Genomic DNA, 72,089 nt, shown 5'->3' on the forward strand with positions numbered 1-72,089 from the left:
TATATAAATTTAATTTGAATAAAATAATCTCAGTGACATCACTGGACTGTACCTTTTTCAAGTTTTACATCTATATACTTAAAGGGGTTGTCCTGGATTACAAAAACATGGCTGCATTCACTTCAATGGGGCCACAAAAGATGCGGACAGCACTCCGTGTGCTCTCCGCATCCGTTGCTCCGTTCCTTGGCCCCGCAAAAAAAATATAACTTGTCCTATTCTTTTCCTCGTTTTGCGGACAAGAATAGGCAGTTATAGTAATGGCTGTCCGTGCTAATCCGCAATTTGAGGACCGCAAAACACACAGCGCTCGTGTGCACGAGGCCTTACAACAATGTTTAATAAATGGTCTACAGCAAAGGTCTCCAAACCTGGGCCTTCTACCTGCTGCAAAACTATAAGGCCCCTTTCACACGAGCGAGTTTTCCCGGCCGGGTGCAATGTGTGACGTGAACGCATAGCACCCGCACTGAATCCCGACCCATTCATTTCAATCTTTTCACACATCAGTTCTGCGTTGTGTGAAAAACGCAGCATGTTCTATATTCTGTGTTTTTCACACATCCCTGGCCCCATAGAAGTGAATGGGGCTTAAGTGAAAAAATGCGGATGCGATGCGCTTTTTTTCACTGATGTTGTTTGTAAACCTTCCGTTTTTTATCACGCACATGAAAAACGCATTAAAACGCATTGCACTTGCGTGGAAAAAACTGAACGCAATCAAAGACAAAACTGACTGAACTTGCTTGCAAAATGGTGCGAGTTTTGCTGAACGCATCCGGACCTAATCCGTCACGCTCATGTGAAAGAAGCCTAATTCTCGGGTTGTCAAGGCAAGCAGGAAATCGCAGTTTCATATCAGCTGGAGCGCTACCTACCACTGGTCTATGGCCTTAAAGGGTATGTGTTCCTTTATATATCCTCTGCCATCAGAATCTAAAAGCTAAGACCTTCACCTCCAGTGAGTGCCATGTCCTTTTAATGTCTGTTGCGAAAAACTAAGTTCTTGTTAAAATTTGTAGGACTATAAATCTTTGATTGGGTGAAGCTGAGGGGTCATGCCGTCCTATCAATTATTGAGCCTTCAACAAAGATTATTTGTCAGTAGCATGTCAGATGATGTTTTATGGTCCAGATACCCTTTTAAGTTTTTGGTCAGGCTTGGACAGGCAGATCTTTACCAACCATACTGGAGAAACAGCATTTTTTAGCAATAAGGGTCCATGGTAATGTCCAGGTCCTGTACTGAGCATCACACCCCTAGATAAGCTAATACTGAAATTCCGTATCACTTGGCCTTGATTAGAGAATGGTAGATGGGCTTGATGATAATATGGAGATGAAGGGAGTTGTCGATCAGATACTCCGAGGTCCGTTTCTGCAGATCGGCATGGGCCAGGAAGTCAGACACTTCATCTGTGCTCTGGTGGACACTGTACACATGCTTCACAAAGATTTTGCCTTGTTGTCTCCTCACTCCCACCAGTATAATCTTCTGGAAAGTGACTCCCGCAAAATCTAGGCCGCTCATGGCCGAAGTGATCACCAACCGTGGCCTTCCATCTTCTAGACGGTTTGTTTGAGAAGCAGCAGACACAGACTCTGAGTAGACTGGACGGAGACTGACGGGAAGCCAACGTGGAGAGAAGAGCGCATTCCAGGTAATCTTCTTACTGGAATCATAGTTGCTCGGGCCAAGTTGAGTTTGAAAGCTGAGGCTTCGATCATCCCTGGCAGGGTTGTTAATGATCCATTGGGACCCCCAAAATGAAGATAGATAATTCCGAGGAATGAACATGCTGCAGTTAACATCAAAATACTTTGCAAGATGTAGAGGGGAAGCTGAGTGAAACTGGAAGGCTTGGAAGAGAAGATCCTGGACAAGATGTTGATAGGATGCCAATAACATCGACTGCTTCTGTATTTGAAAAAGTTGACTTGGAGGAATCATGGGGTACCTGATAGATCTCAGGACCTTCTCAATAATGGACACATTCGGGTTGTTCCAATTCACCCACTCTTCAACTGAAGCAAACAATTCTAACTCGCTCTGCAATACCAAGTCTGATCTTTGTAGAAGAGAAACCATGAGGTCGTCGCTCACCGTCACCCACTCGTTGCTATTCATCACCGTGGAAAGGTTCCAGGCCAAGAACTTCAGGCAGCTTTCCTGCAGTGTTTCATCACCAATCCCTAAAGCGTAATGGTACCAGCTCACTACGTGGCCCTGAGTTGACTCACTGGCAAGATGGGTCTTCATATAATCACTAACGCCTTTCTGTAGAGCAGAGACATGGTACTTGCTGGCCAAACGATGCAGCGGTATGGCTTGATTTAACTGGACTGAGATCTCCCCACAATAGAAATACCTACAAGACAGACATGAATACTGAGTTCACTTGATAGGATCTTACTGTTTTTCAGGATCTTTTGGTTCCTGGAAACCATGAACAAGCATGGTGGATGCTGTTAATGGATCCAACATATGACTATATATGACAGCCTGGATCATTAAAACATATAAATCTGAATAGTCTTGTTAACAAACCAATTTATGTGTATATGAGGTATGGGGGTCTTAAAGGAGTCGTTACATGAAGACAAACCATATCCTTATACCCTATTAGGGCACGTGGTTGTCATAGAGGGCGCTTTCTAGCCTGGCACCTACCTCTGGGACCCAGAATGAGTAGCTGTAGCTGATGTGAACTGGAAAAGTCCATATACTGGACTGAATGGCTGCCATGCAAAAATATATTTCACCTGCTGAGGATCAGACGCCCCCCTTTAAGATTTTATTGCTCGTTCAGTCACTATTAAAGACTGAAGGCGCACAACTGAATGATATAAAAAGAAGTAATAATCTGTCAATGGCAGCTTGTTGATGGTTTCCATCTCTTAGTATCACATAGCATCAATTTCTGCGCGTACTACTCAATATATCACTGTATATGTTTATTGAAGTGCTTTGGAACTTACCTCATGAATTTCTCAAACAGAACAGCGCACTCTGGGGGCTCCTGTAGGGACACCACGCTTTGGTTTCCTAAGAGTCCTTCAAAGACATCACTTTGCAGAATAAGCAAGAGCTGATGGGTGTGGATGATCTTCACCTCATCCGAGTTGGTGGTGCGTACACGTAGCGTGCTGTCACTGGCGTTGCCATTCTGGAGCAGCTCCTGCAGGCGCTGGATGACCATGGAGGAGTGATTAATGAGGGTGGTTGCGGCATCACCGCCTACATCAGACTTGTGAGCTGCAGGAGGAAGAAAATAGGAAGATACATGTTTATATGTTCTATATCTCTAGACGGTTCACAGTTTTGACCTCTTTCCAAAGTCTTAGATCTACTGTTTGCAGCACCTGAGATGCACAGTTTATCTACAGCACCCCCACAGGAATACCAAGGTATTACAGAGCAGTCATGTCAAGTTCTAAACTTCTGGATTTTTACTTTGCTTTTTGCTTCACCCAAAATGGGAGCAGGAGCTCCAGAAGCAATAGTGGATAATAAGTAAGAAAACAAGCACTTCAGGAAAAATTTATAGACTGTTGTGCCTAACAAAAAGAATTCTAAGAAAATCGGAAAGACTCCCTGTGTCAAGCACCGCTCCCTTAGGCATCACATGATGCATCAGCACTGCTCTGTGTTCTGGTTTAATATTACTTTTTGTAGTGTAGAAGAATATTTCTTGTGTGTTTGTCACAGATTTATATTTTGTCACATAATCATTACATACAGGGGATTTGATGGTTTCCAGTTGACCTGTCTGTCTCATTAACCCCCCAAATAATGTGTTAATAACCAATAGTATCCATGTGATATTGAGCTAAGCCACCCTGCAAGTAATATAAAGTCTTAATAAGATCCATAAGCAGCAGGTAACATGTTTGTTGATGGTTTCCAGGTAGCAAAGAGTAAATTTTTATTTTTCAATACTAAAGTCGCTGAAAAGTCAATGAAAACAGTCAAACTTTCTCCTGCTAGATGTTATATTTTCTGACCATAGAGCCAGCGATTAAACTTAACACCAAAATGCCAGACAGTTAGCCCTGGTGTTAGTCACTACACAGTAGCGGTGAAGTGTAGACAAAGGAGGGTATTGTGGGTATAGGGAATCTCTTTACTCCTCAGTCTGCTGTGTAAAGCTTACAGTAGCAGTACTGTATTGTGGTATTAGTTATGTGTACAGTATGGCAGTATAATATTGTGGCATTAGTTGTGTACAGTATGGCAGCACTGTATAGTGGCATTAGTTATGTGTACAGTATGGCAGTACTGTATTCTGGTATTAGTTATGTGTACAGTATGGCAGCACTGTATTGTAGTATTAGTTGTGTACAGTATGGCAGTACTGTATTGTGGTATTAGTTATGTGTACAGTATGGCAGTACTGTATTGTGGTATTAGTTGTGTACAGTATGGCAGTACTGTATTGTAACCTTAGTTATGTACAATATGGCAGCACTGTATTGTAACATTAGTTATGTGTACAGTATGGCAGTACTGTATTGTATTAGTTATGTGTACAGTATGGCAGTACTGTATTGTGGCATTAGTTATATATACAGTATGATAGTACTGTATTGTGGTATTAGTTATGAGTAGATATGAGCGAATTTCAGGTTATGAAATTCATTCACGCTTTGTTTACTGGTAAAAGATGAACTAGGTTATGTATTCTGTTACCACGGACTATAACGCAATTCTATGGCGGAATGCCTTTAGAGGCATTCCGTTATTCATTCCATTATAATAGAAGTCTATGGGCTGCAAAACGGATCCGTCCCGTTTCCATTATGCAGGAGAGGACTCGATCCGTTTTGAAGCCTATAGAGGGACGGATCCATTTTGCAGCCCATAGACTTCTATTATGATGGAATGAATAACGGAATGCCTCTAAAGGCATTCCGCCACATAATTGCTCCGTGTTCATGGAATCCATAACGCAATTCACCTTTTACCAGTAAACGAAGCGTGAACGAATTTCATAACCTGAAATTCGCTCATCTCTAGTTATGAGAGTATTGCAGTACTGTATGATGTCATTACGTATGTGTACAGTATGGCAGTACTATATGATGTCATTATGTGTCCAGTATAGCAGTACAGTATTGTGGTATTAGTTATGTCCACAGTATGGCAGTACTGTATGATCTCATTAGTTATTTGTACAGTATGGCAGTACTTTACTGTGGCATTTTTTTTTCATGCCCCTAACTTACTATAGTTGCTGACTTGCTCAGGTAGGTCTCAGGTGTGGTGAGAAACTTAATACAGAGAGTCCACCATCTTTAGTAACCTACAGAACCAAACCTGCTTGAACTTCCTCATTCTGTCTCATACATTTGGTCATATAGTCACCATAAATCTTGCCTGTACAGCAAATTAGGTTCAGCTATAGAGCCGCTCTATAAGTAAGGGTTCCTTACCAAGTTCTGCTACTTGGGCCTATGTATATGGCTTACTATATACATGAGAGGTCTTCAACCTGTGACGGACGCACGTACCATATCCACCTGGGAATGGCCACCTATGGGCTAAATAAGCCCCGTCCATTTTTTGGACCATCTTGGCAAGTTAGGCACTGTTAGACACTATGTAATAAGTGTATGGACAGATGTTGTGGCATCCACATGTGACCAATCAGCACAAGACTTTGAAGGTTGGCGCGGGGTATGGCCACATGTTGTGGCATCTAGCTGTGGCTCAACATGTGGTGGCCAAGAGCCACACAATTTTCCAAGTAAAACAGGAAATACCTTCACGATTGTGCAGCCAATGGCCACCCACCGAAACATGTGGCCGCCCCCTTGGGCTACAGGTCTAGATTGCAGCATCTGCGCCCCCCAGTATTACATGAAATCTCTGAACCGCCTTGCCATTTTCCCACAGTTTTATGGCAAAAAATCTGAATGTGTGGGTGAGCCAACTGACCACTGACCTCCTGTCATTCATCTCATTGAGGAACATTATAGTGACCGCCTCGCTCCAGCCTGACATGGCTGATAACAGAGAGCAACAGGCTGCATTCAACAGCAGAGAAAAACCCAAAATATTGCCCAAGTGCATAATCCTTAAAATTAAAGTTCCATGCCCTTTATACTGCCCTCTAAACCGAAGGAGGCTGCCCCCCTCGCCACATGTTCCCAGGGCATTGAATATTGAGCTTTGTTTTGATGGCCGCACAATCCGCTCTTCAGCTCAATCTCTGCCAAAAACTCATTTACATCCCATAAATGACAGCACAAAAGAGGTTCCCAACCCAGTAACCCATTACGTTCATCTCAGTGGTGGTGGTGGTAGAACGGGCACAAGCCCCCACCTCCCTGCCCACCACCCCTCACAATTTGGCTTTAAGAGTCAACTGGGCGACATACAAAGGCTTAAGATCTATTCACAGGAGGCAACACAAACAAACTCTGTCATCAGGCCTGTCCCCCGATCCCATTCAGACTGGCGGATAGATGGTACAAAGCGCGGGTGATGAGATTACTCCCCCCAGCCTTAACCTCTTCCTTGCCACAGACATTATCTAATGGTCCATGATATGAAAGCAAATACATACGGTGTACATACAGTATATATCTAACCTTTTTTCTTACTATATAGATGAAATAATAAATTGATACGCTATGATATAACGCAGCAACAGCCTAAAAATAAATGAATGGAGCAAATTATATATCAGAGGGACATTTAGAAAGGGCAAAGGTCAGCTAAAAAGAAAAAAAAAACTGCTGAGAAAAAGGTGATAAAAAAAGACAACAGTAAGGAGATAGCTAAAATAAAATGAAAAGTTTGCATCGTGAAAGACCAGTTCCTTCCAGAAATAAAAAATAAAATAAAAAATTATATATATATATTAAATAGACATTTTTTATTTTTTTATTTTCACTTAAAAATTGTGTATACCTGGAATAATGAAATGATATGCTGTTTTATAATAGAGGAACATATTAGAAAAATATTAGTAAATAACTGAAACAAAAAGAAAATAAATAAATAAAACACACACATAAATTAAAAAGTTTACAGCATAAAAGTTAAGACAACCTCCTCCAAAAAAATAGATAAAAAAGAAAATAAAACATGGATTATTTTTAATAATTTTTATTTTTTTTTTACCTAAAACCAGAAGATAAGAATTTCCCGTCCAATGTTTAACAGTAAATTAAATCACACTTGCAATCAAGAAAATATACAAATATAGCCATTTATATATTTTTTTATTAATTTATTTATTTTTAAACCTAAAACTGGGAAATACAAATATTCAACCACAGTTGAACTAAACAAAAAAATACATGGCTAGAACTTATTTTGAACATGTCTATTTCTGTTGGGTGTCAGTCTTAACTGTAGTTTTTGCATTCTAATCTTGAACCAGGAGTAGATTGAAAAGATCCGCAGAGTAAAATAAAGCACACAAAACTAAAAAATTATCACCCTAATATTTTTCCATAAATTATCTATTTCTACTGTCGTTTTTGCATTCTAATATGCAGAATGATCATATAGCTAGGTCCCAGTACAAATGCCATATGATGGCAGCCAGACCATAGTCGAGGGTTGCTAAGACTTGTAGTCCTCCTAGCCAGATGTGGAAGAGTGCCATCAGCTTACCTGCTTCTGCAGTAATGAAAAGCAGTGGTAGCAGGGCCAGCCACCTCCCGCCCCGGACACGGCGATCCCCCCTCTCCATCCTGCCACCTCTTCTCTTGCAGAAGTCGGGGCTCTCACTATTTATATTGGGCTCTGATCCTCTCGGGTTGTCACTCGTCAGACATTGGTGCTTCTGCCGGTTGTCATGGCAACCAGTGTTTGCATTCTGAATGCTATGAAAGTTCCATTCTTAATAGGATACAATGTAACAGAAGCTTCCTCTCCCCTTTGGGGAGATTAAGGCTAATTTGCATGAAAGAGACAGTCAATTTAAAGTGGTACTAACCCAAATCAGTACTACATGTTCTCAGCCCTGGAGAAGCAGCAGAGATCATAGAGGGGGACTTCTGGTACAAGAGTCAGCCTCCTCCTTAGGGCTCATGCACACAAACGTATTTTCTTTCCGTGTCCGTTCTAGTTTTTTTGCGGATCCGTTTTTTTTGTGGATCGCAAAATACATACAGTTATGTGCATGAGCCCTTATTCTAATATGACTGATAACAAGGAACAGTAGATTGCATCCAAAAAATAAGGCTTAGATTAACATGGAGCCATGGTCAGGCATGTGCGCTGCTGTTCCACCGCGACTACAGGTCGGCCAAAGAAAAGGCGAGTACAGCCCTCGACTATCTCCGACAGTCCCACAGAGATGAATGGTGCAGCAGGGCACATGGCCAACTGTTGCTCTCTTCACTCCAGGGACTTTGGGGTCCTGTTTTTGGGATCACTGGGGGTCTAAGTGTTTGCTCCCCAACTGATCAGATACTTATCACCTAAATTAAGGCCCTTTAAAAAGCAGATCTGCAGTGTAAAGCAAGGGGGCAGCAGGCTGAGCCTCTAATGAGGCAGAAAAGGAATTCCAGACTACCTCAGACTACAATAGGCAATGCAGCTACGCTCAGCATTAGGCCTCATGCACACGACCGTTGTTGTGTTCCGTTCCGCAAAATGGGGTTCCGTTGTTCCGTGATCCGTTTTTGTTTCCGTGTGTCTTCCTTTATTTTTGGAGGATCACCAGACATGAAGGAAAGTAAAAAAAAGTCTAAGTCAAGTTTGCCGTGCAAATGATAGGAAAAAAACGGACGCGGACGACAATCATGTGTGCCTCCGCATTTTTTCACGGTCCCATTGACTTAAGTGGGTCCGCGAACCGTTTTCCGTGAAAAAAATAGGACAGGTTATATTTTTTTTGACGGACTGAAACCACGGATCACGGACGCGGATGACAAACGGTGCATTAGCCGAGTTTTCAACGGACCCATTGAAAGTCAATGGGTCTGCAGAAAATCATGAAAAACGGAACAACGGACACAGAATGAAACAGCGGTCGTGTGCATGAGGCCTTACACTAGTATTGTCTCTATGGGGGTCTTTGAATTACCTGAGCCATCCGATACATAACAATGTATCACCTTAGCCTGTAATGTTCCTTTAAAGGGGTTATCCGGGAATTTGCTATTGATGACCTATCCTCAGGATAGGTCATCCATATCAAATCCGCAGGGGTCTGACTCCCAGAACCCACGCCGATCAGCTGTTTGAAGTGACCACAGTGCTCCGTAAGGCCAGTGACATCACCTTCATCAGTCATGTCCTAGGCACAATTCAGTCCCATTCAAGTGAATGGAGCTGAGCTGCAATACCGCGCACATCCACTATACAGTGGACGGCGCTATGCTTGGTAAGCTGAGAGTGCCATCAGCCCCTCAGCGGCCTCTTTAAACAGCTGATCGGCGGAGCTCCCTCCCGGGAGTCGGACCCCCGCAAATCTGATATTAATGACTTGTCCTGAAGATAGGCCATCAATATCAAATTCCTGGATAACCCCTTTAAATGTAATTTTTGAGATTGTAAAGGGATATTCCAGCCACAAACATTTAACACCTTGCTACTGAATAGGTCATAAATATTAGATCGGAGGGGCTCTGACAATGGCTAGAATAGGGGTGCACAGCCCCCCAACTGTTGGTATACCCCTTTAACTGGGACACTTTGTTAAGAAAAGAAGACACACTTATATTTGTAGCATCTGTATATTAAAGGGCAAGTCCAGACATAGACATGAGTACAGTATATACATGCCCTTCAAATGCATGGGTATGTAAATGTGGGCAGGCCCCCGCCTACCATGTACTATTTATAATACTGGTGATGTATGTGGCAGAGGAGCCTTTGGACCGCCACATGTACCAGGCCCAGATGCACTCTCTATAGATGGCACAGAGCAGGGGCATGGGAGAGCGTTATAAAGTGACAGGGTGATGTGCGGTTACAGCGAGGCACAGCTGCACGTAGGGAGCAGATGGAGCGCACCCCCCAGGGGGACAGTCTGGGTCAGCTTAGGATGACTGTCTCCGGGGACTGAACTCCCCTCACACAGACAGAGCCGGCAGCATGCTCAGGGGTGGCTCCACGTCCCATGTCTCTAGCCAGGGGGAATGTCACTGAACGACAGATATTTGCTCTGCCATTAATTCTGCTCTCCAGCAGGGTGGAAACATTTAATCAATTTCCCCTACATGAGCAGGACATAATGCAAAGAACGAAGTCACTGGAGGACCATCCATACATCTGTGTATTGTACATAATTATATCAGCTTCTGTCCTTAAAGGGGTATTCCCATATTAGCCTCTGATGGTGTAACATTACTTATCCTGTACTGATCCTGAGTTACATCCTGTATTATACTCCAGAGCTGCACTCACTATTCTGCTGGTGGAGTCACTGTGTACATACATTACATTACTTATCCTGTACTGATCCTGAGTTACATCCTGTATTATACTCCAGAGCTGCACTCACTATTCTGCTGGTGGAGTCACTGTGTACATACATTACATTACTTATCCTGTACTGATCCTGAGTTACATCCTGTATTATACTCCAGAGCTGCACTCACTATTCTGCTTGTGCAGTCACTGTGTACATACATTACTTATCCTGTACTGATCCAGAGTTACATCCTGTATAATACTCCAGAGCTGCACTCACTATTCTGCTGGTGGAGTCACTGTGTACATACATTACTTATCCTGTACTGATCCTGAGTTACATCCTGTATTATACCCCAGAGCTGCACTCACTATTCTGCTGGTGGAGTCACTGTGTACATACATTACATTACCTATCCTGTACTGATCCTGAGTTACATCCTGTATTATACTCCAGAGCTGCACTCACTATTCTGCTGGTGCAGTCACTGTGTACATACATTACTTATCCTGTACTGATCCTGAGTTACATCCTGTATTATACTCCAGAGCTGCACTCACTATTCTGCTGGTGCAGTCACTGTGTACATACATTACATTACTTATCCTGTACTGATCCTGAGTTACATCCTGTATTATACCCCAGAGCTGCACTCACTATTCTGCTGGTGCAGTCACTGTGTACATACATTACATTACTTATCCTGTACTGATCCTGAGTTACATCCTGTATTATACTCCAGAGCTGCACTCACTATTCTGCTGGTGGACTCACTGTGTACATACATTACTTATCCTGTACTGATCCTGAGTTACATCCTGTATTATACTCCAGAGCTGCACTCACTATTCTGCTTGTGCAGTCACTGTGTACATACATTACTTATCCTGTACTGATCCTGAGTTACATCCTGTATTATACCCCAGAGCTGCACTCACTATTCTGCTGGTGGAGTCACTGTGTACATACATTACATTACCTATCCTGTCCTAATCCTGAGTTACATCTTGTATTATACTCCAGAGCTGCACTCACTATTCTGCTGGTGCAGTCACTGTGTACATACATTACATTACTTATCCTGTACTGATCCTGAGTTACATGCTGTATTATACTCCAGAGCTGCACTCACTATTCTGCTGGTGGACTCACTGTGTACATACATTACCTATCCTGTACTGATCCTGAGTTATATCCTGTATTATACTCCAGAGCTGCACTCACTATTCTGCTGGTGCAGTCACTGTGTACATACATCACATTACTTATCCTGTACTGATCCTGAGTTACATGCTGTATTATACTCCAGAGCTGCACTCACTATTCTGCTGGTGGACTCACTGTGTACATACATTACTTATCCTGTACTGATCCTGAGTTACATCCTGTATTATACTCCAGAGCTGCACTCACTATTCTGCTGGTGGAGTCACTGTGTACATACATTACATTACTTATCCTGTACTGATCCTGAGTTACATCCTGTATTATACTCCAGAGCTGCATTCACTATTCTGCTGGTGGAGTCACTGCGTACATACATTACATTACTTATCCTGTAATGATCCTGAGTTACATCCTGTATAATACTCCAGAGCTGCACTCACTAGTCTGCTGGTGCAGTCACTGTGTACATACATTACATTACTTATCCTCTACTGACCCTGAGTTACATCCTGTATTATATTCCAGAGCTGCACTCACTATTCTGCTGCTGCAGTCACTGTGTACATACATTACATTACTGATCCTGAGTTACATCCTGTACTATACTCCAGAGCTGCACTCACTATTCTGCTGGTGGACTCACTGTGTACATACATTACTTATTCTGTACTGATCCTGAGTTACATCCTGTATTATACTCCAGAGCTGCACTCACTATTCTGCTGGTGCAGTCACTGTGTACATACATTACTTATCCTGTACTGATCCTGAGTTACATCCTGTATTATACTCCAGAGCTGCACTCACTATTCTGCTGGTGCAGTCACTGTGTACATACATTACTTATCCTGTACTGATCCTGAGTTACATCCTGTATTATACTCCAGAGCTGCACTCATTATTCTGCTGGTGCAGTCACTGTGTACATACATTACTTATCCTGTACTGATCCTGAGTTACATCCTGACTCTGGTATTGCAGGATTCTCTAATACCAGACATGACCAGTGGAGAAGAGTGGCGCTGTTTGTGAAAAACAAATCTCATACAATCCCTTAGAAAGTAAATTCATGGTTAATACTAACCTCCCACCCTCAGTTTTTTTTTCCAGATCCAAGTTACTCTGCTTCATGAAAGGGTTAATGGCTGCGTCCTATGCTGCCCTCTAACGCTGTTCGTCCTGCTTTCCATTGATCAGGCGCTGTCAGATGTGGTTGTCCTGCGGGCAGTGCTTACTGTGCCAACAACAGCAACGCAACCCAAAGCAGACAGCTGCTCTCTATGCCATGGGTGCCCATAGATGCCAGCTGGTGTGACTGGCATCCTCTGTACCCACTGCTCAGGTCAGACAGAGCGATTCAAGGTAATGCTTCCTGAACTAGTAGAATGGGGATCACCTGACACCCCAATTTACTCACAGGGAAGCTGAGCTATGGGGTGCTCACACTGAAAAGCTGGTGCAAAGGGGTTGTCTTATATCCTCCTTATCTGAGCAGATAGATTTAGGTCCCCCTGCTCGGGACCCCCACTTTGTAAGCCATAATGGAGAAATGCTCTGATGGCGAACTCCAACTGTCCATGTATTACACGGATGACCATTTGTCTGAAGCTGGTACTGCAGGGGCCCAGGGTCAGTCATAAAAACTGGTGCCTTCTTATGGGGCAGAGGGGTCTGCTACCATTACACCCTTATATGTCCCCTTCATCTTAGGGGCTGGTATATACTTGCCCCATAAAATGGACCCCAAAAAGAGACCCTGTGCGCTAGTTTTTGTGGTTAGGGCAATTTCTAGGCATTTTTCGGGGGGGGGGGGTTCTAAGCAGAACGGAGCTCAGCCCAAATATTCTGCAATTCAAATGTTGGCATGATATATATCAGCTCTATATTATGAGGGCTCCACAAACAGCACCCCATATGTCAGTTTAGGGTGGGTGGGGGATATTGGGGTAACTACAGCCACATGTGACTGTTCAGATTTTGAGTCTGGGGGTACAAACATGAAACGGGGTGTAGCACTTTAAGATTGGGGGGGTCATTATTCCCTGGAAATCAAAGCTTGGCTCCCTTACTTACATAGTTAATACAGTTGAAAAAATGCATAAGTCCATCAAGTTCAACCAAGGGATCGGTGGGGACGTGAATCCCAGAAGGAAGTGAGACTCCGATTTCTACACATTTATAAGCATTAATGTCATTTACTTTTAAGAAATCATCTAAACCCTTTTTACAACTGCCCACTGTTCCTGCTGTGACCACGTCCTGAGGAAGTCTATTCCGCAGATTCACAGTTCTTACAGTGAAGAAGCTTTGACGCTTCTGGAGACTGAACTTTTCCTTCTGCAGTCGGAGGCAGTGCCCACTTGTCTTTTCAGGGCATTTTACATGGAACAGTTTTTCCTCCCTATTTTTTGTATGGCCCATATATATATTTGTATAGGTTAATCATGTCCCCCTTAGATGTCTCTTCTCAAGACTAAATAAGTTCAATTATTTAAATCTTTCTTAATAACTAAGACCCTCCCTGCCCCTTATCAGTTTAGTTGCTCTCCTCTGTACTTTCTCCAGCTGCAGAGCGTCCTTTCTATGGACTGGTGCCCAGAACTGAACTGTATATTCCAGATGAGGCCGCACCAACGCTTTGTAAAGTGGTAATATCACATCCCTGCCCGGCGAGTCCGTGCTTCGTTTAATGCATGACAATATCCTGGTGGCCTTAGAAGCAGCTGATTGACATTGTATGCTGTTATTTAATCTACCATCTACAAGGACACCCAAATCCTTCTCTATAAGTGACTCCCCCAGTGTTACATCCACTAGGACATATGAAGCACAGAGATTATTACTACCAAGATGCAGAACTTTACATTTATCCACATTGAACCTCATTTGCCAAGTTGATGCCCAATAACTCAGAGTGTCCAAGTCAGCTTGTAGTTTGTGGACATCTTCCATAGACTGCACAGTACACGGCTTAGTGTCATCTGCAAAAATAGAAATGGTGCTATTAATCCCGTCCTCGATATCATTAATAAATAAAAACTTTTTTTTTTAGGACAAGGAGCAACAGACTAAGGTTGAAAAGATTTTCCTTGTGTGTTGTTTGCTTGATTCTAGCAAGTTTTCCAATTACAGCGGAGTCTAAATCTAACTCATATTTGCTGTTTTCCTTCTTTACTGTACATCCCCATTTAAACATGTGCTCCATGGACAATGCCACTAAGTGTGCGTCCTGTATGTGTGCCTTGAAGAGCCATTCGAGGCTGAATACATTTGCACTAGATGCAAGCATGTTATGTTGCATATTTATTGGGGATCCCTGCAGCCAGACCCCACTCCGTCAAGTCTTTTATTGAAAGCTATAAATGTTTGAGTATTTACATACAGTGACCACTAGATGGCAGTAGCTGCTTGGAAAAAAATTGACAGACGCCACAATGGAAAGTTTTAGGGATGAGCGAATTGATTTGCATAAAACTTCGTTCCAATACTGTACGGAGCAGGTGCTCTGTACAGTATTAGAATGTATTGGCTCCGATGAGCCGAAGTTATTGCTGCGTAGTAACTTCATAAATTCATTTGTACAGTAAAAAAAACATTTCCCGAACTCTGGTACCTTGGAACTGAACCCGAGTTTGGGAAATGTTTTTTTACAGAACAAATTAATTTATGAAGTTATTACGCAGCAATAACTTCGGCTCATCGGAGCCAATACATTCTAATACTGTATGGAGCTCCTGCTCCGTACAGTATTGGAACGAAGTTTTATGCGAATCGACTTCGGATGTTTTATCCGAAGTCGATTCGCTCATCTCTAGAAATATTAGCAGCCGGTCTAACCAGTCGTTAAAGGTGAAGTTGCATCAAATAAAAAAATATCTACATATTCTAATTACTAAATTACCTAGAACTGCCTTTATAGAAAACCGGGACGCCATCGAATTTTTGATTATCTCCATGAAACTAAATAGGCAAATATAGCATAAAGGTAAAAAGAATATCACAAGTAGCAAAAATTGCTAAAAATTTTGTGAATCTTGCGCTTTAAAAAAAAAAATGTTAAATCCTTTTCAGGCTTAAATTGAAGATGACTTGTGTTCTGTTGGTCCCGTCTTCCGCAATATGTTGCACTGCCATACAGTTTACAAATAACCATATCATACCGTACCTATTTAGTGCCATACAATCTAGTGCCCAAATAACAGTGCCTTATGTTGGCCAAAATAACACTTGCATACAGCTGCCTGAATATGTAGCACTGAAAGTGCCTCACAGTGCTTAAGTAAATACCGCCATATAGTGCTTATGTAATACACCCATATCATATAGTCAACAAACACCTTCATAGGATTGTCATAATAAAAGTGTATTCATTAATATACTTAGTGGTGCTCCCTTCAGCAGGAGCAGCCCTAGGCAAATGCACAGGTCTCACACCCTATGAATAGACTGATTGTAGATTACTGCAATATCTCTTTTTTTTACCATACTCATATTGATCCAAGAAAATGCGATATTGGTCAGGGGCGATCACAGTAATCATAGGGCCTAACAGCAAAAAAAACACCACTGGTAGCTCAGCAAAATGTACCATTTTAATGCCCACCATAATTACATACAATTTTTTTTATTTGCTTCCCTGCTTCCATTCACAGCCATAATGTTGTAGAATTGGATTCTTTCTGCCACCACTAGGGGGAGCTCACTGTATATGGGTTTTTACAGCAGGCTGTAAAAGAAACAATCTGTGTGCAGTGAGCTCCCCCTAGTGGTGATTGCAGGTACATCCTGTGATTGTGTATCTGCCAAGCTACTTGCCACCATGGGCCATGCAGTGGTTGCATTGTCTGTGTGTGAGGTACACCACTGTATAGGGTGTTGCAACAGGGGCTTAGCTAGTGGATGGGTCCAGTGTGGCATGGCCAAAAAGCCACTCTGCCTCATCTAGGGTACTGATCTATGTGCCATGGGATATGTCCTGACACCGGAGGGGGTGACAGCTACAGGAGCTCAACAGAGTGAGAACCTTATCAAACAGCTCCTCATATCTCAGCTTAACAGAGTGAGAACCTTATCAAACAGCTCCTCATATCTAAGCTTCCCAGACCATTTTTTTTTAAATATAAAGGTAATAGGATTTGGGGGGTTACTACAGTGTCATTTAACATAATTACTAGCATCATCACATTATTTTTCAGTAAAATTGTTGCATTCTCAGCTTTGCTGAACTGAGCAGCCATATTTGGCCTAATGGCAAAGAACCACCAAGAGCATTTAGCTGGCACTGGGCACAGCTGCCGACTATGCCGTCATGATGTCACATCTGTGCCCCATGCCCAGAGATGCCACATTTGGAAGCTGCAGAGCCAGATGCGATCTACTGAAAAATGCTGGAGGCTTTACGAGAGGCTACCAGACGTTAGCGCACCTTACAGACCACCGCTAACCGTAATATGTGCGCAAATATCATTCCCATCAGGTCTGGTGACCCTCCCGCTGATGATGTGGCGGATCTAGGGTGAGTTACTAAACCTACGTGAGATGGAAATGATCTGGTGTTTACCTTGGGCAAACATCTCTCTTTACAGTCTGTAATTGGAAGGTCAAAGCTCAGATGGACCAGGATCGGAAATGATCGAATTGTTTTACCACAGCTCGGGCATCGGTCTTCTCACCTGAAGAATAGGATAATCCTTGAGTTACAGTCTTATGCGGGAACTATATGGCAGTATTATTTGAAAGCTTCATGTTAGATTTTACAATATGGTGGCGTTATGTGGACTGTATGTGACAGTATTATTTTGGCACTAAACGGTGGTATTATGTGGTTTATGTAGGGCTGTATAAGTACACATCCAGTTTTTTTGATCCAGTGCCAGGAGTGGATCCAAAAAGAAGGAGAAACATGAAGGAAAGACTGATACTTCCACTCCCTGGCACTGTTAGTTGTAAGTTGTATTGATACAATTTTGGAGGACATGCAACTTTTTGATAATTTTTTATTAAATTTTTTTGGAAGGGTGAAATGACTAAAAGACGAAAATGCTGATATATATATATATATATATATATATATATATATATATATTCTTTTACTGCACTTACTTCACTTGATATTTCAGATGTCAGTTGTATGACCTGATGGCATTCAGGTATTACCGTATTATAATTTTTTTGGACTATAAGATGCACTGGACTATAAGACCACCTAGGATTTAGAGGAAAAGAAGAAGAAAAAATGTCATCAGACCAGCAATCTTCATCAGACTTCCAAATCAGACCCCCTTTCTTTATCAGACCTCAGATAAGACCCCAAAATCAGACCCCCATTCTTCATCAGACCTCAGATAAAACCCCAAAATCAGACCCCCATCACACCACAGATCAGACTCCCAAACTCCTTCAGTCTCAGATGAGACCACCCCAGTGTCCATCAGCTTCAGATCAAACCTCAGATCAGACATAAAAAAGTAAACATCTCTCCTGCTTCGGATGATGCTGCCACCCTGCAGATCCAGCACTCACTACTCCCTGGTCTTCTTCCGGCCCACGCGTACTGTGACCTGAGGTGGCCAGGTAATAGTGCGTGCGTACGTGCGCTACATCCTGACGCTGTATACAGTTAGGACACAGTGCAGAGTGAAGCCTGGAAGAAGACCAGGATGGGGGGAGTAGAGCCGGCTCAGCGCGTCCCTCACTGCTCCTCGCTCCTGCCGCTTGCTAATGACCACTTTCGTAATGGAAGCGTTCATTAGCATCTGACCTATAAGACGCACTGCCATTTTCTCTCACATATGGGGGGGGAAAGTATGTTTTATAGTCTGAAAAAATACAAAGAAAATATGGCATTTTGTTAGGGCAATATATACAGCAGTGTTAGTGTTATGTGGGCACTATATGATAGTGTTTGTGTAGAGGTATTATTTAGGAATTCTATGGCAGTATTACTTGGTCACTGAATAGCTATAGTGTGTGGAAATGAATGGAATTGTCACTTGACATAGTATGGCTATATTAAAGAGGTTTTCTGCATTTTTTTTAAAATATATTGATGACCTATCCTGAGGCTAGGTCATCAATATCAGAGGTGGAGGCAAAGGCGTGGCAGCCTTTTGCATTAGGGTGTACACCCTAAAGCACAAACACACACGCCGCGCGTGTGTATGTATGTATATATTATACACACACACACACATATATATACACAAACACACTCTGCATACATACATACATACAGACCCGCACTATCAATATAATGAAGGGAGAAGAAATAATTTTAAAACTTACTGTATTTTTCGCCCTATAAGACGCACCTAGGTTTTAGAGGGAGACAATAAAAAAATATATATTTTTCATTACACCTGAGGTCAAACCACCAATCAGACCCCCAATGTTAATCAGACCTCAGCTGACAGCCCCAATAAGACCCCAATGTTAATAAGATCCCAATAAGACCTCAGATAAGAGCCCCAGTGCCTCATGTCAGCCCCCAGTGCCTCATATTAGCCCCCAATGCCCCTCTTCAGCCCCCCAGTGCCCCTCTTCAGCCCCCAGTGCCTCAATCAGCCCTCAAATAAAATAAAAAAAGCACTTATCTTTCCTGCTCTGGCCGCCGCCGCTCCTCACTGCACTTGCTCGGTAATCCTCTTGTACAGTCTGCTGTGTGGGCGTGCACAGTCTGAGGTCACAGCGCAGCCTCCACAGTGGAGCGCCGAGGACCAGGATGAGGTGAGTACAGCCCCCCTGACATGAGCATCGGAGCAGTTCATGCTTCCGATACTCTCCTTTGCCCTGCGCTAAATTGCGCAGGACAAAGACATTTTTAGGAGATCCGGTGACGTACCGGGGCTCTCCATGGGGCTGACAGGAACCCCGGTGACGTCACCGGAACTGATGGGTGGGATTTTGCTCTGCCCTAGCCAGTAAAACGGCTAGGGCAGAGCTAAAGCCCGCCCCTCAGAGACTGTGACATCACCGAACACACTGCTGGGCGGAAGTTACCGCCCGGCAGTGTGTTATTGAAAACACAAGAGCCCGTGCCCTGCGTGATTTAGCGCAGGGCACGGGAGCGCTTCGGAGCATGAGATGCTCTGATGCTAGGCTCAGGGGGGCTGCCGGGGTGAAAATAAGGGTATGACCCGGACAACCCCTTTAATATAGCCATGCTGTTTGAAGAGAAAGCGAGCGCTGCCTTCTCTTTGATGTTTACCTGCTCGCCATTGCAACTGCTGTGGTGCCCAGGCGCAATTACAACTATGGCGTTCCTGTTCACTTCAGTGGGATGTTTTCTGTCCCATTCAGTTGAACAGGAAGGAGCCGTCTCACTGAAGTGAATGGAACGCCATTGTTGTAATTACACCTGCTCACCGCTGCAGTTGCAATGGCGAGCAGCTAAGCAGAGAAGAAAAGGCAGCGCTCGTAAGAAGAGCTTTCTCTTCAAACAGCTGATCAGCAGGGTGCCGAGAGTCAGATCCCCGTAGATCTGATATTGATGTCCTATCTTGAGGATAGGTCATTAATACAAAAAAGCGGACAACAACCTCTTTAATATATACACTTTTTGGTAAAATTACCTCGACCATCTGCCAGCCACCATCTGACGCAGCAAGTGCCATTGGTTCTGTATTACACGGCCTCCGCCCTTCTCTCATCTTACAGTATGGAGGATGACGGCAAAGATACTGTTCTCCTGTGATGTGTGATCCACACAGAGTTCTCACCGCAGGGACTTAATATACTAATTAATCTAAGGTAGAGGAGAAAAAGGGTGAGAAATCTAATCCAAGGGCAGCAGGAAGGTGAGATGTCACAGGGAAATGACCAATCTGGTGGCTCTGGGACTCCATAACATGGATGTAACTGCAATATTGATCCTGATTGAAAACTGTTAAATGTATTGTGTGGGGCAAAAGAATAATACAAAAATAATAATACAGTAAATAGTGTATACAGCATAAGGGCTCATGCACATGACCGTGGTTTTTGTCTGCATTCAATTCAAAAGATGCGGACAGCACACACCACAATTTGCAGACAGCAAAAACGGCTAAGGCCATGTGCATGAGCCCTAATAGTGTAAAATGTGATCATACAGAGTCCAGATAATGAGTATACACAGTCAGGGGTTTTAAATATGGTGCCTGCTCGCGAGCTTCCAGGTCTCTGGTGTTTTAAACAGCAGAGGCCTGGGACTAATGTCTGCGACCAGCGATAATGCCGAATGCAGACATTTGACCCTTTAGATGCTGTGGCCAAATGTGACCGCGGCATGTAAATGCAGAAAAACTGAAATCGTGCACTTCCGGGTCAGGAATGGCTCCCCCATGTAGTGATCGGGGGAGCCGTTCCTTTGCTCTGATGCACTTTATCGTTATGGAGAGACCCAGCGTATCCGAGCTGTTATTACTATGGAGGCCTGCTGGTGGCAGGATTTGGGAGGGGGAACAACAGGAAAAAAACTCAAAATGGCCAATTCACAATTTTTTCCATAGCTTCACATAGCAAAAATGTAATAAAAGGTGAAAAGTTATGAGGGTCACAATATGGTAAAGAAAAGCAAAAAAAAAAAGTTTGAATATATTTTTTTTAAGATTAAAACACAAGAAAAACTATTTAAATGTGGTATCATTGTAGGCGTATTTCAGGTTAATAAATGACCCCCATAGTGTATACAGCATTTCGATAAATATTGTATACAGCATCCAGATAAGGCTACTTACACACTAGCGGCACAGACCTCCGGGAGGCTGTTCCATCGGATGAACAGCCTGTCAGATCCGTCCTGCCGCTAGTGACCGTGTGCCTCCGGACTGCCGCTCCGTCCCCATTGACTATAATGGGGGCGGGGGGCGGAGTTCCGGTGGAGGCACGACAGCACACGGCGAGAGGCTGCCAGAATAAAACTACAACATGTTCAACATTTATTCCGGCAGCCTCTCGCGGTGTGCTGCCGTGCCTCGCCGGAACTCCGCCCCCCGCCCCCATTATAGTCAATGGGGACGGAGTGGCAGTCCGGAGGCACACGGTCGATAGCGGCAGGACGGATCTGACAGGCTGTTCACCCGACGTAACAGCCTCCTGGAGGTCTGTGCCGCTAGTGTGAAAGTAGCCTAACTAGTGTATACAGCTTCCAAATAAATAGTGAATACAGCACCCAGATAAATAGTGTATACAGCACCCAGATAGTGTATACAGCACCCAGATAAATAGTGTATACAGCACCCAGATAGTGTATACAGCACCCAGATAAATAGTGTATACAGCACCCAGATAGTGTATACAGCACCCAGATAAATAGTGTATACAGCACCCAGATAAATAGTGAATACAGCATCCAAATAGTGTATACAGCACCCAGATAAATAGTGTATACAGCACCCAGATAAATAGTGTATATACCACCCAGATAGTGTATACACCACCCAGATATAGAGTGTATAAAGCACCCAGATAGTATATACAGCACCCAGATATATAGTGTATACAGCACCCAGATATATAGTGTATACATCACCCAGATAGTATATACAGCACCCAGATGGTATATACAGCACCCAGATATATAGTGTATACAGCACCCAGATATATAGTGTATACATCACCCAGATATATAGTGTAGACAGCACCCAGATGGTATATACAGCACCCAGATATATAGTGTATACAGCACCCAGATATATAGTGTAGACAGCACCCAGATAAATAGTGAATACAGCATCCAAATAGTGTATACATCACCCAGATAAATAGTGTATACATCACCCAGATAAATAGTGTATACCAGGGGCGTCGCTAGGTTAAAACATTCGGGGCCTGGGCCCCGGATGTTTTGTCCCATGCCCCGAATGTCCTGCCTGCCTGCTAGATGCAACTGTATTGCCGTACACAGAACGGCAAATACAATTGAATCTTATACTGGGAACAGGCGAAGGACCTTTGGTGACATCACAGGCCATGTGATCAGCAAAACAGGCTGTGATAGGATGACCTGGATGATGTCACCATCCAGGTCATCCTATCACAGCCTGTTTTGCTGATCACATGGCCTGTGATGTCACCAAAGGTCTTTCGCCTCTTCCCAGTTCAGGATTGGACCGGAGTCAAGAGGAGAAGGAGCCTTATAGTGATGTCTGTACAGGCGAGGTAAGTGAAGGGAGAGGTAGAGAAATGCTGGGAGTTGTAGTTATTTAACTGGGATGTATTTTAGGGCTGAAGGGAGGGATGTTATTGACATGGAACTGTGTGCTTGAGGTGGCTGGGGGAGGGAGGGATGTTATTTACATGGGACTGTATGTTGAAAGTGGATGGTGGGGGGGAATGATGTTTATGTACATGGGACTTAATGTTTAGGCTACGTTCACACTTGCGTTTGGTGATCCGCTTGTGAGATCCGTTTCAGGTCTCTCACAAGCAGCCCCAAATGCATCAGTTTAACCCCAATGCATTCTGAATGGATGCGGATCCATTCAGAATGCATTCGTTCGGCTCCGTGCGGTCCCCGTTCCATTTTGGAGGCGGACCCCAAAATGCTGCAAGCAGCGGTTTTTGTGTCCGCATGGCCTTGCGGAGCCAAACGCATCCGTCCTGACAATGTAAGTCAATGGGGACGGATCCCTTTGCATTGACACAAAATGGTGCAATTGTAAACGGATCCGTCCCCCATTGACTTTCAATGTAAGTCAGGACGGATCCGTATTGGGACTTAGAAATTAAAATCTAATACAAACAAATTGGTCCTGAACGGATGCATTCGTTTGTATTATATCGGTGCGGATCCGTCCTGTACAAGTACATGAACGCAAGTGTGAAAGTAGCCTTAGGGGGTGATGTTTACATGGGATTGTGCGTTGGAGGCGGCTGGGGAAGAGGTGATGTTATTTACATGGGACTGTATGGTGGAGGGAGGATTATAACTGCAGGGGGCACTGCAGCTCCAGGGGACATTATAGGCGTTCTTATTACTACTGGGGGCTCTATAGGAGGGTCTTGTAGATCTGCCTTATTTCTACTAAGCGCACTATGGTGGCCTTATTACTACTGTGGGGTCTGTAGGGAGCTTTATTACCACTGGGGGAACAATAGGGGGCCTTATTTCTACTAGGGACTCTGTGAGGGTATTATTAATATGGGAGGGCATTGTTGAGGAGCATTATCACGGTTGGGGCAGTGTTACTAATAAGGGCATTCTAGAAGGGAATTACTATTGGTGGGACTATGAGGAGCACTATTACTATGGGGGGCAGTAATGTTTCTTTAGGATAGTATTTGGGGGTATGAGGGGGGGGGGGGTTGAGGTTTTGGCATAGAAAGCAGCAGGATAACACTGTGGGGACTCCAGTTGGGGGATAATGATAGAATGTGAGGAAGCTAAGATGTCTGTGTGTCACACTCTGCAGAGACGAGGCGGCTGAGAGAAGTTGTCCAGACCGAGAAGATGATGACAGAGAGGAGACGTCACCTGGAGGCCCTGGATGTGACAGGTAAGTGCCGCTGTATAGCAAGTACAGCATAGTGCGGGGGGGGGCATATTTATTGGGGCTTGTGCCCCGGATCTTTTGAGACCCTAGCAACGCCCCTGGTGTATACATCACCCAGATAAATAGTGTATATACCACCCAGATAGTGTATACAGCACCCAGATATAGAGTGTATACATCACCCAGATAGTATATACAGCACCCAGATATATAGTGTATACAGCACCCAGATATATAGTGTATACATCACCCAGATAGTATATACAGCACCCAGATGGTATATACAGCACCCAGATATATAGTGTATACAGCACCCAGATAAATAGTGTATACAGCACCCAGATAAATAGTGTATACAGCACCCAGATAAATAGTGAATACAGCATCCAAATAGTGTATACAGCACCCAGATAAATAGTGTATATACCACCCAGATAGTGTATACACCACCCAGATATAGAGTGTATAAAGCACCCAGATAGTATATACAGCACCCAGATATATAGTGTATACAGCACCCAGATATATAGTGTATACATCACCCAGATAGTGTATACACCACCCAGATAGTGTAGACAGCACCCAGATATATAGTGTAGACAGCACCCAGATATATAGTGTAGACAGCACCCAGATAAATAGTGAATACAGCATCCAAATAGTGTATACAACACCCAGATAAATAGTGTATACATCACCCAGATAAATAGTGTATACATCACCCAGATAAATAGTGTATATACCACCCAGATAGTGTATACACCACCCAGATATAGAGTGTATAAAGCACCCAGATAGTATATACAGCACCCAGATATATAGTGTATACAGCACCCAGATATATAGTGTATACATCACCCAGATAGTATATACAGCACCCAGATAGTGTAGACAGCACCCAGATATATAGTGTAGACAGCACCCAGATATATAGTGTAGACAGCACCCAGATAAATAGTGAATACAGCATCCAAATAGTGTATACAACACCCAGATAAATAGTGTATACATCACCCAGATAAATAGTGTATACATCACCCAGATAAATAGTGTATATACCACCCAGATAGTGTATACACCACCCAGATATAGAGTGTATAAAGCACCCAGATAGTATATACAGCACCCAGATATATAGTGTATACAGCACCCAGATATATAGTGTATACAGCACCCAGATAGTATATACAGCACCCAGATATATAGTGTATACAGCACCCAGATATATAGTGTATACAGCACCCAGATAAATAGTGTATACAGCACCCAGATAAATAGTGTATACAGCACCCAGATAAGTAGTGTATACAGCACCCAGATAAATAGTGAATACAGCATCCAAATAGTGTATACAGCACCCAGATAAATAGTGAATACAGCATCCAAATAGTGTATACATCACCCAGATAAATAGTGTATATACCACCCAGATAGTGTATACACCACCCAGATATAGAGTGTATAAAGCACCCAGATAGTATATACAGCACCCAGATATATAGTGTATACAGCACCCAGATATATAGTGTATACATCACCCAGATAGTATATACAGCACCCAGATAGTATATACAGCACCCAGATATATAGTGTAGACAGCACCCAGATAAATAGTGAATACAGCATCCAAATAGTGTATACATCACCCAGATAAATAGTGTATACATCACCCAGATAAATAGTGTATATACCACCCAGATAGTGTATACACCACCCAGATATAGAGTGTATAAAGCACCCAGATAGTATATACAGCACCCAGATATATAGTGTATACAGCACCCAGATATATAGTGTATACATCACCCAGATAGTATATACAGCACCCAGATATATAGTGTATACAGCACCCAGATATATAGTGTATACATCACCCAGATAGTATATACAGCACCCAGATAGTATATACAGCACCCAGATATATAGTGTATACAGCACCCAGATATATAGTGTAGACAGCACCCAGATATATAGTGTAGACAGCACCCAGATAAATAGTGTATACATCACCTAGATAGTCAATACAGCACCCAGATAAATAGTGAATACAGCACCCAGATAAATAGTGAATACAGCACCCAGATAAATAGTGAATACAGCACCCAGATAAATAGTGAATACAGCACCCAGATATATAGTGTATACATCACCTAGATAGTCAATACAGCACCCAGATAAATAGTGAATACAGCACCCAGATAAATAGTGAATACAGCACCCAGATAAATAGTGAATACAGCACCCAGATAAATAGTGAATACAGCACCCAGATAAATAGTGAATACAGCATCCAGATAGTGTATACATCATCCAGATTAATAGTGTATACAGCACCCAGATATAGAGTGTATACAGCACCCAGATATAGAGTGTATACAGCACCCAGATATATAGTGTATACAGCACCCAGATACATAGTGTATACAGCATCCAGATAAATAGTATATACAGCACCCAGATATAGAGTGTATACAGCACCCAGATAAATAGTGTATACATCACCCAGATAAATAGTGTATACATCACCCAGATAGTGTATACAGCACCCAGATAAATAGTGAATACAGCACCCAGATAAATAGTGAATACAGCACCCAGATAAATAGTGAATACAGCATCCAAATAGTGTATACAGCACCAAGATAAATAGTATATACAGCATCCAAATAGTGTATACAGCATCCAGATAAATAGTGAATACAGCATCCAGATAAATAGTGTATACAGCACCCAGATAAATAGTGAATACACCACCCAGATAAATAGTGTATACACCACCCAGATAAATAGTGAATACAGCATCCAGAGAGTGTATACAGCATCAAGATAAATAGTTTAATGTATACATCACCAAGATGAACAGTGTATACAGCACCCACACAAATAGTGTATCCAGCATCCAGATAAATACTGTAATGTATACATCAATCAGATAAATAATGTATACAGCACCCAGACAGTATATCATATTTTCCTGAACTCTATCATGTTCACATGACGTATTCCAGCGGCTCCCTATCCCGATGACATCACATCTCAGGTGTGGCAAGGCCTGTAAGGCTCTGCTCTGTAGACTGAACATCATCAAAGACCTGTAAAACATTCTTTATTGTAAAAGTTATAGCAGAGAAATAACGTTTTTACTTTCCAGCTTTTTTCTCTTATGGTAAAAGTTACAATTTTCTGCACAGCTATTATGGCAAAAACAACAACAACAAAGGAAGAACCAATACAGTGTTTGTAACATACTATGAAATATCACAAAACATTATTTGCTATGCCTGTAATCATAATAACATGTAGAAGGGATCACAGTACTCCAGGGATAGTATATTTGGTCCCCGTGAGGATTGGCCATAGACCCTACAGGGAAATTTTCCGGTGGGCCGATGCTCAGTGGGGCCACCCAAGCCCTCCTCTCTGCCGCTGGCCAGGTACATATGGGGCTCTCAGCGGTAATTAACTCTGTGAGAATCAGGTACTCATGTACACGGGCAGTGACTGCGCTCCTCAATTCAACTGTTGTGGCGGCATTTCAACTCCTAAGCCCCTGTCTCCATATCTTAAAAGGCAGCTGTTCGTGGGCACCACGTAGGGACAACTTTTGGGGCAATATGTTGTGCTGCACTGTGGTTCATGGTTCTGCTGGGATGGTATTTTGCGCTGTGGCATTGCTGACTCCGCCTAGTTGTGTTGCCCCGCCTTCTTTCAATTTAGACATGCCTACAACATGGGGCCACATTTAGCTTTTTTTCCCAGGGCCACTTTAAGTTCCCCATCCTCCCCTGTTTAGTCCTCGGTATTTATAAAAATGCAGTGTTTCAGCTCCCACCTTTTCTATCATAATAAGCTGTATAAAAAAGTGAATACATTGTTTATGGTGATTAGCAAATGGCGTGATTGTTTTGTTTTTCCTCTTCATTTCAGGAATATACTATTTATTTGGTGTCATGCCTCTGAAGAAAGTAGCTTTCTAAGCATAGAAAACCCAGCAGGTCTGTAGCGTAATGGTACCTCTTCTGCCTGCCATACAGAAGGTCTGCGGTTCAAATCCTGATAAAGAACTGTTTCAATGTTCTCTTTAGTAAAAGTTTAGGTGCTGGAAAAGGACCCCTCCCGCAACACATATCCAGCTTCATTATTATTCACAGCTTAATTAGTATCTCTAATGTTACAATTGGAGGGGGAGGGGAAGGAGAGGCCTGTTCTCCACAGAACAGGTCACACGTGCCTGATGGGCTGTATAGGAGGAGCACAGAGGACGAGTCCCTGGCCTGCGCGCTTCTCCTACACAACCCAGCATGCACAATATTTCACCACATTGCACGGCACAGGCTGTGGAATGGTAAAGCAGGGAGCTGATGACTCCCAGCTTTATTATTGCATTCAACTGTCTCTGTGTCCTCAGGATGCAGAGATAGTTGGAATCAGGACTGTCCAGGGTCGTTGGGAGGTTTGCTGTAGTAGAATAAAAGTTGTGCTGTGATTGGACAGCACATGCAGGGAGATGAGAGGCAGACTGAACGCAAAGTGGCATAGACGCTACGCAAAGGGGCACTCCCAAAACATGGGCAAAGATGTTTCTGCTGTGAATGGGCACCTGGGACAGTTGTGGGATTTGGCATGACCAAATTATAAGGGTGGCCAGACACATTCAATAGGCTTGGCTTGTTGGCGGAACAATCAGCTATCTCTCCCAACTGCCTCCCAGCTCCCCTATACACATAATGGGGGTAGAGGAAAAAGCCGCTGCCAGAGACCTATCTTCCGAGGGAACAAAAGGATCAGGCGAAAATATTCATTCTTCTCTCCCCAGACATCATCTGTCGGGGGAGAGTTGGGAGCTCCCCATACACAGCAAACTGTCGGCCAATCCCGCAGAGTACACTAACGTGGATGGGGGCCTATAAAGAAAAAAAACACAAATTATATATTTTTAAGACAACGAGTATTTCTGAGAAATATTTTTTTTAAATATTTTTTGTTTGTGTGCTTTTTACAGATGTTTTTCACACAGCTTTTATCTCCTATGTGTAGTGATGGTAAAGGGATATGCTGCACATCTTCGTCAGTATATTTCTTCGCCGCTTCCTCTTCTCCTCTGATCTTTCTTTTTGTTCATACATTTCTGTATGTGTTTCAGGCCTATCTTTCCTGCACAGATCATTGGTGTTTCTAATCCAGCTCCTGGAAAGTGGCCATGTTTCAAATATCGGCCTGTTTTCTCCAGCTTAGTCACAGCTTCTCGAACTGCAGTGTAAAAGGAAACTATCAGTAGGTTGCTGATGTAGCAGAAGCTATCCTTGTAAGAATATGAGCAAGGAGGTTGCAGGAACGTTCTCAGCGTCTTTCTTGCAGCTCATCAGCAGACACAAGATGTCTGACCGCTGCATTCTGCTGATTTCTAGGGTGCTAGAAGGACCCCCCAATGTTTGAACCCCTGGTTATAAGAGGCAGACCTAACCTGTGTATATGATATTATAAAGCCGTTCTTACCTGTCCGCTCCACCACCACTTCCATTAGGTGGTCTAGTATGACATGCTGGCATTTTTTAATACACTTGTAGCTGTAACACAGAGAAATGTCCTTACATAAACTGGCAGATATGACAATATTCAGTTACCCCCAGAATATACCCCTGATCCCCTCCCCCACTACAGAGGGGCAGATATAAAGGTGCAGTGTATACCAGGCAGGAAGGATATGGGGTCCTAGTGTATATTACATCATAATACCAGGAGAGGAAGAGCAGCGGACATCTGAATATAGCACCGCCTGATCCAGCCCCTGGGGTATAGGCTGGCTGCTCTAGTCATTGCGCCCCCTGTAGGTCAGACAGTAAAGGGCAGCCCCATGTTATATAGCCGTTCCCTATAGAGAAGAATGTGATCTGTAGAGAAGAAGAAGATGGACACTCACCAGCATGTAATGATGCTCACAATAGTAAACAAAGTTGAAATTGCAGATACAGCCTTGAGAACGAGGCTCGTGACTGGTAATAAAGAAACAAGATGGCGGTTATTACTTCTTATTATAGACAGAATATCCTATAAGACATTGTCCAACATCTCCAGATCCTCCTGATGCCAGCGCTGTCCTGTCCATCAGCGGGCAGGGACTGGCAGCGTGGCTGGGCTGGGGGTAATGGGAACATCATTATATAGGTGCAATCCCCTAAAGAAGCCGCTCAGTGGTCGTTCTCCACTACAGCCAGGGCTTGGTAGAGGATGATGGGAGTAGTATTAGAGGAGGTAGGAATTGACTACTCACTGTTCTTCGACCCTCCACTGTCTGGTCTGGCAGATATTTTTGTCCAAAATCCCGGGAAAGTCAGTGTCCATACTGTGGCGTGCTGGGGGGGGAGAATGGTCCGTACCAGGTGCCCGCTGTCTGGGGGTGCCAGGGCCCAGAAGCAATGAGTGCTTTAATCAGTACAGATGGAAGCGCTCATTGCTGGAGCGCCGGGAGGTGCGGTCCTGTCACTCAGCTCCCCGTGCTCGTCTCTCCCGCATTGAATGATAAAGCAGGAAGACTTCTCCCTGTTCCACCATGCAGCCTGCAGACACAGATCGTGCTGCCGGCCTTTGTGGGAGGAGCCTGCACCCCGGGAATCTGCCTAAGCTCCTCCCATGCAGTGCTGCAGAGCGATCTGTGCCTGCAGGGAAGAGAGGACTATGAGCTTCAGGAACGGGACAAGGTGAGTAGTAACTGTGTTTTTTTTTATTTTTAACAGAGAGGGGGCCTTACTACTACAAAGGGGGCACAGAGGGCAATACTACTAGAAAGGGGGCACAGAGGGCTTTACTACTGTGAAGGGGCACAGAGGGCTTTACTACTGTGAAGGGGGCACAATGAGCATTTCTACTACAAAGGGGCACAGAGGGCATTACATTACTACTACAAAGGGGGCACAGAGGGCATTACTACTATTAATGAGGCACACTGGGCATTACTACTATGAAGGGGGTACAATTGGCCTTACTACTGTGGAGGCGGCACAATGAGCATAACTACTGTGAAAGGGGCACAGTGGGCATTACTATTATGAAGGGGACACAATGGGCATTATTACTATGAAGGGGGCACAAAGAACATTACTACTATGAAGGGGGCATAATGGGCATTACTACTATTAAGGGGATACAGAGGGCATTACTACTGTGAAGGCGACACAGAGCATTACTCCTGTGAGGGGGGTAGGCATAATTGTTATGGGGCACTGAGTGGGCATTATTACTGTGAAGGGACACAGGGAGGACATTACAACTCTGAAGGGGGCGCAGATAGGGCATTACTACTGTGAAAGGGGCACAGAGAGGGCATAACTACTGTGAGGGAGGCACAAAGAGGGCATTACTACTGTGAAGGGGGCACAGATAAGGCATTACTGCTGTGAAAGGGGCATAGAGAGGGCATGACTACTGTGAGGGGGCACAATGTAGGCATTACTACTGTGAAGGGGGCACAATGAAGGGATATGTACTTTAAGAGGGCACAATGTGGGCATAACTGCTGTGAAAGTTGTACAGTGAGGGCATAAATACTGTGAGGGGGCACAGTGTGGGCATAACAACCGTGAGGAGGCACATATCTGGACAAAGCTACTGTGAAGGTTGTACAATGAGGGCAATAGTACTGTGAGGGGTACAATTTTTTTTTATGCATTGGGGGGGTGCCAGAGAAAGGGCTCCCCCCTTGGGTGAAAGACACCCTAGGCATGCCACTGTGTCCATAAGAGAATGAATGGAAATAAAGACATGAAATCCATGATGGCAACAAATAACCCCAAAATTGTAAAATGAGGAGACAGAAGACTCTTCTTGTAAGTGACCCCCAGAAACCTGCACAGACCCCCTCAGTGATAAAGTCCATTACCCGATGGTGTTACTGTGGACCGCCTCTCTCCATAGCATAAGCTAATCGCACAAAGACACAAAAAAGTTTTCTGTAGCTCTATTACCTCAAACAACTAAACCTCAAATGACCCCAGAGCGCCCCCAATACATGTGATGTCACCCAGTGCCAGAGATGTATTGTCTGGGGGACTAATGCTGATGTTGATGTCATCATCAGATGTAGGGCCTGAATGATGGGCAGAATAAGGGAGGATGATATACCATCAGAATCCACCTTTTGCTAACCTTCTGAGAACACAATCTATAAGTGGGAGAGCCTAGGCTTGCATCCGTCTCCGTGTGGACAATATTTCCGCAGTTCGGTACATCAACTCTATGGGGGGGGGGCCCGCTCCACTGTTGACGCACTTGGCGAAGGACTTTTGAGACTATTGTCTGACCAACAATGTGTCGGTGGTGGCAAAATATCTTCCCGGTCTCCACAATACGTTGGAAGATTGGAACTCTCGCTACATCTCGGATGCCAACGATTGGAGATTAGATGTGGGGGTTTTCTCCGCCATCTCATCACGTTGGGGTCCATTTTCTATCGACCTCTTTGCATCTCGATGAAACGCCCAACTGCCCAGGTATTTCAGCTGGAGACCAGATCCTGCTGCGGAGGCGGTAGACGCTTTTCTCCAACCTTGGTCGGACGACTTGCTGTACGCCTTCCCACCGTTTTCCCTGATTCCTTGGGTCTTGGCCACTGTGCGTTGCCAAGCTTCGGAGCTCGTTCTTATACTTGCCTGTTGGGGGACCCAGTCTTGGTACCCTCAACTCCTGGAACTGCTGGTGGGCAGTCCCCTCTTGCTTCCCAGCCAGCCGTCTCTGTTGGTAGGTCCGATGAACCAGCCGCATCCTTTGGTTTTAGAGGGCTCCTTGCGCCTGCTGGCTTGCAGAGTATTGGGGAATCCTGGCAATCCCAAGAGGTTTAAGAGACAACTAGATTCCTTTTGGAAAGCTCATGGGCCCCTGGGACCAGAAAGGCCTATCGGGCAGCCTGGCGGTCCTGGGCTAATTGGTGCTTCCTTCGGAATCTGGATCCCACTACTGCATCTGTGAGTGAGATTATCCAGTTCCTTTCCTCCCTCTATGAGGAAGGCAAGGCTTATCGCACCTTGAATGTGTTCAGATCGGCTGTTTCTTCCGGCCATAGCAGTTTCGAGGGCTGTCCTGCGGGTCGCCATCCTTTGGTATGTCGGTTACTTAGGGGCTCCCGCCTCGCTCGGCCCCCTCGTCCTCGATATACTAGTTCATGGGACGTGTCCACGGTGTTGGCCTTCCTTTGGAGTTGGCCGGCTAATGAGGTTTTTTGCCAACTTGGTAACTCTCTTTTGTCTTGTTTCATGTAAGAGAGTTTCAGATGTACGGGCCTTAGATTATGATGCCTGGTCTTTCACTCTGGAGGGGGTGACCTTTAACATCTCTAGATGTACTAAGACTAGTATCAGGTCAGTATCCTATCCTAGTTTTCCTTCATCTTTGGCACTTTGCTCCGTTGCATGTTTGAGGGAATACGAATCCAGGACTCTGTCACTTAGGTCCTCGTCTTCGCCGCAGTTGTTCATTTCCTTCCGGAGACCTTTCGCACCAGTTTCCACGGTCACTCTGGCTCGGTGGGTGAAATGGATTCTATCCCTGGCTGGAATAGATACTGCGATCTTTACGACACATTCGGTTCGTGGGGCCTCTGCCACGTCCTTGGCCGTGGCAGGAGCACGCCTGGAGGATGTTATGAGGTTGGCAGATTGGTCTCAGACATCCACATTTAGAGAATTTTATTTTAGGCCGGATCCACACGTGTTCGCCTCTATCGTCAGCTGGCTTTAAACTAGCAATAGGAGCCTCCGTGTCTTGAAATAAAATTGCATGATTTTCCTATTTTATGACGTAAAGTCATGATTTTATGAAATACACTGAGGCGAGTATTGCCCCACCCTTTTCCCTCCCTGCTTTGACGTTGGGGTTTTGTGAATATTATGATATGTATATGTACTTTTATTGCGCTTGATTATCTGTTTCAGTTTGCCTTAGGCTACTTTCACACTTGCGGCAGTGTGATCCGGCGGGCAGTTCCGTCGTCGGAACTGGCCGCCGGATCCGCCGATCTGCTGCTGCCTGAAAGCATTTGTGAGACGGATCCAGATGCGGATCCGTCTCACAAATGCATTGCAAGAACGGATCCGTCTCTCCGCTTGTCATGCGGACCGACGGATCCGTCTTGTACATTTTTCGCATTTTTACCGATCTGCGCATGCGCATGCCGGAACGACGGATCCGGCATTCCGGTATTCTGAATGCCGGATCCGGCGCTAATACATTCCTATGGGAAAAAATGCCGGATCCGGCGTTCAGGCATGTCTTCAGTTTTTTTCGCCGGAGAAAAAACCGTAGCATGCTACGGTTTTCTCTTTTGCCTGATCAGTCAAAACGACTGAACTGAAGACATCCTGATGCAAACTGAACGGATTACTCTCCATTCAGAATGCATGGGGATATGCCTGATCAGTTCTTTTCCGGTATAGAGCCCCTAGGACGGAACTCTATGCCGGAAAAGAAAAACGCTAGTGTGAAAGTACCCTTAAAGACACCTGGTTGCGTTTGATTTTCCCACTATTATCTATCTATTTTTTCTCCTTATAGGTTGATCCTGGAGTACGTCGGATGAGAGGTTGATCATCTTCGTTGATTGACAGCGCTTCGCTGTCGTCTCAGCTTTGTTTGTTTCAAGTCGAATGGCTGGTTTCAGTTCATTGGTTTTTGTTCTTCAGATGCTGTTTCGTTGTTTTTTTGGAGAGTGTCAAGCCGACAAAGAAAGAGGAAGATATGCTGTGATGGAGCGTCCTTTATAGGGGACTGGGGAGGCGGAGCTATAAGCATTGGTGGTTATATTCTTGTTTTTCTTTGCTGCTGTGTGGTTGAGTAAAGAAAGGGTTAAGCAATACTCGCCTCCGTGTCTTTTATAAAATCATGACTTTACGTCATAAAATAGGAAAATCATGCAATTCTTGTTCATTTCTTCTACAGTCATGTGAAAAAATGAGGACACCCTTTGAAAGCATGTGGTTTTTTGTAACATTTTTAATAAAAGGTTATTTCATCTCCGTTTCAACAATACAGAGAGATTAAAGTAATCCAACTAAACAAAGAAAACTGAAGAAAAGTCTTTTCAAGATCTTCTGTAAATGTCATTCTACAAAAATGCCTATTCTAACTGAGGAAAAAGATAGGACACCCTCACATGTATTCCCTCTTAAATTGGCTCAGATCTCACACAGGTATATCACACCAGGTGCACATAATTAGTAGATCGTTACTCTGCATGTTGAATGAGGCTTGCCCTATTTAAACCTCAGACATTTAGTTTGGTGTGCTCCTGACTGTTGAAGTGAGAGTGAGCACCATGGTGAGAGCAAAAGAGCTGTCAGAGGACTTCAGAAAAAAGATTGTAGCAGCCTATGAGTCTGGGAAGGGATTTAAAAAGATCTCAAAAGATTTTGAAATCAGCCATTCCACTGTCCGGAAGATAGTCTACAAGTGGAGGGCTTTCAAAACAACTGCCAACATGCCCAGGACTGGTCGCCCCAGCAAGTTCACCCCAAGAGCAGACCGCAAGATGCTAAAAGAGGTCTCCAAAAACCCTAAAGTGTCATCTCGAGAACTACAGCAGGCTCTGGCTACTGTTGATGTAGAAGTACATGCCTCTACAATCAGAAAGAGACTGTACAAGTTTAACTTGCATGGGAGGTGTGCAAGGAGGAAACCTTTGCTTTCCAAGAGAAACATCGAGGCCAGACTGACATTTGCCAGAGATAAAGTTGACAAAGACCAGGACTTCTGGAATAATGTTCTTTGGACAGATGAGTCCAAAATTGAATTATTTGGACACAACAGCAGAGGACATGTTTGGCGTAAACCAAACACAGCATTCCAAGAAAAGAACCTCATACCAACTGTGAAGCATGGAGGTGGAAGTGTCATGGTTTGGGGCTGCTTTGCTGCAGCAGGACCTGGTCAGCTCACCATCATAGAATCCACTATGAATTCTACTGTGTATCAGAAGGTGCTTGAAGAACATGTGAGACCATCAGTTAGAAAATTAAAGCTGAAGCGGAACTGGACCATGCAACATGACAATGACCCAAAACATACTAGTAAATCAACCAAAGATTGGCTGAAAAAGAAGAAATGGAGAGTCCTGGAATGGCCAAGTCAAAGTCCAGATTTGAATCCCATTGAGATGCTGTGGGGTGACTTGAAAAGGGCTGTACGTGCAAGAAACCCCTCAAACATCTCACAGCTGAAAAAGTTCTGCATTGAGGAGTGGGGTAAAATTTCCTCAGACCGATGTCGAAGACTGGTAGATGGCTACAAGAACCGTCTCACTGCAGTTATTTCAGCCAAAGGAGGTAACACTCGCTATTAGGGGCAAGGGTGTCCTATCTTTTTCCTCAGTTAGAATAGGCATTTTTGTAGAATGACATTTACAGAAGATCTTGAAAAGACTTTTCTTCAGTTTTCTTTGTTTAGTCGGATTACTTTAATCTCTCTGTATTGTTGAAACGGAGATGAAATAACCTTTTATTAAAAATGTTACAAAAAACCACATGCTTTCAAAGGGTGTCCTAATTTTTTCACATGACTGTACATTATTATAGTGTTTTGAGTTCGGTATATTCTGTATAGCCATATAAAATTCTGTCTGCAGCCACTAGAGAGGATAAAGGAGCATCCAGCTCACATCTATAAATAGAGCTCAATCATAAACCTATGCTCCCTCATAAGTGGTGCCTTTCAGGACACCGAGCTTTGTCAATAGCTGGCCACCCTAAAGCATAAGGTTCTGATCCGTTAGTATCCTGCTAACGTGTACTATTTGCATTTGCCAATAAAATTCTGCCGGTTTCTTGGATGGGACCCTTCGGTGCCTGATCTGTGTACTGACCCTGAGCGGCCCACCCTGACCTTGGACTGTTATACCAGACTGCATGTACTCTGTCTATGACCTGAGCCTATCCCTGACCAGTTTATTCCTGATCCCTCAGTGCTCTGCTCCAAGTCAAATCTGCTCAGTTGACACAGTGTGTCCATTCCCACTGCGTAACACTCATAACATATACAGACGTGGACAAAATTGTTGGTACCCTTTGGTCAATGAAAGAAAAAGTCACAATGGTCACAGAAATAACTTTAATCTGACAAAAGTAATAATAAATTAAAATTCTATAAATGTTAACCAATGAAAGTCAGACATTGTTTTTCAACCATGCTTCAACAGAATTATGTAAAAAAATAAACTCATGAAACAGGCATGGACAAAAATGATGGTACCCCTAACTTAATATTTTGTTGCGCAACCTTTTGAGGCAATCACTGCAATCAAACGCTTCCTGTAACTGTCAATGAGACATCTGCACCTCTCAGCAGGTATTTTGGCCCACTCCTCATGAGCAAACTGCTCCAGTTGTGTCCGGTTTGAAGGGTGCCTTTTCCAGACTGCATGTTTCAGCTCCTTCCAAAGATGCTCAATAGGATTGAGGTCAGGGCTCATAGAAGGCCACTTTAGAATAGTCCAATTTTTTCCTCTTAGCCATTCTTGGGTGTTTTTAGCGGTGTGTTTTGGGTCATTGTCCTGTTGCAAGACCCATGACCTGCGACTGAGACCAAGCTTTCTGACACTGGCTAGTACATTTCTCTCTAGAATTCCTTGATAGTCTTGAGATTTCATTGTACCCTGCACAGATTCAAGACACCCTGTGCCAGACGCAGCAAAGCAGCCCCAGAACATAACAGAGCCTCCTCCATGTTTCACAGTAGGGACAGTGTTCTTTTCTTGATATGCTTCATTTTTTCGTCTGTGAACATACAGCTGATGTGCCTTGGCAAAAACTTCGATTTTTGTCTCATCTGTCCACAGGACATTCTCCCAGAAGCTTTGTGGCTTGTCAACATGTAGTTTGGCATATTCCAGTCTTGCTTTTTTATGATTCGTTTTCAACAATGGTGTCCTCCTTGGTCGTCTCCCATGTAGTCCACTTTGGCTCAAACAACGACGGATGGTGCGATCTGACACTGATGTTCCTTGAGCATGAAGTTCACCTTGAATCTCTTTAGAAGTCTTTCTAGGCTCTTTTGTTACCATTCGGATTATCCGTCTCTTAGATTTGTCATCAATTTTCCTCCTGCGGCCACGTCCAGGGAGGTTGGCTACAGTCCCATGGATCTTAAACTTATGAATAATATGTGCAACTGTACTCACAGGAACATCTAGTTGCTTGGAGATGGTCTTATAGCCTTTACCTTTAACATGCTTGTCTATAATTTTCTTTCTGATCTCTTGAGACAGCTCTTTCCTTTGCTTCCTCTGGTCCATGTCGAGTGTGGTACACACCATATCACCAAACAACACAGTGATTACCTGGAGCCATATATATAGGCCCAATGGCTGATTACAAGGTTGTAGACACCTGTGATGCTAATTAGTGGACACACCTTGAATTAACATGTCCCTTTGGTCACATTATGTTCTGTGTTTTCTAGGGGTACCATCATTTTTGTCCATGCCTGTTTCATGAGTTTATTTTTTTACATAATTCTGTTGAAGCATGGTTGAAAAACAATGTCTGACTTTCATTGGTTAACATTTATAGAATTTTAATTTATTATTACTTTTGTCAGATTAAAGTTATTTCTGTGACCATTGTGACTTTTTCTTTCATTGACCAAAGGGTACCAACAATTTTGTCCACGTCTGTATACAGCACCGAGCTTACAATATAAATACAATACCAAAACCAAACCCATTACACACATACAGGACCAGAACCAAGCTCATAACATAAATACAGCAACAGAACCATGCTTACAACATAAACATAGCACCAGAAGTAAGCTCAAAACATAGGTATAGCACCAGACCTAAGCTCATAAGGATAAATACAGCATCATAACCAAGCTCATATCATAAATACTGCACTAGATTCAAGCTCATAACATAAATACAGCCCAGAACTAAGCTTAAAACAGATATATAGCCCAGAACCAAGCTCAAAACTTAGATACAGCCCCAGAACCAAACTCGTAACATAAATACAGCACCAGAACCAAGCCCATTACATAAATACAGCACTGTAGCCAAGCTCATAAGATAGAAAACACAGCAGAACCAAGCTCATAAAACAAACACAGTACCAGAACCCCACGCTCATTACATAAATTCAGCACCAGAACCAAACTCATTAAACACAGCACTAGACCCAAGTTCATAGCATAAACATAGCACCAAAAACAAGCTCATAACTTAAATACAGCACCAGAACCAAACTTGGTACTTAAATACAGCACCAGAACCAAACTTGGTACTTAAATACAGCACCAGAACCAAACTTGGTACTTAAATACAGCACCAGAACCAAACTTGGTACTTAAATACAGCACCAGAACCAAACTTGGTACTTAAAAACAGCACCAGAACCAAACTTGGTACTTAAATACAGCACCAGAACCAAACTTGGTATTTAAATACAGCACCAGAACCAACCTTGGTACTTAAATACAGCACCAGAACCAAACTTGGTACTTAAAAACAGCACCAGAACCAAACTTGGTACTTAAATACAGCACCAGAACCAAACTTGGTACTTAAAAACAGCACCAGAACCAAACTTGGTACATAAATACAGCACCAGAACCAAACTTGGTACATAAATACAGCACCAGAACCAAACTTGGTACTTAAATACAGCACCAGAACCAAACTCATTAGATAAATCACCAGATCAAGCTTACAACATATATACAGCACCAGAACCAAACCAATTACATAAATACAGCACCGGAACCAAACTCATAACATGGATACAGCACCAGAACCAAGCTCATAACATAAATACAGCACCAGAACCAAGCTCATAATCATACATACAGCACCAGAACCAAGCTCATAATCATACATACAGCACCAGAACCAAACTCAAAATACAAATACAGCACCTGAACCAAGCGCTTAACATAAATACAGCATCAGAACCAATTTTTAAACACAAATATAATACCGTAACCATGCTCAGTGCATAAATACAGCCCTAGAACCAAGCTCATAACACAAATAGAGCACCAGAACCCACCCAAATGCATATATACAGCTCCATAATCATTTTAATAACATAAGTACAGTATGAATATGTACATAAATGCAGCCCCAGAACCAAGCTCAGTACACAAATATAGCCCCAGAACCTGTCATCTAATAACACCTAGGGTTGAGTGAACTCGAACTGTAAAGTTTGGGTTCGTACCGAACTTTAGGATTTTTGGACCCCGGACCTGAATCCAAACTTTTCAGGAAAAGTTCGGGTTCGGTGTTCGGCGAGTTAATGGCGCTTTTTGAAAGGCTGCAGAGAAGCCAACCAACAAGCGGTTAACTTTCGGACCTTGGAAGCCATCACAGCCATGCCTACTAATGGCATGGCTCTGATTGGCCAGTGCAGCACGTGACCCAGCCTCTATATAAGCTGGAGTCACATAGCGCTGCACGTCACTCTGCTGTTACTAGTGTAGGGATAGGATGCTGCTGCTGTGAGGGAGAGAATAGGACAGAATCTTTAATCAGAAGTGCTTGTTAACGCAGCAATCTACCTAGATTTTGTTTTGTGGGTGCAGTACACAATCTTTTTACCCTGCCCTCGGCCCAATGACCCAGAAAAATTACTTTTATCTGTCTGTTAGTTAGGTGGGCGGCGGCGGCCATTTTATGCAAGTTCAGTGCACCAGCACAGCATCTGTGCATTTGTGACAGTCAAGTACAAGCTTGAAATACTGCAATAAAATTCTGGGTTTAAAAAAACACCCATTTTTTGCAAGACCCTACATCTGTGGCCCTTGCTGCATTTGTCACAGTGAAATCCAAGCTTGAAATACTGCAATAATATTCTGGGTTTAAAAAAATAAATACAATTTGTGGCAATACCCTACATCTGGGGCCTTTGATGCATTTGTCACTATGAAATACAAGCTTTAAATACTGCAATAATATTCTGGGTTTAAAAAAAACACCCATTTTTGGCAATACCCTACATCTGGGGCCTTTGCTGCATTTGTCACAGTGCAATACAAGCGTTAGATAGTGCTGTTATATTCTGTTATTAAAAAAACACCCATTTTCGGCAAGATAATACATTTGCGGCCTTTGCTGCATTTGTCACATTCCAATACAAGTGTTGGATACTGCTGTTATATTCTTGTTTTAAAAAAACACCCATTTTGGACAAGATAACAAATTTGCAGCCTTTGCTGCATTTCTGACAGTCCAATACAAGTGTTAGATACTGCTGTTACATTCTTGTTTTAAAAAAACGCCCATTTTGGGCAAGGTAATACATTTGTGGCCTTTGTTGCATTTGTGACAATCAAATGAAAACTTTAAATACTGCTGTTATATTCTGGGTTTTAAAAAACACCAATTATTTGCAAGACCCTACATCTGGGGCCTTTGCTGCATTTGTCACAGTCAAATACAACCAGTCAATACTGCAGTTACATTGTTGGTTGACAAATAAAAAAAAAATTGTGACCGTGAAGTAATTGTATAAAATAAAACTGTTGTGTGACCTCAATACATTTTTCCTCTATATGACCCCGGCACTGCCTTACTCTCAGTTAACTTAATTGTTGACTATTGGCGGTTAAACCATCTGTTAGTTTGGTGGGTGAACGCAAAGAATGAGAAGAGCGTCAAATGAGGGACATGGCCCAGGTCGTGGTGCTGCTGGTGGAGCTCCTGTTGCAGGGAGAGGACGTGGTCGATCTGTGCCAGCTACACGCACAAGTGAAACCCCTTCCTCAGGTGCGAGTAGTCGATAGAACCTTCAGTGTTATTTGGTAGGGCCGAATGTGAGGTGAAGCCAGAACAAGTAGAGGTGATAGTAGATTGGGTTGCTGACAGTGGATCCAGTTCCTTCACATTGTCTCCCACCCAGTCTCCTGCTGAAAGATCAGAGTTGGTACCTGCAGCCGATGTCCATCAGTCTTTCACCTCACCCCCTTGCAAATCAGCCAAGCAGTCTGATCCCCAAGTCATGCAGCAGTCTCTTCTGCTTTTTGATGACTCTGTTAGCAGGGTTTCCCAGGGCCATCCACATAGCCCTGCCCCAGAAGTGGAAGAGATTGAGTGGACCGATGCCCAACCACTTATGTTTCAGGATGAGTACATGGGAGGACCATTGCAGCATGTCTCGGATGATGACGAAACACAGGTGCCAACTGCTGTGGCTTTCGAAGGTGTGCAGACCGACAAGGAAGGCAGGGGTGAAGACTGGGTGGAAGATGATGTGGAGGACGATGAGGTCCTCGACCCCACATGGAATCAAGGTCATGCGAGTGACCTGTGTAGTTTGGAGGAAGAGGCGGTGGTCGCATAGAGCCACCAGAACAACAGAAAATGGAGCAGGGTGCAAAAGCGGAGCGGCCGTCCCCTAGACAGTACGCCTGCCAATGCCCACCGCAGCAAGGGACTGAGCACACCAAAGCCAGCTCCAAGGAGTTCCCTGGCGTGGCAGCTCTTCAGACAAGACACGAGTGGTTTGCACGCTGTGCAATCAGAGTCTGAAGCGAGGCATAAACGTTCTCAACCTGAGCACAACCTGCATGACCAGGCATCTAAGGGCAAAGCACGAGCTGCAGTGGAGTAGACACCTCAAGAAGGGTCTCCGGCTCCTCCTGCTTCCTCTTCTGCTGCAGTCTCGGCCTCTTCATCCACCTCTGGAGTGACAGTGGCACCTGCCACCCCGCAAACAGAGGATCTGCCAGCAACGTCACCACCTGGGTCACCAATCATCTCCACAATGTGCCATGGAAGCTTTCAACTCTCTATCTCCAAAACACTGGAGCGAAAGATGAAGTACCCCCCTACCCACCCGTGATCCCTGGCCCTGAATGCCAGCATTTCAAAATTAGCGGCCTTTGAAATGCTGTCATTTCGTCTGGTGGAGACAGATAGTTTTAAAAGCCTTATAGCGGTGGCTGTCCCACAGTACGTCGTGCCCAGCCGCCACTATTTTTCCAGGCGTACCATCGCTTCCCTGCACAACCAAGTGGGGGGACAAAATCAGGTGTGCACTTTGCAACGCCATCTGTGGCAAGGTCCACATAACTACGGATACGTGGACTAGTAAGCACGGTCAGGAACGTTATATCTCCATAACAACACACTGGGTAAATGCAGTGGCGGCTGGGCCTGAGGCGGATAGCAGTTTGGCGCATGTCCTTCCACCACCGAGGATTGCAGGGCGCTTCAATTTGCCTCCTGTTGCTTCCTCCTCCTACTCCTCTTCCTCATCCTCTACCAGCTCCTCATCCGGTCAGCGTAACACCTTCACCACCAACTTCAGCACAGCCAGGGGTAAACGACAGCAGGCAGTTTTAAAACGTATCTGTTTGGGGGAGAAACCCAACACCACGCAGGAGCTGTGGACGGGCATGGAAAAACAGACCGATGAGTGGTTAAGGCCAGTGAGCCTCAAGCCCGGCCTGGTGGTGTGCGATAATGGGCAAAATCTCATAGCAGCTCTGGGACTAGCCGGTTTGACACACATCCCTTGCCTGGCGCATGTGCAGAATTTGGTGGTGCAGAAGTTCCTTAAAAATTACCCCGATATGTCAGAGCTGCTGCATAAAGTGCGGGCTGTCTGTGCGCGCTTTCGGCCTTCTGCGCTGCAGCGTAACTTCGGCCTTCCCGCTCACTGCCTCATATGCAACATGCCCACAAGGTGGAACTCCAGCACATGCTGGCCAGACTGTACGAGCAGCAGCAGGCGATAGTGGAGTTTCAGCTGCAGCACGCACGGGTGAGTTGCTCGGCGGAACAGCACCACTTCACCACCAATGACTGGGCCTCCAATGCTAGACCTGTGTGCTTTGTTGCACTGTTTTGAGTACTCCACCAACATGGCCAATGCCAATGACACTGTTCTCAGCGTTACTATCCCACTTCTATGCCTCCTTGAAAAACGCTTTGGGCGATGATGGAAGAGGATGTGGCACAGGAGGAGGAGTAAGAGAGATCATTTCATAGGGTTTCAGGCCAGTCATTCACAAGTGGCTCCGAGGGTGGGTTCCTGCACCCACAAACGCCAGGTACCCAATTGTCCAGCCAGGGCACAGTTCTGGAGGATGACGAGGTGGAGGATGAGGAGATGGAGGAGGAGGAACCGTGTTCACTGCAGGGTGGCACCCAAACCTGCTCATGGCCATCATTCGTGCGTGACTGAGGGGATACAGAGGACGCAGACGATACACCTCCCACAGAGGACAGCTTTTCGTTGCCTCTGGGCAGCCTGGCACACATGAGCAATTACATGCTGCAGTGTCAGCACAGTGGAAGCACAAGGCGAAGGCAGAGGAGGAGGAGGTCGCCAACGCAGCTGGGGCACCACCAGCACCTCAGAAGGCAGGGCTAGCATTGCTGAAATGTGAAAAAGCTTTGTCAGCACGCCACAACAACCAGCACCACCAGCTGATATGGAACGTCTTAGCAGGAGGCAGCATTTCAGCAACATGGTGGAGCAGTATGTGTGCACACGCCTACACGTACTGACTGATAGGTCTGCCCCCTTCAACTTCTGGGTCTCCAAATTGGGTACCTGGCCTGAGCTTGCCCTTTATGCCATCGAGGTGCTGGCCTGCCCTGCAGCCAGTGTATTGTCTGAATGTGTGTGCCACTTCCACCTACACCGCTACGTCCACCGCCTCCTCAACCTCCTACTCCATATGGACTTCCACCTCATACATCAAGATTATTTTTTGTTAATTTTTACTTAAATTTTATTTTATTTTAATTAATTTCACTCATTTCTCTGATACATTGTTGGGTTACATATCCCCAATTTTGGGCTGTGAAGATATAAAGCCCTGCTCTACCTAGTTGACAGGTTAATACATTTCACCATTTTTTTTGTTACATAGTTGGGTGACATTCACCAATCTTTGACTGTGATATACCCCTGCTCTACCTAGTGGACAGGTTAATAAATTTCACAAATTTTTCTGTTACATAGTTGGGTGACAGTTACACATTTTTGGCTGTGATATACCCCTACTCTACCTAGTAGACAGGTTAATAAATTTCACTAATTTGTCTGTTACATTGTCGGGTGAAATTTATAAATTTTTGGCTGTGATAGACCCCTGCTCTACCTAGTGGACAAGGAAATACATTTCACTAATTCGTCTGTTACATTGTCGGGTGACATTTTACCATTTTTGCCGTAAATAAACTCCTGTTCTGCATAGGTGACAGGGACCTAAACTGCTAAAAATCGTCTGTTACATTCTCAGGTGACATTTTAAAATTTTTGCCGTATACAAACCCCTGCACAGGTGACAGGGCCAAATTTTTTGTAAAATCGTCTGTTGAATTGGTGGGTGACATAAACATAGTTTTACCGAGAATAAACCCCTGCTCTACATGGTTGACAGGGCCCGAAATTTTTAAAAATCGTCTGTTCCATTGGTGGGTGACATTAATCCATTTTTGCTGACGAAAATCCCCTGCTCTGCATAGGTGACAGGGACTTAAATTTTTAAAATTTGTCTTTAATTGGCCCTTTCATTCTATCCTTCCGCTTTACCAACTTTTCCGCTCGATCATATTGCAGCCATTGACCTCCCTTGGATGTGGTCTCTCTTTCTCACGCTCCCTCTCCGGCGTGGAACCCTGATTCGCCGATAACGTGATCAACATGGTAGGCTCAGAAAATAATATCAAAAGTTGATAGAGCAAATATCCAATTGGATCGTGGACATCACGGGGACGTGCGACATGGTGGAGCAGTATGTGTGCACACACCTACATGTACTGAATGACGGGTCTGCCCCCTTCAACTTCTGGGTCTCCAAATTGGGCAGATGGCCTGAGCTTGCCCTTTATGCCTTGGAGGTGGTGGCCTGCCCTGCAGCCGGTGTATTGTCTGAACGTGTGTTTAGCATGAATGGAGGGGGTTATCACAGGTTATATTTCCCAATGTTTTGGGGTGTACCCTAATTTAAGCAAAAAATATATATAATAAATTAAAACCAAAAAGCAGTGTAGGCTACCTCCTCCTCCTCCACCACCACTTCCACCTACACCGCCACATCCACCGCCTCCTCAACCTCCTACTCCATATGGACCTCGTCCTCCTAGATCAAGATTATTATTTTTTATTTTTGTGTATTTTATGTTATTTTAAGTCATTTCCCTATTCACATTTGTTTGCAGAGCACCTGCCATGCTCTTAACCACATTTTGATGCCATTTGCATCCCTCTAGCCCTTTCCATGGCTTTTTTAGAGCCCAAAGTTTGGGTCCCCATTGACTTCAATGGGGTTCAGGTTCGGGGTCAAGTTTGGGTCCCGAACTCAAACTTTTTTCTGAAGTTCGGCCGAACCCCTCGAACCCGAAAATCCAGGTGTCCACTCAACTCTAAAAAGAACCCTTCATTCTCTATATCAGAAGGGTGCTGCTGTCTTTTGGCAGGCATGCATTTTTGAACTCTTGAGATGTGGACAAGCATTTCTGTGTCCTGATACTTTGGGGACTGATCAGCATTGAGGGATATATGTCCCTGGGCCCCAGGTCTTGCACCTCTGATCTATACACAAAATTACGATGCAAGTCAATTTCCATGTTCAAACTGAAGAATATTCTGGAAATTCACAATGGGTCAGATTCTTATGTGGAATACTGGTTCCCGTCAAAGGAGTTTTCCAACTTGAGCAATCCTTTTGTGTTATATTCAGAAGGTGTCCTGCTGATAGGACCACCACTGATGAGTTGGGATCTGTGGGGGAAATAGCTGCTAGGTGTTTGATTTTGCTACAGTGCCATCACAGGAGAAATGCAGTATTACACCATTTCCCCATAAGTCAGTGGGCTGTTAGTGTAATGCATGGACGTGCTGGGTCCTCCAGAGCAAGAGATGGGTGACAACTCCTGGGTAGTGTCACAACCAGACAGCTGAGAAGCTCTGACAGAAGCCTTTCAGAACCTCCTCCTTGAGTTTTCTTTGTTGTGGTATTCAGTTCCTCATCTCGTTAGCCTCTCTCAGCTGTCATGTAGTTGGACTAATTGCATCCCTTTAAATTCCGCCCCATAATGCATTACTGGGCGGCTTATACTTCTTACTGGAGTGTGTGTGCATGCTGATCCTGTTTTCCTGTCTGCTACAAAGTTAAGTGCTGTACATTTATCTGTTATTTTCTGTTTGCTGAATCCCAGGTGACCCTGACTCCCTCCGTGTCTGGTGTAGGGAGCCGGTGGTCGTGTCCCCTCACTATTGTAGGGTGTTCAGGGGTTATATAGTCGAGGTACGTGGATATGCAACCATCCACCTCTGGGATCTTTGCATAGGCTGAGCAGCCAGGGAAAGTGCTAGGTCTTGTGCAGGGGTCTCCCCTTGGTTCCTTAGCTTTGGATCCAGTGAGTCATATATGCATGTTGCATTGTCTTGTTTCCTGTACACCGTCCGTGACATTATAAGCCGCCAAAACCGTCTCAAGCATGGATCCGGTTTCACTTTTGGCTGAACGCCTTCAGGGTCTTTCATTGGAGGTAGCTGATCTCCGCAGGACTTTTTCTCAGCTTCAAGTGACTGGTTCAGCTGGCGTTCATGGAGTTTGTTCTGAGCCTAAGATCTCTCTCCCGGATACGTTTTCCGGGGGTAGTGAGAATTTTGTGCGTTTTAGAGAGGCTTGCAAACTCAATTTTTGCCTTCTTCCCCATTCCTCTGGTGATGAGGAACGGAGGGTGGGGATCATTATATCGCTGCTCAGGGGTAACGCTCAGTCCTGGGCCTTTTCGCTGCCGGAGGGGGCACGTCCTCTCCGTTCAGTGGATGAATTCTTTTTAGCCCTGGGTCAGATATATGATGATCCGGATCGTATTGCTCTGTCTGAGTCTAGACTACGTCTATTATGCCAGGGTAAACAATCCGCAGAGATATACTGCTCAGAATTTCGGAGATGGGCAGCTGATACTGGTTGGAATGATGCTGCACTCCGAAGTCAATTTTGCCATGGTCTTTCAGAGGGATTGAAAGATGCATTTGCCTTTCATGAAAGGCCTATTTCCTTGGACTGTGCTATGTCTCAGGCCGTTCGTATTGACAGGCGCCTTAGAGAGAGAGGAGAGATCTCTCCTTCCTGTCATACTCAGTCCCAGGACGGTGCAGCAGTCCTATTCTGTGCGCAGGGGTCTCAGTCGCTGTCAGCCCCTTCTGAGCAGGAGCCCATGCAGCTGGGGTTGATTGCTTCTGACAATAGAAGATTCAGCCCGCATGGGAGGGTTTGTTTTTGTTGTGGAGGTATAAATCATTTGGCAAATGTTTGTCTCTCTAGGAGATTCAGGCAGTTCTCTGGGAGTAATAAAGAAACAAAGAGGAAAAAATCTTTTAAAAATGTTCCGTCTGTTACTATTGGCAGGGTTGAGGCGGAAATTGAAGGTTTTCCGTTTGCTTGTAGTTCCCGTTTTGTCCTGCCTGCTAGGGTGGCGCTAGAAAGCAAGAGCATTTTTTGTGAGATTTTTGTGGATAGTGGAGCAGCTGTTAATCTCATTGATAATCAATTTGCGATAACTCATGGTTTCCAGGTGCGCACTTTGGGAAAGGATATTCCTGTTTTTGCTATTGATTCCGCTCCACTTTCTCAGAAATCATTAAAGGGCATAGTTCACAATATCCGTTTAATTGTGAGTGATGCTCATGTTGAGGATGTGTCATGTTTCGTCCTTAGCGGTTTGCCTACTCCTCTAGTGTTGGGGCTACCCTGGCTCACTAAACATAACCCGACCATTGATTGGCAAGCGAGGCAAATAAATGGTTGGAGTGACTTTTGCAGAGAGAATTGCCTCACGACATCTGTTTCTGAGGTTGCTACTAAGACTGTACCATCTTTTCTCTCTGAATTTTCGGATGTCTTCTCTGAGAGTGGAGTTCAGGATTTGCCTCCGCACAGGGAGTATGATTGCCCTATTAATCTCATCCCAGGCGCCAAGCTGCCTAAATCTTGTTTATACAATCTTTCCCAACCTGAAAGGATCGCTATGCGTGCTTATATCTCTGAGAGTCTGAGAAAAGGACACATACGACCCTTGAAGTCACCTGTTGCCGCTGGTTTTTTCTTTGTTAAGAAAAAAGATGGTTCTTTAAGACCTTGTCTCGATTTCAGGGAGCTGAACAGTATCACTATTCGTGACCCTTATCCGCTTCCTCTGATCCCGGACCTGTTTAACCAGGTTGTTGGCGCTAAAGTCTTTTCCAAATTAGATCTAAGAGGGGCATACAACCTGGTCAGGGTCAGAGAAGGAGACGAATGGAAGACGGCCTTCAATACCCCTGAGGGCCATTTTGAAAATTTGGTTATGCCTTTTGGTTTGATGAATGCCCCAGCCGTTTTTCAGCATTTCGTGAACAGCATTTTTTATCATTTGATGGGAAAATTTGTATTAGTGTATTTGGATGACATTTTGATTTTTTCTCCTGATTTCAAAACTCATAAGGAACATTTACGTCAGGTCTTGCTCATCCTGCGGGAGAATAAATTATATGCGAAACTGGAAAAATGTGTGTTTGCGGTTCCAGAAATTCAATTTCTGGGGTTTCTTCTCTCCGCTTCTGGTTTTCGCATGGACCCCGAGAAGGTCCGCGCTGTGCTTGAGTGGGAGCTTCCTGAGAATCAGAAGGCGATGATGCGTTTTTTGGGCTTTGCCAATTATTACAGGAAGTTTATTTTGAATTATTCCTCTATTGTTAAACCACTCACTGATATGACCAGAAAGGGGGTAGATTTTTCTTCTTGGTCGGTAGAGGCACGTAAGGCTTTTTCTAATATCAAGGAGAGTTTGCTTCCGCTCCCATCTTGGTGCAACCTGATATTTCTTTACCCTTCATAGTTGAGGTTGATGCTTCTGAGGTGGGTGTGGGTGCGGTCTTGTCTCAGGGTTCCTCTCCTGCCAAATGGCGATCGTGTGCCTTTTTCTTGAAAAAACTCTCCTCCGCAGAGAGAAATTACGATGTGGGAGATAGGGAATTGTTGGCCATCAAGTTGGCTTTTGAGGAATGGCGCCATTGGCTAGAGGGAGCCAGACACCCTATTACCGTGTTTACTGACCATAAAAATCTGGCCTACTTGGAGTCAGCCAAGCGTCTGAACCCGAGACAGGCCAGATGGTCTTTGTTCTTTTCAAGATTTAATTTTGTTGTCACGTTCCGTCCTGGGGTTAAGAATGTGAATGCAGATGCCCTGTCACGTTGTTTTCCGGGAGGCGGGAATTTTGAAGACCCGGGTCCCATTTTGGCCGAAGGTGTGGTGGTCTCTGCTCTTTTTTCTGAATTGGAGGCAGAGGTGCAGGCAGCCCAGTCAGAGGCTCCTGATCTTTGTCCTCCTGGGAGGTTGTTTGTGCTTCTCGCTTTAAGACACAAGATTTTTAAGGAACACCACGATACGGTCCTTGCTGGGCACCCGGGGGCAAGAGCCACACTGTCCGTGACATTATAAGCCGCCAAAACCGTCTCAAGCATGGATCCGGTTTCACTTTTGGCTGAACGCCTTCAGGGTCTTTCATTGGAGGTAGCTGATCTCCGCAGGACTTTTTCTCAGCTTCAAGTGACCGGTTCAGCTGGCGTTCATGGAGTTTGTTCTGAGCCTAAGATCTCGCTCCCGGATACATTTTCCGGGGGTAGTGAGAATTTTGTGCGTTTTAGAGAGGCTTGCAAACTCAATTTTCGCCTTCTTCCCCATTCCTCTGGTGATGAGGAACGGAGGGTGGGGATCATTATATCGCTGCTCAGGGGTAACGCTCAGTCCTGGGCCTTTTCGCTGCTGGAGGGGGCACGTCCCCTCCGTTCAGTGGATGAATTCTTTTTAGCCCTGGGTCAGATATATGATGATCCGGATCGTATTGCTCTGTCTGAGTCTAGACTACGTCTATTATGCCAGGGTAAACAATCCGCAGAGATATACTGCTCAGAATTTCGGAGATGGGCAGCTGATACTAGTTGGAATGATGCTGCACTCCGAAGTCAATTTTGCCATGGTCTTTCAGAGGGATTGAAAGATGCATTTGCCTTTCATGAAAGGCCTATTTCCTTGGACTGTGCTATGTCTCAGGCCGTTCGTATTGACAGGCGTCTTAGAGAGAGAGGAGAGATCTCGCCTTCCTGTCATACTCAGTCCCAGGACGGTGCAGCGGTCCTATTCTGTGCGCAGGGGTCTCAGTCGCTGTCAGCCCCTTCTGAGCAGGAGCCCATGCAGCTGGGGTTGATTGCTTCTGACAATAGAAGATTCAGCCCGCATGGGAGGGTTTGTTTTTGTTGTGGAGGTATAAATCATTTGGCAAATGTTTGTCCCTCTAGGAGATTCAGGCAGTTCTCTGGGAGTAGTAAAGTAACAAAGAGGAAAAAATCTTTTAAAAATGTTCCGTCTGTTACTATTGGCAGGGTTGAGGCGGAAATTAAAGGTTTTCCATTTGCTTGTAGTTCCCGTTTTGTCCTGCCTGCTAGGGTGGCGCTAGAGAGCAAGAGCATTTTTTGTGAGATTTTTGTGGATAGTGGAGCAGCTGTCAATCTCATTGATAATCAATTTGCGATAACTCATGGTTTCCAGGTGCGCACTTTGGGAAAGGATATTCCTGTTTTTGCTATTGATTCCGCTCCACTTTCTCAGAAATCATTAAAGGGCATAGTTCACAATATCTGTTTAATTGTGAGTGATGCTCATGTTGAGGATGTGTCATGTTTCGTCCTTAGCTGTTTACCTACTCCTCTAGTGTTGGGGCTACCCTGGCTCACTAAACATAACCCCACTATTGATTGGCAAGCGAGGCAAATAAATGGTTGGAGTGACTTTTGCAGAGAGAATTGCCTCACGACATCTGTTTCTGAGGTTTCTACTAAGACTGTACCATCTTTTCTCTCTGAATTTTCGGATGTCTTCTCTGAGAGTGGAGTTCAGGATTTGCCTCCGCACAGGGAGTATGATTGCCCTATTAATCTCATCCCAGGCGCCAAGCTGCCTAAATCTCGTTTATACAATCTTTCCCAACCTGAAAGGATCGCTATGCGTGCTTATATCTCTGAGAGTCTGAGAAAAGGACACATACGACCCTCGAAGTCACCTGTTGCCGCTGTTTTTTTCTTTGTTAAGAAAAAAGATGGTTCTTTAAGACCTTGTCTCGATTTCAGGGAGCTGAACAGTATCACTATTCGTGACGCTTATCCGCTTCCTCTGATCCCGGACCTGTTTAACCAGGTTGTTGGGGCTAAAGTCTTTTCCAAATTAGATCTAAGAGGGGCATACAACCTGGTCAGGGTCAGAGAAGGAGACGAATGGAAGACGGCCTTCAATACCCCTGAGGGCCATTTTGAAAATTTGGTTATGCCTTTTGGTTTGATGAATGCCCCAGCCGTTTTTCAGCATTTCGTGAACAGCATTTTTTATCATTTGATGGGAAAATTTGTATTAGTGTATTTGGATGACATTTTGATTTTTTCTCCTGATTTCAAAACTCATAAGGAACATTTACGTCAGGTCTTGCTCATCCTGCGGGAGAATAAATTATATGCAAAACTGGAAAAATGTGTGTTTGCGGTTCCAGAAATTCAATTTCTGGGGTTTCTTCTCTCCGCTTCTGGTTTTCGCATGGACCCCGAGAAGGTCCGCGCTGTGCTTGAGTGGGAGCTTCCTGAGAATCAGAAGGCGCTGATGCATTTTTTGGGCTTTGCCAATTATTACAGGAAGTTTATTTTGAATTATTCCTCTATTGTTAAACCACTCACTGATATGACCAGAAAGGGGGTAGATTTTTCTTATTGGTCGGTAGAGGCGCGTAAGGCTTTTTCTAATATCAAGGAGAGTTTTGCTTCCGCTCCCATCTTGGTGCAACCTGATATTTCTTTACCCTTCATAGTTGAAGTTGATGCTTCTGAGGTGGGTGTGGGTGCGGTCTTGTCTCAGGGTTCCTCTCCTGCCAAATGGCGACCGTGTGCCTTTTTCTCGAAAAAACTCTCCTCCGCAGAGAGAAATTACGATGTGGGAGATAGGGAATTGTTGGCCATCAAGTTGGCTTTTGAGGAATGGCGCCATTGGCTAGAGGGAGCCAGACACCCTATTACCATGTTTACTGACCATGAAAATCTGGCCTACTTGGAGTCAGCCAAGCGTCTGAACCCGAGACAGGCCAGTTGGTCTTTGTTCTTTTCAAGATTTAATTTTGTTGTCACGTTCCGTCCTGGGGTTAAGAATGTGAAGGCTGATGCCCTGTCACGTTGTTTTCCGGGAGGCGGGAATTTTGAAGACCCGGGTCCCATTTTGGCCGAAGGTGTGGTGGTCTCTGCTCTTTTTTCTGAATTGGAGGCAGAGGTGCAGGCAGCCCAGTCAGAGGCTCCTGATCTTTGTCCTCCTGGGAGGTTGTTTGTGCCTCTCGCTTTAAGACACAAGATTTTTAAGGAACACCACGATACGGTCCTTGCTGGGCACCCGGGGGCAAGAGCCACACCGGATCTCATCGCTCGGAGATTCTGGTGGCCTGCGCTTTGTAAGTCGGTTGAGGGTTTTGTGGCAGCCTGCGAGACTTGCGCTCGTGCCAAAGTCCCTCATTCACAGCCATCAGGTCCTCTCCTTCCCTTACCCATTCCTTCCCGTCCTTGGACACATCTGTCCATGGACTTCATAACGGACCTGCCTCGTTCCTCGGGGAAGACTGTGATTCTGGTGGTGGTGGACCGTTTTAGCAAAATGGTGCATTTCATCCCTTTTCCTGGTTTGCCCAATGCTAAGACGCTGGCGTAGGCATTTATTAATCACATTGTCAAATTGCACGGTATTCCTTCAGACATAGTCTCTGATAGGGGCACGCAGTTTGTTTCCAGATTCTGGAAGGCTTTCTGTTCTCGCTTGGGGGTTCGGTTGTCATTCTCTTTTGCTTTCCACCCGCAGTCGAATGGCCAGACGGAGCGTGTCAATCAGAATCTGGAGACATATCTGCGCTGTTTTGTGGCGGAGAATCAGGAGGATTGGTGTTCTTTTTTGTCCCTTGCTGAGTTTGCTTTAAATAACCGTCGTCAGGAGTCCTCTGATAAGTCACCATTTTTTGGTGCATATGGGTTTCATCCACAGTTTGGGACTTTCTCGGGAGAGGGGTCTTCTGGTTTACCTGATGAGGACAGATTCTCCTCGTCTTTGTCATCTATTTGGCAAAAGATTCAGGATAATATAAAGAGCATGAGTGAGAGATATAAGCGTGTGGCAGATAAGAGACGTGTGCTTGGTCCGGCCCTGAATGTTGGTGATCTGGTGTGGTTGTCTACCAAGAATATCAAATTGAAGGTTCCCTCCTGGAAGTTGGGTCCTAGGTTCATTGGGCCTTACAAAATCCTGTCTGTCATCAATCCTGTTGCCTACCATCTTGATCTTCCTCAGACTTGGAAGATCCATAATGTTTTTCATAAGTCCTTATTGAAACCTTATGTTCAACCCATTGTACCCTCGCCTTTGCCTCCTCCTCCGATTATGGTTGATGGGAATCTTGAATTTCAGGTCTCTAGGATTGTGGATTCTTGTCTTGTCCGCGGTTCTCTCCAGTACCTTGTTCATTGGGAGGGTTATGGTCCTGAGGAGAGGATGTGGGTCCCAGTGACGGACATTAAGGCCTCTCGTCTCATCAGGGCTTTCCATAGGTCCCATCCTGAGAAGGTGGGCTCTGAGTGTCCGGAGTTCACTCGTAGAGGGAGGGGTATTGTCACAACCAGACAGCTGAGAAGCTCTGACAGAAGCCTTTCAGAACCTCCTCCTTGAGTTTTCTTTGTTGTGGTATTCAGTTCCTCATCTCGTTAGCCTCTCTCAGCTGTCATGTAGTTGGACTAATTGCATCCCTTTAAATTCCGCCCCATAATGCATTACTGGGCGGCTTATACTTCTTCCTGGAGTGTGTGTGCATGCTGATCCTGTTTTCCTGTCTGCTACAAAGTTAAGTGCTGTACATTTATCTGTTATTTTCTGTTTGCTGGATCCCAGGTGACCCTGACTCCCTCCGTGTCTGGTGTAGGGAGCCGGTGGTCGTGTCCCCTCACTATTGTAGGGTGTTCAGGGGTTATATAGTCGAGGTACGTGGATATGCAACCATCCACCTCTGGGATCTTTGCATAGGCTGAGCAGCCAGGGAAAGTGCTAGGTCTTGTGCAGGGGTCTCCCCTTGGTTCCTTAGCTTTGGATCCAGTGAGTCATATATGCATGTTGCATTGTCTTGTTTCCTGTACACCGTCCGTGACAGGTAGTCATAGTAATTGATGCTCCGATATAACAGCTAAATAAAACTCTTACAACAGGACACTTCAGACAGGATTTACAATGTGGAGGACTGATCGTGGGATGTATGTAGAAAGTTTTATAGGAGCACAGATGATTATAGCCATACTTAGGGATGAAGGAACACACCTCCTCAGTGTCACACACCTCTCCTGTCACTACCCCCAGCAGTCACATCCCGCAGCCTCTCTGCTCTCAGCATGCCTGGAAATAATGTGCTCCTCTGCTAACCACACACAAGCCCATGTAACAGCGGGGATGGAGTGACACCATCAGCAAGGTAAGAACGGCGGCCGCCTGGATATCATGTACCTGTAGGACCACTAAGAGAGGGCACAAAATTATCATGGGGGGTATGCGGATATAAAATAAGAGAAGAGTTACAATGGGGAGATATAGTCTATCTGTCTATCTATCTATCTATGTATCTTTCTGTCCATCCATTCATAAAGAGTGTCAGAAACATATAGAAAACACCACACACAAGCCCATGTAACAGCGGAGATGGAGTGACACAATCAGCAAGGTACGAAGAGCAGCCGTCTGGATATCATGTACCTGTAGGACCACTAAGAGAGGATGAAAATGAGCGAAGAGTTATAACGGGAGATATCAATCTATGAATCTATCTCATGTCTAATTCTATCTATCTGTCTCCTATCTAATTTATCTTGTCTAGCCTATCTATCTCATATCTCATATCTATCTATCTATCTCTATCTATCGATCTATCTATCGATCTATCTATCTCATATCTATCTCATATCTATCTATCTCATATCTATCTATCTGTCTGTCTATCTATCTATCTGTCTGTCTCTCTGTCTATCTATCTCATATCTATTATCTATCTATCTATCTCATATCTATCTATTATCTATCTATCTATCTATTATCTATCTATCTATTATCTATCTATCTATCTATCTATCTATCTATCTATCTATCCATCCACCTATCTACCAGCTCAGTAATGTCATCCCTGGAATTATCTAGGGCTTTTTGTCTGGATACTCTAAGACAACCTACATGATGTTGACATTCTATACATTATATAGATACATTGAACACATATTTGCTTTGCTGAGAAGTCAAGGTTCAGTATTAATATTTGACAAAAGGAAATACCAGACCTGATCCTTCATAAAAATGATGCTATGGAAGGTGATTGATCTGAACCGTGAGGTGAGAGGGATGCTGCGCTCCATATACAGTGGTCACCTCCTCTCCACCCTTGTCCTGGGAGGTTCAGGGCCGTTCAGATGATTTCAGCACCATGTAGCGGTGTTTGTTGTTCACTGATTACTTGAGCACTGTATGGTAGTATTATTTAGTAACGTACTTTACACTCAATGGCAGTATTATTTAGGCACTCTTACTTGCACACTGTGAGTTCCCCCTAAAGTCATATTGCGCAGGGGATTAGGTACCACCTTGAATGTAGGCACTTGTACCTGAGATCTTTATGAATGTATTATTTAGGCAATGATATTTGACCACTCTATGGCAGTATTTTAGGCATTGTTTTTTGTGCACTTCAGGACATGATTACTTACAGTAGGTACTGTTATTAGAGCAACTTATGGCAGTATTATTAAGGTACTGTTACTTGAGCAGTTGATGTTAGTAATTTTAGATGCTATATATAGGGACCGTTACTTAAACACTGTATGGTAATATTATTTAGAGACTGTTACATGAGCACTGTATATCAGTTTTATCTTGTGACTGTTAAGGCTGTATTATACAGCCCGATCCTGCAGGCGATTGTCGGGAGGGAAGCGTTCCTCTCCCACAATCACCTGTTCGCTAGCAGAGGAGACCGCTGCTATTACATGCAGCGATCTTCTCCGTAGCATCGCGAGGAGCGATCGCAATGTCATCGCTCGTCCACATGCTGTATGGTGGTTTGCCAGCAGCAGATCGTGATTAGACAGCACAATCTGCCATCTGCAAGCATTTGCTCGTTCATCGGGCAATCAGCGGCAGTATTATACCGCCAGATGATCGCTAATGAGCATTTATGCGAACGCTTGTTAGTGCTCATCTGCCCAAAATTTGACAGGTGTAATACAGGCTTTACTTGTGCACCTTATGGCAGTGTTATTTAAGAATTGTTACTGCATTATATAGTAGGGTTATTTAAGCACTGATACTTAGGGATTTCATGACAGAATATTTTGGGCACTGTTGCTTGGACTCTATGCAACAACAGTATTCAGACAATTTTACTGGTGCACTGTATGTTAGTATTATTTACTCACTATTAAGGCACTTTATTGCAGTATTAATAAGACACTCAACAGAGCAGTAAACCGGTATTTTAATCACTTAAGACACTGTTACTGGGGCTTGCGTAGCATGATTATATAGGCATACTAAGTTAAGTTCATTTAGAAACTGTTACTTGAACACAGTATGGAAGTATTATTTCGACACTGCTGCTTGGGTACTTTTAGCACTTTTTGTTAGTATTATTAAGGAACTATTACTTGAACACTGTATAGCAATATTTTAAGAAAAGTTACTTGGGCACTCCATGTCATTATTATTTAAGCATTGTTACTTGAGCACTCTGTCAGTATTATTTAAAAGGGGTATTCTCATCTTAATGATCACTATCTTAAATCTGTTAATGATTAGACAGTGATCATTTTTCTAAATACATTTTATTACCCAATTCCCACACTTTTTCTGAAAATAAGTCCCGTCTCACCTGATGTTGTCTTTCGTCTCCCCTGGTTACGGCCACCTCTCCTGTCGAATCCCGCCGGGCCGCGCTTGCGCAGAAGACTGAAGATTCTCTCCCGGCCGGGCCGCGCAATGTCCTGAACGCGCACGCCGGCGCGCATGCGTCATGATGACTTCTTCCTGGCCAGTATAGTACAGAGCCGCTCTGTACTATACAGGCCAGGAATAAGTCACCATGGCGCATGCGCGGAGTGCGCGTTCAGGACATTCGCGGCCCGGCTGGGAGAGAATCTTCAGTCTTCTGCGCAAGTGCGGCCCGGCCGGCAGAAGACGTCACTCAAGCCCAGCCGAATCCAGGAAGTGGACGTCGCGCTGGACGAAGGTAAGTATTAAAACAGAAGATGGGAATACCCCTTTAAGCATTGTTACTTGAGCACTCTATGTCAGTATTATTTAGGCATTTTTGTTTAAGCACTCTATGTCAGTATTATTTAGCTAATGTTACTTGTGGACTGTATAGTATGTCTCTTCTTATTTAGGAAATGTTATTTCACAGCACTCTAATGTTATTTCACAGCACTCTATGTCAGAATGATTTAGACATTGTTACTTGAGCACTCTATGTCAGCATCATTTAGGTATTGCTAGAACACACTATTTCAGTATTATTTAGGCATTACTGCATGAGCACTCTATGTCATTATTATTTAGGCAATGTTAATTGAGCACTCTATGTCAGTATTATTTAGGCAATGTTACTTGAGCACTCTATGTCAGTATTATTTAGGCAATGTTAATTGAGCACTCTATGTCAGTATTATTTAGGCAAAGTTACTTGAGCACTCTATATCAGCATTATTTAGGCAATGCTACTTGAACACTCTATGTCAGTATTATTTAGCCAATGTTACTTGAACACTATGTCAGTATTATTTAGCCAATGTTACTTGAGCACTCTATGTCAGTATTATTTAGCCAATGTTACTTGAGCACTCTATGTCAGTATTATTTAGGCAATGTTACTTGAGCACTCTATATCAGCATTATTTAGGCAATGTTACTTGAACACTCTATGTCAGTATTATTTAGCCAATGTTACTTGAGCACTCTATGTCAGTATTATTTAGCCAATGTTACTTGAGCACTCTATGTCAGTATTATTTAGCCAATGTTACTTGAGCACTCTATGTCTGTATTATTTAGGCAATGTTACTTGAGCACTCTATGTCAGTATTATTTAGGCAATGTTAATTGAGCACTCTATATCAGCATTATTTAGCCAATGTTACTTGAGCACTCTATGTCAGTATTATTTAGCCAATGTTACTTGAGCACTCTATGTCTGTATTATTTAGGCAATGTTACTTGAGCACTCTATGTCAGTATTATTTAGGCAATGTTAATTGAGCACTCTATGTCAGTATTATTTAGGCAATGTTACTTGAGCACTCTATGTCAGTATTATTTAGGCAATGTTAATTGAGCACTCTATGTCAGTATTATTTAGGCAAAGTTACTTGAGCACTCTATATCAGCATTATTTAGGCAATGCTACTTGAACACTCTATGTCAGTATTATTTAGCCAATGTTACTTGAACACTATGTCAGTATTATTTAGCCAATGTTACTTGAGCACTCTATGTCAGTATTATTTAGCCAATGTTACTTGAGCACTCTATGTCAGTATTATTTAGCCAATGTTACTTGAGCACTCTATGTCAGTATTATTTAGGCAATGTTACTTGAGCACTCTATATCAGCATTATTTAGGCAATGCTACTTGAACACTCTATGTCAGTATTATTTAGCCAATGTTACTTGAACACTATGTCAGTATTATTTAGCCAATGTTACTTGAGCACTCTATATCAGCATTATTTAGCCAATGTTACTTGAGCACTCTATGTCAGTATTATTTAGGCTATGTTACTTGAGCACTCTATGTCTGTATTATTTAGGCAATGTTACTTGAGCACTCTATGTCAGTATTATTTAGGCAATGTTACTTGAGCACTCTATGTCAGTATTATTTAGGCAATGTTACTTGAGCACTCTATGTCAGTATTATTTAGGCAATGTTACTTGAGCACTCTATGTCAGTATTATTTAGGCAAAGTTACTTGAGCACTCTATATCAGCATTATTTAGGCAATGCTACTTGAGCACTCTATGTCAGTATTATTTAGCCAATGTTACTTGAGCACTCTATGTCAGTATTATTTAGCCAATGTTACTTGAGCACTCTATGTCAGTATTATTTAGGCAATGTTACTTGAGCACTCTATATCAGCATTATTTAGGCAATGCTACTTGAACACTCTATGTCAGTATTATTTAGCCAATGTTACTTGAACACTATGTCAGTATTATTTAGCCAATGTTACTTGAGCACTCTATATCAGCATTATTTAGCCAATGTTACTTGAGCACTCTATGTCAGTATTATTTAGGCAATGTTACTTGAGCACTCTATGTCTGTATTATTTAGGCAATGTTACTTGAGCACTCTATGTCAGTATTATTTAGGCAATGTTACTTGAGCACTCTATGTCAGTATTATTTAGGCAATGTTACTTGAGCACTCTATGTCAGTATTATTTAGGCAATGTTACTTGAGCACTCTATGTCAGTATTATTTAGGCAATGTTACTTGAGCACTCTATGTCTGTATTATTTAGGCAATGTTACTTGAGCACTCTATGTCAGTATTATTTAGGCAATGTGACTCCAGCACTGTGTAAGAATACATTTTAGGCATTAAGGCCAGGTTCACACTATCTTTGGACTCCATGTCCTTCTCCTTCTTATACCTCTAGGTATCAGAGTATTATTCCCCAGGTCTCTCTTTGCGTAGTCCACGTTTTGCTCAGGTCCTCCGTATAGCAGCACACTATATACACATTTCTGGACAGTTGCAGTGAGATCAATGCCATTTATTGCTGCGGGTTGTCAGAGAGGCTAGGAATTCGATGATGAAGTTGTCACGTGTCTATATAAAATTTCATGGAACATCAGTTTTCAGAGATATGTGATATGTGAGCGGGATCTGTTCCTGCACACTCAGCATTTCATGGCAGCGTATGTAACAGCGGCTGTATACCCAGCACTGTCTCTGATCATTAAACCTTTGCACAGTTGGGAATATGGGGACATCTTATAATTGTGGCTTAAAAACGCCCTAGTCTTCCACTTCTTGGTTTTATCTGTTTCTAGGAAAGCTGGTTGACCACCAATCTGGTTATTATCATAGGTTGCAACTTACTGTACATTAAAGTCAATGGAGGCCGATTTTTTTGCAACAGTCTTGTAACAGTGGCAGCATGTCAAGTGGTTACATTGTGACACCACTGACAAACATTACAAGAAATGTCACATGTAGCCGAAAGTGAACGGCTACACGGTGTCACTGGTCGCGACTCACGCTGCCATCCCATTCATTTCTATGTGATCGCCGCTACTCCTACAATCCTGTTGCGCGACTAGTGTCGCCGTGTAGCCATATCCTTAATTAAAACAGGTTTCCAGCCTAAAGATGAAAACAATATTTCCATTCACTTCCAGCAAGCTGAGATCCTGCAACTGTAGAGGGACTAAGACACCAGGTATATTACAAATTTGTAGTAGTGCAGTTGGGGTCCAGAGCTGAAGTTCCCAGTGCCGAGGCTGGATCCAGGTCTGGGCAAGTGTGATGGAATGTAATAGCGTCAAATAATACCACCATATAATGCCATGCGGCGCCCACACAAAACTGCCACATAGTGCATATATCATAGCATCATAAGGAGAGCACAAAGTCTAGTTAGTGCCACATTAACAGGTCAAATATTAATACTGCTGTATGTTTTTGGATTTTCGGAAGCTAAACGGCAATATTATATGGGAACTAATGCAACATCTTATCTAGGAACTATATGGTGGTATTATTTAGGCTGCATATGGCAGTACCTTGGCACTTTATCATTGTGTGGATCCTGTCAAACATCACCCCATAGCTCAGCTTCCAGACCAATTAAAAGTGCATTTTAAGGTTAAGAACAGAAAAGGGTTAACCGCCCGCTTTGATCCCGATCACACATGCGGACCGCCTCGCCCCCATGTGGGCTGCTTCTGGAGCGGAGAACACGCAGATTAACAGCATCAATTATTGCTAATGTCTTTATTTACTCCGAGCGGTCGATAATAATTTGTGTTTTTGCTTTAATGAGATCAGCCGAGTGGCGTGCTGCGTGCTGGAGTTAACCCCTCGTTGCCTGCAGCAAAGTTTCAGAGCACATTAGTGATCTGGGCTTCTTACCCCATGCAATATCAACTATAGTATGCCCCCCTTATAGTGCCAGCCGCAGTGTGCCCCTATGAAGTATCATGAATAGTGTACCCCTTATAGTGTGCCCCCTTATAGTGCCAGCCACACTATGCCCCTATGAAGTATCATAAATAGTGTACCCCTTATAGTGTGCCCCCTTATAGTGCCAGCCACACTATGCCCCTATGAAGTATCATAAATAGTGTACCCCTTATAGTGTGCCCTCTTACAGTGCCAGCCACAGTATGCCCCTATGAAGTATCATGAATAGTGTGCCCCCTTATAGTGCCAGCCACACTATGCCCCTATGAAGTATCATGAATAGTGTACCCCTTATAGTGTGCCCCCTTATAGTGCCAGCCGCAGTGTGCCCCTAAGAAGTATCATGAATAGTGTACCCCTTATAGTGTGCCCTCTTACAGTGCCAGCCACAGTATGCCCCTATAAAGTATCATAAATAGTGTACCCCTTATAGTGTGCCCTCTTACCGTGCCAGCCACAGTATGCCCCTATGAAGTATCATAAATAGTGTACCCCTTATAGTGTGCCCTCTTACAGTGCCAGCCACAGTATGCCCCTATGAAGTATCATGAATAGTGTACCCCTTATAGTGTGCCCTCTTACAGTGCCAGCCACAGTGTGCCCCTATGACATATCATGAATAGTGTACCCCTTATAGTGCCAGCCACACTATGCCCCTATGAAGTATCATAAATAGTGTACCCCTTATAGTGTGCCCTCTTACAGTGCCAGCCACAGTATGTCCCTGTGAAGTATCATGAATAGTGTACCCCTTATAGTGTGCCCCCTTATAGTGCCAGCCACAGTGTGCCCCTATAAATTATCATGAATAGTGTACCATTTATAGTGTACCCCAAAGTATGCCCCTATGAATTTTCATGAATAGTGTGCCCCCGTACAGTGCCAGCCATTGTATGTCCCTGTACAGTGCCAGCCATTGTATGTCCCTGTACAGTGCTAGGCATTGAGTACCCTCCACATATTGCCAGATACAGTGTCCTGCATACAGTGCCAGCTATAGTGTGCTGTGTGCCCCCTGAAGTTTGACAGCCATCGTGTGTCTTTTCCATACAGGTCCAGCTGTAGTGCAGCCCCCTATACAGTGTCAGCCATTGTGTGCCCTCCATATAGTCTCAACCACAGTATGCCCCATATAGTGCCATGCATATCATGCCCCCATACAATGTCAACCATAGTTCTCCCATTCATATAGTGTAAGCCACAGTGTGCCCCACTATACAATGTGCCAGTTGTACAGCAACATTCATAGAGTGCCAACTTCCCACAACCTACCATCTGTATATGCTGCAAGCCCTGAAGGAGCTGAGGATGAGAGTGGTAGTGGCTCTGGCTGCAATTATCGTTCACGGTGGCAATCTCACACTGATGCCCACTAGGGCCAGGGAAGTCATAGGAGGTCGCACCCTTTCTTCCCTCTGGGAACACCCTGATGTTATGGCCCTGCCTGATGGTAGTTGGGGTGCCTTTGGTGTTGTGGGTTTGGTGCGGGTACAAGGCAGAAGGTGTATATGCTGTGGCCGGCAAATGGTGCTGGAGTCAGTACCCAGGCCAGTTTTATAGAAAATAAACAAGTCTCTCTTCACTGAAGTGCAGAATAGAAGTTGTATTACATCCGATAGCATCACAGTTGCAAACAATTAACAGTTTGCCAGATAGCAATGTATGAATATAGGCCAGGATGGGGGTTGTAGTACTACTTCCCTCTGTCTCTCCAAAGTCTCTCTCTGCAGAATCTAAGGCTGGCAATATTATTGTGTAATGATGGCTGTAATTCTCAGATAAGGTATACAGGATTAAGATACGGCTGGCCAGAATCGTTTCCATGTGTGAAGGTGTATTAGCAATGTCCATCTCACTGCAGTAAAGTCTCCATCTGCCTTAAACAGCAAATACCTTACTGACTCCAGTGCTCAGCCGCGCAGATTCTGGACCTTGTAGTTCTTTCTTTTCTCCTTATTTCTGGAGTACTGTGACGTGGAGATGGTTTTCTCTCAGTAGATTTCTCAGAGATAGTGGTTCTCTGGGATGAAGGCCTAGTCCTCTCAGGAGGGAGCACATGTAGCTTCCTCTGACTTCCTGCACTAGCACACTACACAATAAGCTAGGGTCGGACCTAAGTCCAACACCTAACTTCCTACAGGGGCAGAGTCAGGATTATTAACCATGGCTGATCCATACAAACCTATTCTGTTGTATTACAAGGCACATTAAATAACATTACATAACAAGAACAGTTTGCAAGTACCCTTTTCTGGGGTACTGTAGACAGTGGTCAACAGTCCTGCTTTTAAAGGGATTGTCAGGATTTTTCAGAGAAAATCTCACCAAACCTTGTCCAGAAATGGGTGTTCTCGGACAAATTTGTGGCAGGCCCAGGGCACGGCCCTTGGATACTGGAGTTTTTTTCATTTTTCTTCCCTGACTTCACGCAGCCATAACTTTTTTATTTTTCTGTACACATAGCCATATAAGGGTTTGTTTTCTGCAGGACAAGTTGTACTTTCTAATGCCACCATTTAATATGGTATACAATGTCGTGGGAAGCGGGGGAAAAAATTCCAAATCAGGTGGAACTAAAAAAAATGCAATTCCACCAGTTTTATGGGTTTTGTCCCTACGGTATGCAGCAAAACTGACCTGTGCCCTTCATTCTCTGGGTCAATACGATTACAACTATACCACATTGTGGCAAATCGTCTTTTTTTTCCATTACGCCATTCACCGTATGGGATAAAAATATTTGTATATTTTAATAATACAGGAGTTTTCGGACGTGCCCATGATGTTTATATTTTTTATTGTTTATGTATTTATTTTTTATTCTAGGGAAAGAGGGATGTTTTTTCATTTTTTTATTTTTACTTTTTTTTAGCCCCTCTAGGAGGCTACAATACTGACTAGTTCCATCGAGCTACAGTATAAGCTGAGTTTGGTGTTATCCTATGTTGGCCTGTCATCTGCAGGCCATCATAGGAACTGCAGCTCTAATATGCTGGGTCTCTTCAAAGAGACTTAGTGTATTAGATCAAATACTAGCTGCATGGGGGAGCCAGTCTTAACTCGGACTTGCGTGCTTCCAGATTTTTCGCTATTTAGATGCTGTGGTAGCTCTTGACCATGCTATCTAAAGGGTTAAATTCCTGCGATCTGCGATTATTTCTAGTCGCAGATAAGCCGCAGGCCTCTGCTGTTGGAAACATCAGAAACCCGCTGGCTATAGCGCCTGCTGCACGTGTGAGAGGGTGCCATGTTTAAAGACCCTCCCAGCGCCATACATGTACTGAGAGGGTTAAATGCCCTGAATGTACCAACACAAATGTTAGTAAATATGTCATCTGCTATTTATAAGCCTTGTGACTTCATATGGCAAAGAAACCTTTGGGCCCCTCAGACACCAGGGCATTTAACCCTCAGTACATGTATGGCGCTGGAAGGGTCTTTAAACATGGCGCCCACTCACACGTGCAGCAGGCGCTATAGCCAGCGGGTTTTCATAAAAAAAAAAATGTTTACCCATTTCCCTGGAGTTCTTCTCATCCCCTCACAACATATCACTTCCTGTGTCAGAAATCTGTTGATAGAGGTCCTAGCTTTAGAGTTAACACCCTCAAAAAATCTACTTTATCATGAAGAGCTGAGTAAATTGATATATAATTTTATAGAAAAATATTCAGTATAATATGTAATTCCTACATTTAAATCTCTGCTTAAAAGTCTGATGGGAGGAGTCAATCAGAATAGCTGTCAATCATCATGTAGGACCGCCCTCCAGTCTCGAAGTAAGCCAGGATTTTCATCACTAAATAAGTTCTACTGAATCTTTTCCCATAAAACTATAAATATATATATATATATATATATATATATATGTATAATATCGCTCAGTTCCTGCTGCTCTACAAGACAGTGCAATCCGATATCTACAGTATGGTACATCCCCATTAAGAGGAACCTGAAGCATATAGAACTTTCATGATCCAAAATTCTTTTAACTTTTTCCTGCAGTATGATATATCATTTTCCACCACCGCAGCTCATATCTATACACACTTTGCAAGACTGATCTTCCTAAGCTCGTTATAACAGAGTCATGCTATCTGGTCAGTCATGAGAACATCACTTTAATGAGGATAATAAGCTTTCCACTCGTTCACTCCCCATAGAGTCTTAAGGTAGCACCCACTGCTGGAGAACATAATGTAGAACTATAGACAAATTAGGCTTAATTAGAAAGTTCAAGGAAATTAACAATCATCTTAAAACTTTTTCTATGATCTACTCTTCCACATAATGAGCAATTCCTACATGGAGGAAAGGAATTTAAAGCCGCAGGGGGCAGGTTGCACAATAGGGAAGGGGTTCTCTAATTACAGAAATATTCTGCTGAATCTTTAAGAACTTAAAATGTGTCTTCTGTCCGCATCTTAAAATCTTTCTTTGTCCTTACAACATTTGAGGTTGTAGATATGCAAATTGGGCTGTGTGAATGCCTACTGAGGAATGTTCTCCAGAGTAGTTCTTCCAATTTTAAAGTGGCAACTATCCTTTGCCATTTTGGAGATATAGAGGAGTCTTCTATTCATCCAATCTCACCCGTGTATAAAAATACCTACAGATACTCCTTACTCTCTCTTTCCTCCCCATTTCATGTCTTTTAGTCTTGTATATGTGATTACCATAGTTATGAGTCTGTGTTTTTCATGGATAAGTACATATGGTCATCCTACACTGATGGGTTGTGGTGCTTCGAGGCCTACTAAGTTTCATAAATATGGAAGAACCTATCATAAAACACCTACTATTTCATACAGATGTGAAGAGGGCCTTTCTCAAACCATCAATGTTGAGAAATGGTCCAATTTGGTTGGTTTTTTGGAACTCTGGCTTGAAAATGGTGGTAGCCCTTTGACCTGGTGGTAGATATTTTAAGGACATTGACACACCAAAGAAAGAAACATTAAGGCAATTCAGTCTAAAAGGATTACGTAAATATTTGGAATGTAGTGTCCTTGACCTTGAGGAAAAAGATAGCATCTTCCTCAAATAGCCTTAACTTGTGTTCCTTTAACCCCTTAAGGGCACCGCCATATTTCACCTTAAGGACCAGGCCTTTTTTGCAAATGTGATCAGTGTTACTGTATGTGTGAATAACTTTAAAAGGCTTTTACTTATCCAGGCCATTCTGAGTTAGTTTTTTTCGTCACATATTGTACTTCATGACACTGGTAAAATGGAGTAAAAAAAATGCATTTTTATTTATAAAAAAAATCTCAAATTTACCAAAAAGTTGGAAAAATTTGCAAATTTCCAAGTTTCAATTTCTCTACTTTTATAATACATAGTAATACCTCCAAAAATAGTTATTACTTTACATTCCCCATATGTCTACTTCATGTTTGGATCATTTTGGGAATTACATTTTATTTTTTGGGGACGTTACAAGGCTTAGAAGTTTAGAAGCAAATCTTGAAATTTTTAAGAAATCTTCAAAAACCCACTTTTTAAGGACCAGTTCAGGTCTGAAGTCACTTTGTGAGGCTAAGGGTACTTTCACATTAGCGTTTTTCTTTTCCGGCGCTGAGTTCCGTCCTAGGGGCTCAAATCCGGAAAAGAACTGATCAGTTTTATCCTAATGCATTCTGAATGGAGAGTCAGTCCTTCAGGATGCATCAGGATGTCTTCTGTTCAGTCTTTTTGACTGATCAGGCTTTTCAGAAAAACGTAGCATGCAGTATTTTTACCTCCGGCCAAAAAGCCTGAACACTTTGACTGAACGCCTGATCAGGCTTTTTTCCCATTGACTTGCATTAACGCCGGATCCGGCCCCGTGTGTTCAGTCAAAACGGATCCGGCTTTTGCATGTTAAACCCGAAAAATGTGAAAAAAAAGTTAAAGTCCATAAATGGCGGATCCGTTTTTTCCAATGCATTTTTCCATTGTGATCGAAAGCCTGATCAGGATTTAAATGTAATCCGTTTTCACACGTTTTTCCGGATCCGGTGGGCAGTTCCAGTGTCGGAATTGAACGCCGGATTAAAACAACGCTAGTGTGAAAGTAGCCTTACATAATAGAAACCACCCAAAAATGACCCCATTCTAGAAACTACACCCCTCAAGGTACTCAAAACTGATTTTACAAACGGCGTTAACCCTTTAGGTGTTCCACAAGACTTAATGGCAAATGGAGATAAAATTTTAGAATTTCGATTTGTTGGCAAATTTTCCATTTTAACCAATTTTTTCCAGTAACAAAGCAAGGGTTAACAGCCAAACAAAACTCAATATTTATTGCCCTGATAATGTAGTTTGCAGAAACACCCCATATGTGGTCGTAAACTACTGTACGGGCACACGGTAGGGAGTAGAGGGAAAGGAGCGCCGTGTGGTTTTTGGAAGGCAGATTTTGCTGGACTGGTTTATTTACACCATGTCCCATTTGAAGCCCCCCTGATGCACCCCTAGAGTAGAAACTCATTAAAAGTGACCCCATCTAAGAAACTACACCCCTCAAGGTATTCAAAACTGATTTTACTAACTTTGTTAACTCTTTAGGTGTTCCACAAGAGTTATTGTCAAATGGAGATGAAATTTAAGAATTTAAATTTTTGGTAAATTTTCCATTTTTATCAATTTTTTCCAGTAACAAAGCAAGGGTTAACAGCCAAACAAAACTCTCTATATTTATTGCCCTGATTCTGTAGTTTGCAGAAACACCCCACATGTGATCGTAAACTACTGTACGAGCACACGGTAGGGCATAGAGGGAAAGGAGCACCGTGTGGTTTTTGGAAGGCAGATTTTACTGGACTGGTTTATTTATACCATGTCCCATTTGAAGCCCCCCTGATGCATCCCTAGAGTAGAAACTCCATAAAAGTGACCCCATTTTGGAAACTACAGGATAAGGTGGCAGTTTTGTTGGGACTATTTTTAGGGTACATATGATTGCTCTATATAACATTTTTGTAAGGCAAGGTTACCAAAAATAGAAATTCAGAAATTTAATCTCCATTTGCCATAAACTGTTGAGGAACACCTAAAGGGTTAATAAAGTTTGTAAAATCAGTTTTGCATACCTTGAGGGGTGTAGTTTCTTAGATGGGGTCACTTTTATTGAGTTTCTACTCTAGGGGTGCATCAGGGGTTCTTCAAATGGGACATGGTGCCAAAAAAAAGGCCATCAAAATCTGCCTTCCAGAAACCATACAGTGTTCTCTTCCTTCTGCGCCCTGCCGTTTGGTCATACAGCAGTTTACGACCACATATGGGGTGTTTCTGTCAACTGCAGAATCAGGGTAATAAATATTAAGTTTTTTTGGCTTTTAACCCTTGCTTTGTTACTGGAAAAACGGATTAAAATGGAAAAATAGCTGTTTTGGCACCGTTTTATTTTATTTTTTTAACTGTGTTTATCTGAGGGGTTAGGTCATGGGGTATTTTTATAGAGCAGATTCTTACGGACACGGCGATACCTAATATGTCTACTTTTTTATTTATTTTAGTTTTACAAAATAATATTTTTGAAAATAAAATGTTTTTGTTTTAGTGTCTCAAGTCTGAGAACCATATTTTTTTTTCGTTTGTCAGTGGCTAAATGAAATTAAAATTGGGGAAGGGGATTATAAATTTAGTATTCCATGGAAGTGTGGTACTCCCTGAAGCAACCAATAATGCAGAGGCCCGGATGATTGGGGCACGTGTCACACTGGGTGGTGGTGTCCTTTCGTATCCCCCTCCTGTGACACACTCTGCACCTTTTTTGAGTCAATCCCTTCTTTCCAGTATGGGAGACCACACCTGGAAAGTGTTGGCCAGGGAAAATCCGGGCGCCTCCAGTTCCCGAGGTACTCCGGCATGCTCTTTCCCGGTCAGAAAAGATCAGGGCCTTGAGGACTGCCTCATAGAACTGGAGGAATGTCCCTGTGCTGCCAGCGCTCCGGGACAGCACAAAAGAGTTGTACAAGGCAACCTGTACCAAGTAGACCGCAACTTTTTTGTACCATGCCCGGGTTTTGCGCATGGCATTATATGGCTTGAGGACTTGATCAGAGAGATCAACTACTCCCATATACCAATTGTAGTCAACGATACAATCGGGCTTGAGGACCGTTGCCGCGATACCTCGCACAGGGACAGGGGTGATGCCGTTACCATGAATTGTGGACAGTACAAGGACATCCCTCTTGTCCTTATATCTGACCAGCAACAGGTTTCCACTGGTAAGGGCATGGGTCTCACCCCTAGCGATAGGTACCTGGAGGGGGTGGGTAGGGAGGCTGCGTTGATTTTTCCGCACAGTCCCACAAGCGGATGTGGATCTGGCGGCGAGGGACTGGAACAAGGGGATACTAGTATAAAAGTTATCCACGTAACCCTTATCCAGCAGTGGGTACATAAGGTCCCACACAAGTTTCCCGCTAACACCCAGAGTGGGGGGACATTCTGGGGGTTGAATACGGGAATCTCGCCCCTCGTACACACAAAACTTGTAAGTGTACCCTGAGGTACTCTCACAAAGTTTGTACAGCTTCACCACTTAGAGGGAACATACTGGCGGAAAATGAGTCTCCCCTTGAAAGCAATGAGAGACTCGTCAACCACGACCTCCCTTCCAGGTATATAGGCCTCCAAAAATTTGGCCACAAAGTGATCGATGACTGGCCTGATTTTGTACAGGCGGTCATAGGCAGGATCACCTTTGGGGGGACATGCTGCATTATCTGCATAATGCAGACATTTCCGGCTGGCCTCAAACCGGGTACGTGTCATGGCCGTACTGTAAAGTGGGGTCTGGTAGAGGATGTCCCCACTCCAGTAATGCCTGTCACAGTTTTTCTTTACTAGGCCCATGTGCAGCACGAGGCCCCAAAACATCCTCATCTTGGCTGCACTGACCGGAGTCCAGCCACCGGCCCTAGCCAAAAAAGGAGACTGGGTGTTGAGCAATGAACTGTTGGGCGAACACGTTTGGTTCCTCCACCATCAGATTCACAAAGTGGTCATTGAAAAAAAGACTAAAATAGTCATATTCAGTGAAGCCCACTTTGGGAATCTGGATTCCTGGTTGGTCAACAAAATCAGGAATCACAGGCTCAAAATGCTCTGGGGTGCACCATGCAAATTCACCGGTAGGGGGCTCCGGTGAACTTAACTGGTAGGCCGGAAAACTAGTACTAGTGTGGGCCACAGGGTTCCTGGCATGGTGGCCCCCTTGCTCCGCCTGGCGGTGTCTCTGCCACCTTGGGGGCTCATCATCATCGCTAGATGATGAGGAGGACACGGATGATGAAAGGAAAGTGGGGTCATCCTCGTCCTCACTGGGGCTCTCTGAGTTGGAGGCAAGCTAGGCGTATGCCTCCTCGGTCGAGAACATCCGGCGGGCCATAGGGGAGTGTGTGTGTGTGCGTGTGTGTGTGTAAATCTTTATTTAGTGTGCGTGTGTGTGTGGGCACGGGTGTTCGAGTACTTATCCCTAAAACTAACAGAAAAAAAAACGAAATAAAAAAAAGCACAAAAATGTAAAAAAAACTAAATGATTCAAACACACTGATCAGCCGTCCGAAGCTGATGAGCGTTGGGGTGTGCGATGCGCTAACAGTGGCCGGACGCTAAGAGTGCCGGCCACAGTCAGCGTACGCAGAAAAAGAAGAAAAAAACCAGCTTGCGCCCCAAAAAATTGGTGTGGGGGGAGGCAAGGGGGCAAGCTGCGGCACCCCTGGGGGGTCTAGGATCACACAGCTGTGCTGTGGACCCCAGACACCTTATGCAACAATTTCCCTGAATATCCCTGCCTAACCTAA

At 43.8% G+C, this 72,089-nt stretch overlaps 1 protein-coding gene across 1 annotated transcript; it reads right to left on the reverse strand.

The window, feature by feature from the left end:
- Positions 1-724: 724 nt before the first annotated feature.
- BTBD17 (BTB domain containing 17) lies at positions 725-21,076 on the reverse strand. Its single transcript, XM_044298851.1, has 5 exons — positions 20,117-21,076; positions 17,649-17,751; positions 17,107-17,218; positions 2,980-3,256; positions 725-2,369 (listed from the first exon to the last, which is right to left on the reverse strand). Exons 3-5 carry the CDS (start codon positions 17,117-17,119, stop codon positions 1,289-1,291), a joined length of 1,371 nt encoding a protein of 456 aa, XP_044154786.1. The 5' UTR covers positions 17,120-17,218; positions 17,649-17,751; positions 20,117-21,076; the 3' UTR covers positions 725-1,288.
- Positions 21,077-72,089: the final 51,013 nt, after the last annotated feature.

This window comes from Bufo gargarizans, chromosome 6, assembly GCF_014858855.1.
Source record: "Bufo gargarizans isolate SCDJY-AF-19 chromosome 6, ASM1485885v1, whole genome shotgun sequence".
Classification (NCBI taxonomy): domain Eukaryota; kingdom Metazoa; phylum Chordata; class Amphibia; order Anura; family Bufonidae; genus Bufo; species Bufo gargarizans.

Coding starts and splice junctions, on each gene's coding strand:
- BTBD17 (XM_044298851.1), bottom strand. Junction 2,370..2,979: donor CTGTTTGAGAAATTCATGAG/GTAAGTTCCAAA, acceptor TCTGTCTTGTAG/GTATTTCTATTGTGGGGAGA.